The 70898-nt window shown below is 51.5% G+C and overlaps 1 protein-coding gene across 1 annotated transcript; it reads left to right on the top strand.

Annotated features, from left to right (window-relative positions):
* Positions 1-2613: 2613 nt before the first annotated feature.
* Positions 2614-58156, top strand: ELFN2 (extracellular leucine rich repeat and fibronectin type III domain containing 2). Its single transcript, XM_032779172.2, has 3 exons — positions 2614-2710; positions 40990-41038; positions 53916-58156. Exon 3 carries the CDS (start codon positions 54454-54456, stop codon positions 56857-56859), a length of 2406 nt encoding a protein of 801 aa, XP_032635063.1. The 5' UTR covers positions 2614-2710; positions 40990-41038; positions 53916-54453; the 3' UTR covers positions 56860-58156.
* The last annotated feature ends 12742 nt before the right edge of the window (positions 58157-70898 follow it).

A 70898-nucleotide genomic window follows, 5' to 3' on the forward strand; every position in this document is an offset into this window, starting at 1 on the left:
CCTTCCTCCCCAAACATCCTGAGGGGACTCTATGTACTTCAATCCCCTTTCTCCAGAGTGTCATACAGATGACTTAATGGGGCCCAGACCCTACCCCCTTGTCTGCTTACTGATCTTGGTGGAGGGCATGTTTACAAAACTGAGTGCTGAGGGCTGTCTGGAGGGCTAGGCTACTAATGGTGACAGCGGATACAGGAGAGAAGGCCTTGCTTATTGGGTGATGAACTGGGAGAGGGACTGTCTCTACAACTGACTTGGGCAGAAAGTGTGGAAAACATTCTTAACTTGTGTAGTCTATTCAGCCATGGGATAATCCCCTAGGGACATTTACAAATGGAGTGGACAAAGCCATGAAGAACATATTGCATGGAAGAATTCTGCATTGGACCAGGGGTGGACCCGATGGGGCTTAATATATCTTGTCCATTCATAGTCCCTTGGATTCTCAAGTCTTTGTGTGTGCACAGTGGGTAGTTTTCCTACAGTTGCTATGGATGGGCAAGATAAAGTAGTTTTCCTGAAGCTGGAGAGAGAGAGAGAGAGAGAGAGACAATCATTCCTTGAAGCTATTGCCAATACAATATGTGTGTGGAGCGCAGTTAGTTGGTTTCCCTAGTGCTGGTGCACTTGTCTGTTTTGTGTATGGGAGAAAGAACAGCTTTTCTGCAGCTGTTGCATATGTGTGGGTGAGGGCTGGGGCTACTTTTCCTGCAGCTTTGAATCTGAGAGTAAAGGAAGGGGCTATTTTCTCTACACTTGTTTCCTGTGTTTGTGTATGTCTGAGAGATGGAGCGGCTGGGTCAAATTTCAGTAGTGTTGCAACCACGCAGTAGTGGCTCTGATTTAGTATTGGACCACTTCTTAAAAGTGGTTGGGCCCTGGCACCCCTGGTTTTACCCCCTGTGGAACTCTGAGCAAATGTAAAAACCTTGCCCCTCTGCCTTCTGTAATTAGTGCCACTGGGAGGGATGTGAGTAGTTATTTTCAGACGTGCTGTGCCGAGTCTTCATTTATTCACTCTAATTTAAGGCTTCACATGCCAGTCGTACAGTTTAACGTTTTTAGAAGGTCTCTTTCTATAAGTCTATAAGATATAACTAAACTATTGTTGTATGTAAAGTAAATAAAGTTTTTAAAATGTTTAAGAAGCTTCATTTAAAATTAAATTAAAATGCAGAGCCCCCCGGACTGATGGCCAGGACCCAGGCAGTGTGAGTGCCACTGAAAATCAGCTTGTGTGCCACCTTCGGCACCCGTGCCATAGGTTGCCTACCCCTGAGTTATACTGTCTTATTGTTCTGTTTGGACAGGCCTAGCACAATGGGCTCCCAGTCCATGACTGGGGTTCCTAGGTAATATTAAACATAACATTGCTGTTTCATATGCTTGTGCGGATATGTTTGATCAACCGGGCAGTTTCTCTACAGTTGCTGCATTTTTGTGTGCGATGTCAATTGTTTCCCATCAGCTTCTGTGTGTGTGAGAGAGAGACAAGTAGGCTGCCAGAAGCTGTTGTATGTGTGTTTATATTTGTGCCTAGCTGCTGGTTTCACTCCAGCTGTTGTGTGCATGTGTGTGATGGGAGAAGGAGATGTGAGCAGTTTCTCTGCAGCTGCATTTAAGGGACTTGGACCATTTCCCTTCCATTGTTGTATGTGTGTGTTTGGGTGAAGGACATGAGGAGTTTTTTTGCAGCTGTTGTGTCGGTCTCTGTGTGTTTGTGTCTCAGAGAGTGGACAGTTTTTCTACACTGTGGTGTTTGTGAATGCGAGAAACAGAACTGTCTTCCTTTCTTCTGTTGCATATATCTAGGTGTGGAAGGGCAGGGGGTTGGAGGCAGGCATTATTTCTCTACACCACTTGTGTGTGTCTGTTTCTGTGAGGGATATGATTTCCCTGCAGCTGCTGGGGTTGTATGTATGGGGAATGATAGTGTCTCAGCAGCTATGTATGTGCATCTGTGTGATTGTGTGAGGGGAGGGAGTAGTCTCCCAGCAGCTGTTGCACGTGTGCAAGGGGAGGGGATAGTTTCCTAGCAGCTGTTGCATGTGTGTGATTGTCTAAGGGGAGGGGTGTAACTCCCCAGCAGCTGTTGCATGTTGTGATGCTATGTATATGTGGGTAGCTCCCTAGCAGCTGTTGCATGTGTGCGATCGTGTGAGGGGAGGGGTAAAGCTCCCCAGCGGCTGTTGCATGTGTGTGTTTTAATATCTCTAAGGGAGGCCCACCCCCTTACCTGTGTGCACCGGAGCCGTGGCTGGGAAGGTGGTGGAGCCTGGGCGCTAGCTCCATGGGAGACAGAGCTTCACTTGTCACAGCTTCCCCAGCTGGGAGCAGCAGCATCGCCTCTCGCCCCAGAGCCCGGGCCGAATTAATCACTGGCGGTTTAAATGCCACTACAGCCCCTTCTGCCTGGTGCTCCCGGTGATGCAGCTGCAGCGGCGGCGAACCCCACGCCTGTCTCTGCCCGCCCCGGCTTCAGCCTCAGCCTCCGCGCGGCCGGGGAGCCGTGAGCCCGGCCGCTGGGCCTCGGGGCAATGAAGCAGCTCGGGGAGAGGGGAACCCACCGTGCAAAGGGGTGAGGCCGGGGGAGGGGGCCCCCGCGCGCACACACACACAGAGACGCGCGCGCGCGGCGGGAGCGCCAGCCCTCGCACTATCGATCATCGGAGCCAAGAAGGGGCTGAGAGTCTCCCCGCGGGATCGGCAGGTATGTGTCTCGCTCGGCGGCGGCTGTGCATGCACCGTGGGGCTGGTGCATGCACCGTGGGGCTGGCTCCCGCCCCGGCTCTTCCTGTCGCCCCTTGTCTCCCAGCCAGGTTAGGGAGAGACGGCTCAAACCCCACTCTGCATCTCTCCCTCCCCCCTCCAATCTCCCCGGTCTCTCTCCAGGGCTGTAGCTGCTTTGGGGCCAGGTGGAAGCAGGGCAGATGCTCCGAGGGGCTGGCCGGCCGGATGAAGCACATGTGAAGAGGGGAGGGAGCGTTGCCTTGCACGCCAGTGGTCTGTGTGCCGGGGGGTCGTGAATAGCTGCAGAGCCGGCGGCGTGCAGCTGGGGTCGGCTGGATTGCTCCGTTGCAACCCCTGCAGGAGCAGGAGGGGTAGGTTTATTTTTTTGCTGGCAACTATAGTGGCAAGAGGGAGATTGTGCGTCGTCCCCCCTTCCTCCAGCCTCTGTGGCTTTGCAAACTTTGGCGAGGGTTCTTTGCAGAGGCAGGAGTGCGTGGGTAGCGGGGGTATGTTTTGGGTGGATGGGGAAAGTCAGCCTCTTGCTTTCCCTGCCTCCCCCGTGCTCTGCTGGCAGGCTCCTCGGGAACGTGTGGTGTGTGCCTGCAGCTGGCCAGCGCCACAGGGGCAAGTCCAGAGAGCTGGGTGCCTGCGTGTGTGCTGGAAGCAGGTTTATTGCACCAGAGAAAGTGTGCCCACATTTGTATGCGTCAGCAGCCCCCTGCTTTGGAGCACGGCGTGCGGGGAGGAGAATCTGAACAAGGGGGACCAGACGTATCCCATTGTCATCCCAGGACAGACAGTGGAGCTGGCTGGAGAGCAGCAGAGATCTGCTGGTGCTGCAGCAGCCGACATGCTCGGGAGGTGCTGTCTGTGCGTCTGCTCCTGTGTGCCCGTGTGGCCGCCGTGCACATCTGTGTCAGCATGCATGCAGGCGTGCGCGCCCCGGGATGTGCATGCGTACCCCTGTGTGTGCACGTGTGTGTGTGAGAATGCACATGGGTGCCTGCTGCAGGTCGGAGAGCGTGCACATGCATGCACGTGCCGGTGGGACTTGGAAGCGCTGAATGGTTCAGTATTCACCCCTTCCCCCGCGAGGCCGGGGTGCTGAGCGGGGCTCTGGGGCTGTCGGTCTGGGAGGTGGGTGGCCGGGCCCCTACCCGGGGGGCTCGCCTGCGCCGCGCTGTGTCACGCCCGGGGCGGGGGTGGGATCGCTGGGGGCCTGGGCGTGCTGCTGCCACCGTGGCGCTCTGTGCTGAGCAGCCCCCGCCCATGTGAGTCCGGTGCAGCCTCCCAGGAGTGCTAATGCAAGAGCCCGGGAAAGCTTCATTTGCATGAACCATGCATTATTAATCTATTTAAATACCGCCGCCCCCAACATCCCTCCACCGCCCCCTCCCTGTTTGCACAGCAGGAAGGCACAGGCAGGAGACGATGAGGGCCGCGATGCGGGAGGGGTGAGCCCAGCATCAAACAGATTGCCCGCTGTGTGCCCCCTCCACATGCAAGGCAGCAGCTCTACAAGGGGCCCTGCTGAACAGCTAAGGAACCATAGACAGGGCTGTGTCTATGGCCCTCGCCCCATGGTGACAGGAGTGGGTGCATGAGAAGACCTCTCCAGACACTGTGAGTGTGGGATCCACCTGCCAAAGAGCAAGGCTGGTTGTTGGTTGGTTATTGGATTCCAGCTTGTGTCATGCAGCGTGGATTGCAGGATGGGATTAAAACAAGAAGGCTGTTAATTTCACATACATAAACTGATCAAATGAGGATAGAAATGAGAGGGGCGAAAAGTGGTTTAAATTCCTCTCTCCCGCTTGCCGTTTGCTACATTAATGGATGCAGCCCGGAGCATGCCATGGAAGATCTTAGAGGCCATGCCAAAGCCTGTTCAAGCAGGCGAGATCTTAGCAGTCTCATCAAAACTAGTTTAGACTCAAAAGACCTTAATGACCATATCAGAGCCATTTCAGCCATGAAAAATCATAGCAGCTGCATGGAGGCCTGTTTAGATCCTTGAAAGCTCCAGTAGATCCTAGCAGCTGGGTCAGAGCCAGGTTAACTCAGGAGAGCACATCACGCCATCATCTGACAAAAGACATACCACAGCAGTGCCTCGTTTTAGACAAGAACCTGGCCCATTGTAGACCATGTGGCAGTGTGGGGTTGGGGTGCTACAGCAATCGCATATGGAAAGGTGATGGTGCCATTTGTCCAGGGAACAGTCCCCATTGCATTCCGTGTGAGTGGTTCTGTTTCCTTTTTCAAAAGAACAAAAGCACTGGCCAGGATGACAGGATGTCCTCAGTGCTGGCAGAAAACCAGGGGAGTGCTATCCCTCAGACATATCCTTCAATTTCTACAGCTGAGGTAAAATCTCCTAGGCCAGCCCTAGCCAGGGTCTCCGCTGTTTTGAAATTCTCCATATGGTCATGGTTTTCTTGGGTTTGGCCTGCATTCTTACAGCCAATCAGGGAATCTCAGTTTCACATGAGGCTTTGCAACTAAGTGACATAGCCTCAACTGGTGATGATGTTGAGTCAGGTCAGAAAGACAGGAATTCTAGCTCCACATTGAATGATGAGGTGTCAAGGAACAAAATATTCTGGGCAGCACATTTCTAGAAAGAAGGTGTTTATAGAATGGCTTGTGTTGGGCTGAAAGGCAAGAGTTCAAAGGTGGGGGACTAGGTTGAAGGTCAGTGACCCTCCTCCTTCCAGAGGTGATCTGGTGGGAGAGCTTTCCTACTGTCATGAAACAGGATTAATGCTGTTATGTGCTGACAGAGAAGAGCCAGGTGTGCTACTTTGGCAGCATTGGTGTCACAGGAATGACATCAATGGTAGGATAGCGAGTTGGGAGCTTCAGGAGATGGATGGTCTTATGGTTATGGACATTGCACTAGGTTTCAGAAGACCTGAGTTAATTCTCACCTCTATCACATACTCCTTGGGTGATGGTAGGCATGTCATTTACTGTAGAACCTCAGAGTTATGAACACCTCGGGAATGAAGGTTGTTTGTAACTCCGAATTGTTCATAACACAGAACAAAATGTCATGGTTGTTCTGTCAAAAGTTTACAACTGAACATTGATTTAATACAGCTTGGAAACTTTACTATGCAGAAGAAAAATGCTGCTTTTAGCCATCTTAAAATGAAACAAGCACAGAAATAGTTTCCCTACCTTGTCAAATATTTTTTTAAAACTTTTCCTTTATTTTTTTTGGGTACTTTATATTTAACACACTATTGTACTTTTGTTTCTATTGGTGTGTGTTTGTTTTTTTTGGTCTCTGAGCCTGATTGCCTACTTCCAGTTCCAAATGAGGGGTGTGGTTGACTTCTCAGTTCATGACTCTGGTGTTTGTAACTCTGAGGTTCTACTGTAGTTTATCTGTGCCTCGGTTCCTTGTTTGTAAGATGAAAATTAGCATTCTTACCTGCCTCATGAGTCATGGAGTTTAGGAGGTGCCCACATACTAGAGTGAGGAGAACTATAAAAATACATGGGACATGGAATCCATAAAATAATTTTCTAATACTGAGGAGATTGGCTTTATATGCTCCATACATACCAGTAAACAGAAACTCAAAGACAATGAGATCTCTGCCTGGCTGATATGTGGAGGAGGGATGGCTGCTTTTGGGTCCCTTGGGCCCAAGGTATTTTAGGAGGAAACAAGTTGATCAACCATTAGGCTGAGGTTAATGACCTTAGGGTTTACACTGGGATCATCAGTACTCACACAGGTAACTAATACTCACAGGTGGCCTTGGGTTGGGAAGGTATTGTTGCTAAATAGCACTCTCTATATGGAATCGTATCCAATACCATGGTGATGAATACGGTGTGAAAACCCAGATTTATCTATTTAGCCGCACCTTGCATAATCTAATATGTTGATAAACTGAGTCCAAAGATACCTCCATCCCAGTCTCCAGCTAGTGATGGTGAATGTATCTCCTACTATTGGGCTCTGCCTCAGGCCAAGTGAGTCTTGTCCGGCCATGCTGAAATCTGAAGGATCTCAGGCATTCTGAGAACTTAGGTCAAGAAGAATCTTTGTTGAACCTATAGAAAAGCACAAGCTTCCCAGGGTTGAGAAAAACAGTTGTTTTGAGGTCAGGGTTCTGATAGGAGAGATTTTGTCCAGAGGGGAGTGGATGGGTTCATCTTAGGAAAGCACTCGGTGAGCTTTGAGTTAATGCGTCTATATAAATGCAAGTTGCCATTATCGGCATTATTGTGTCTCTGCTGGTGGGTACCAATGCAGAGGCGGAGCAGTGACCATTCACTGCACGTACGTATATTGTCTCGTTCTCTGGCACGTGTGTAGGCATTTGCTTTTGGTGGATGGCTTGTCCTGTGGGTGAGATGTGGGGGCTGGGAGTAAGAATACCTGGGTCCTATTCCTGGCTTTGCCCCTGCTGTCCATTGTGAGCTTCGGCAAGTCACATCATCGCTTCGTGCCTCAGTTTCCATAGCTGTAATATAGGCCTAACATTCACATATTTTACTTCATTAATTACTATTGGTACAAGCTAATGTTTATGAAGTGCTTTGAGATCATTGGATGGAAGATGCTCTAGGCATACAAACTCTTACCCTGATTGGGTCCGCTTGGCTAGCTGGGATATGTCAGGGCTCACCTCAGCTCTTTCTATGGCTTGTGTGCTGGGACTGTGTTAGAGTCGTTGGGGTATCTGAGGTACTCTCTCCTGGATGAACTAAGTGAGCTACTCTTTGTGCTGGGACATGTATGTGAACCACTGCCCCCTCCTAGACTTGATCAGCCTTGCCCAGGTATATATCAACTCCCTTTCCTGTCAGAGCTCCTGTTCTGCTTCTTTAACTCCCTGGGCAGAGCGTTTGTGCTTCATAAGATAAAGCTCTTGAATTCTATTCCCTGGTGCCAGCTGTATGTAATGAGCTAGCTCTTATGGTGTCTGTATATGACAACATCCAGAGACGACATGCCCTGGAGCAAGCGGCTAATAGTTCCTCTCTGCACTGCTCTAGTGAGACCTGCCTAGAAAACGGCGCTCAGTCCTGGGTGCTTTACTAGCAGAAGGATGTTGACAAATTGGAGTGAATTCAAAGAAGAGCCAGAAAAATGATTAAGGGGCTGGAGGGACTGATTTATGAGTAAAGATTAAATTTGTAGAGCTTGGCTGACCGATGACGCGATAACAGGCTGCACACAGTGAAGAGGTGGAAACACCAAGGAGGGAGAGGAGTTGTTTAAGGTGGCACAAGACGGTATAAATTGGAGTAATGGGATGAAACTGAGCAAAGGGAAAAATTTCAGCTGGCTGTCAGGAAACACTTCCTGCCGTGAGGCTCGATTGGGCTACGGAAGGGTCTCCCAAGGGGAGCGTTGGAGACGTGATCGCTCAGGGCAATTAAAGACAGGCAGGCGAAAAATACTGCGAGGAACAATCCTGCCTTGGCTGGGAGTCAGGAGGATGTGACTTAAGAGGCCTTTTCCGTCTCTAATTTCTGCATAATCTTGTGCTTCGTCTGACTGTGTTTTTCATTTTATTGCGTTCCTGTCTCACTGCTGGGGAAAACTGCAGACATGGTTGAAAAAGCCAAGGGAGCCCAGAGGAGAGGGGACCTGCCCCATTTTAGACTGAGCCTGCAAGGGGGGGTAAGGCCCCCACTCCCAGGTGTTCTAGAAACATGGTATGGGAAGTGGCCTCACAGGGAGGGGAGGGGTGGTCTGTGGTCAGATGGGAACTCTGTCATAAAAAAACTTGCTAGAATAATCTAGGTTTGAAGGACAATTTCAGGGGGACCAGCCCCCCTTCCTGTCACAGACAGTCCATCACTAGGACAGCGGGGTCAAGGAGATCAGCCCCCCAGTTACAGAGCAGGACAGTGGGGTCAGATATCGAAAGGATTAGCTGTGAGATGCTAATAGTGTAGCAGTGGGATAGAAGTCCAGGAAGGTTGAAGGGACTTCAGAGGGATTAGCTCTGTCACAGACAATCTAGCAAGGGGACAACATGTTCAGTGAGTGGGAATGAGGATTTGAGGAGGATTAGGTTTTAGTCACAGACAGACAGGCACCAGGACAGCGCCCTTGGGGATGGGAGGTAAGGTGTCGAGGGAATTAACTCCATCCCACAGACACTCTCCCTAAGAGTGTCTCCGGAGCAGGGAAGGTGTGACACGGACACCCATTTGTAGTTCAGTACGGTGTGTCAGCAACTCTTGTCAGGCCTGACATATTCATTACACCTCATACGCTGGAGTCATAGTACTTATTTAAAAGGTGACTTGTAATATATCGTGTAAAATATAACAACACACTGGTCATTAATGTCACTGTGCAATGTTTGTAACGGCTCAGTAGGTGTAATTATGGATTCTCGCTGCTATTCTGTCCTGGATACTGCAAACAGACAAAGGTGATAATACAGATTTCTTCCATATAAAAGGCAAAGGAAATATGGTGGCAGATGCCCTCTCTAGGAAAGACCTGCTGCATATGGGTCAACCAGTGGCTAACCCTCCTGCAGCTTTGTACGGAGGGAGGTATGACCCTAAGAGCATCCCAATGCCATTGGGCAAGGGGCTCACTGGTATCAAGTGATAGGTTTGAGATGGCCTGACCATTTCAGTGTACTCCAACTCACTGTGGTTATAATCTGTATCTAAAGAATGTCAGGCAGGATATCATTGGAAAACTAACAACTCACTGATCATTAATATTCTTGCATGATGGATACACGAGGTGTGTACAAAAAGTTATGAATAGGCCCTAGATTTATATTCTTAAAAGATGTTTGGCAAGCAGTGAGTAAGCACATTAAACAAAGTGATGTGTAGTTGGTTCTCTGACCAGCCGGGACTTTAGGCAAAGACAGTGAAGGACTATTTTTTACATATTAGGTAAACAAAGCTATCAGGTCAACAAGTCAGGGAGGAGACTGCATGGCATCTGTGTCCCCATAGGAGAGAGAAACTTGACCTGAATTTTGCTTTTCAGAGACTACGTTGCAAAGGTTTACTGGTCAGTAAAAACAGGGAGGCTATATCTCAAGTGATGCTGATTGTTTACAATATTACTGTATTTTAAAAGTGTATAGAGTGAGGTCTTTTCTGAAAGCTAATATCACACTGGTGATTAATATAATTGTGAAATGTGTATATTAACGCTATCTGAGGAAATATGGATCCTTAATGATATTATGCTTTAAAGTCAGTGACCCAAAGGGAAAAATAGATCTCTCGCAGACAGGAGGGATTGAATGTCACAGCTATCTACCCGTCTTCAAATAAATTAAGCAAGGTGTGGCCAAAAACAATGGAAGAGAATTTAGCAGGGGGATGGGAAGACTGCTTCACGATGACCTCATACTGTTCTTCCCTTCCTGCGAAGTCAATGAACTTTGAGAGAGATGCTTTCAAAGGTTTACTGGACTATAAAGGGAGGGGTAGAGAACCCTAGGTTATCCATCACTAGGCAGACACAAGGGAAGAGAACTCTTCTTACAAGCTGAGAAAGATGGGTCCTTCAACCAGTGGCGGGTTGAAGTTTCTGGAAACTGAATATAGGTGAGAAACATGCTTAGGCGAAGCTCTTTCACCTAGGAAGACAAGGGAAACCAGCCTCTTGTTCTTCTGTGGAAGATCCCAACAGAGGGAAAGTCAGCCATGACTGGGAAAAGTAGTGACTGGTGAGAGAAACCACCTTGAACAAAGCCTGTATCTAGCTAGATTAAGTTTTAGACTTTTAGAAGCAGGTTTTGTTTTGTTTTGCTTGTGACACTTTCTGTCATTCCTTGTGCATGAACTCAGTTAATCCTCTGCCTATTTGGTTAATATTTTTTTTTTATTTTTCTTATAAACCAACTCCGTGCTGTGTTTAAAGGGAAGGGTGTATTTACCCCAGTTAAGTTAATAAGCTGTGATGTGCTTTTGTGTCTTCAGAAGAGCAAAAGAACCGTATTATTTCTCTGAACTGTCCAGGACAGGGCTGGACATTGTAGAGCACATGGTTTTGGGATGATTGAGGACTGGTAAGGTGTTGGGGTTACCCTGCAGGTAGTAATCAAGGTGGGTAGAGACCGGGGAGTATGAGTGGCTTGTTGCTGGCAGGCTGCTGGATTAGGGCTGTAGCTAGACAGAGACACTCAGTTGTGACATGCATGCGCGTTGCTGACTGTGAACATCCCAGGCAGGGAGTTACAGGGTAAGGTGTGACACAATACCTCACTGGTCTGGACTGCATCCCGAACTCCGTGACAGAAAGTCATCTTTGATAGCAGTTAGTCCTGAGTCACAGTCCAGCTCCAAGATTGCAGGAAGGGTTGCCCCTATGGACGCCCCCCATGTGAATTGCTTGTCTTGCCGCACCTTGCTGTTCTAGCTGGACCTTTTGTGACATTTATTGTACACAATCAGTTGATCTGACTTCTTATTCTTTTGGATTCAACCCCCCTGCTCTCCCCTTGGGGTATCTGGAGCCTGAGTTTCACATCTGTCTCTGTCTTCCCCGTCATGGACTCATGTGGAAGATCTCAGGCAATTTTGCTTTCTTTGCCCCTTCTGGAATTTGATTCCATTCCTGTGTTAATCTGGCTGTAGAAACCAACTTGTTTCTGCAGTTTTAACTGCTCCTTTCTTGTTCTATCTTGAATCTGTGATTTCTGCTCTTCTCATTGCGCACTAAAAAAGCACGGCATTGTACACTGTCTTTTATTCATGCCAGACCCCAATATGCCAGAGCAGAATTAAATAATAAATAATGGCAGAGACACATAGGCCTGGGAGAGAAGGGGTGTTTCCAGCTGAGATTTGATATGATATGGCAGTGAGAAATGGTGAACAGGAGATGCAGAGAAGGCTGTCACGCCAACAGTGCTGGGATTGTGTGAAAGGACAAAGAGGAGGCTGATATGAGATGAGTGGAAGAAGGAGGGAGGGGGCTTTGTGGTCAGTGGAGAGAGTCAAGGTCCATGAGGTGGGATGGAGCAAGACCACAGAGGGCTTTACAAACAAGGAAGGTGCTTGTGAACTTCATTCTAGGATATACGGGGACACGAGGGAGTCTCAGACTGATGTTTCTGCTCCTTTGCATGGGTGAGAAGTCCAGCAGTGTGATTCTGCACGTGCAGGAGCCTCGAGAGCGGGACCTGGGGAGGCTAGAGAGAAGAGAGGTCAAAGCCAAGGCCAGAGGCTATGAGGACCTGGATGGTGATTTTAAGGTAGCAACGGACTCACAGGCAAGGCTGTGGAAGTGATGCTAGGCAAATCTGCAGACACGGGAAACAGGAACTTCAGGAGCACACTAATGATTGGAGACAGGAATCAAGGAGGGAGCTGGAGGAGCTGGAGTTGTGTTTGAGGAGGCTCTGAGAGGAGTATGTCTGTCTGTGAGGCACTGAGCGTATGGCCCTCTGTGTTTGCTATTAGCAAGTATCTCCAACAACTGGAGGTGGGACACTAGCTGGGGAAGGCACAGAATTACTTCAGAGAATTCTCTCCCAGGTGTCTGGCTGGTGGGTGTTGCTCACATGTTCAGGGTCTAACTGATCGCCGTGTTTGGGGTTAGGAAGGAATTTCCCTCCAGACTTCTGTGGGGATGGGCCTGTAGGCAGAGAGGAGTGCCCTTTGGGAGAGAGCAGATTGCTAAGGAGGGGCAGAACCTGGATGGGAGGAAACCAGGGCTCCAGAGGGGGTCTGGATGGAATGGAGTGGTCCATGGCGATGGAGGTGAAGGGGTGGGAAGAAGGAGCCAGCACAGCTCTAAGGAGGGAAAGTGGTTTCCAAGCCATCCAGATTAAGGACTGAGGATGCTGCTGCGTGAGGTGGCTAGTGAGAGAACTACTCTCCCTGGCGCTTTGCTGAGAAAGGGAGAATTAGAGATGGGTTACGGAGCGTGTCAGGGTCTAGGGAGGGCTGTGTGGAGAGTCGGGGAAGGGACCAGTTGCAAGCGGGATGCTGAGGGTGGTTGTAATGTAGAGAGCAATAGAGGGGAGAGGGGACTTAATAGTGAGAGAGGGAAGGAGCAGCCCAGGGTGAGGGAGGAGGGGAAGGAGGAAGTAGCAGAGGTGAGCAGCATGGGGAGGTCTGGGGCACAGAACAGAGCTGCTCTGTCTGTAGCACCCAGTTATATCACAAGACTTTGGAATCATCGCCTTACGGGGCCTCTGGTTTTTCATTCCCATAATCTCCCCCCTTGTCCTCCTCAGCCCTTGCTCTTCTGGCTGCTCCCTTGGCCCTCTGCCCAGTTTTTGGAGGCCCCGTCTGGAGTGCAGCGCCCATCAGGATGGCATGCAGCTGTAGTCTACCCACAACCAACTAGGAGAGTCTCCTGGGTTGTATCCCATCTCCTCTCCCAGCAGCCTCCCCCTGAGTCAGGGTCATGCTACGGGCAAACTGGGGGCTGCTCTGTGCATCATCTTCAGTCTCAGAGACCTCCTGGCTGGGCTGGCTGGGGGGTAGGGGTTTCCCCTTTCCCAGATCCTCTTTGTAGCTGTCACGATAAAAGGCAACTTTCCAGGTAGACTCAAGCAAGGAGGAGGGTGATGGGGACAGTCACCTGCAGCATGTGCTTGCTGTGTAGGTGAGGGGCACCAGGGAAGAAGATGGAGTTTGGGGTGAAAAACTGGGTCCCTGGAATTTTCCACGGCCCTACCATTGGTACCATTATGTCTGCTGGAGATACCTACGAGTGGGAGAGGCTGGGCAGGAGATAATCCCTGCAGTACACTCGGTGTATCTCTGTCCCTCCTTCCCTGCTTCTGTCTCTTTTTCTCCTACGCCTCACTCGCTCTCCACTCTCCCTTTCCCTCTGTCTCCTGTGCTCTCTCCCCTCCCTCTGTCTTCTCCACCCCAACTCTCTCACCTAATGCCAGCGGGGCCATGTGTCTCTGTTTGTTTTCCTTAATCCATATTATGGACTATTGACAGATCCCACTGCAATGTTTGAAATCAAAACCTTTATCTTGTTTTCCTGACCTGTGCAACTCATCTTAGGGCAGGAGTGTCTTTTCCATCTCCACCTCAGAGGAACTTAAAAATGGCTCAACAGGATTAGAGAAGAAAGATTGCAAGAAATGGCTTTGGCTGGCTGGCCTGAGGGGTGAGTGCTCTGCACTGTCTTGTGGGAGAGCTAGGTCCATGCTGTGGCTTCGTCAGCCCCGGGACCATCCCCGCGGGGCCTGGGAATGCTGCAGGGAGCAGACCTGGTGCTAAAATATCACTGCCGTGTGTGAGAGGGACTATAACTAGCTTCCACCACGGCAAGGCACATAATGCAGACTGTTGCTTCAAGGCCTGATCCAAAGCCCATTGGGAACGTTTCTGTTCAAGTGAGCGTTGGATCAGGCCCCAAGTCTCCGTCTCTGCAGTTATAGGTGCTAGTGGTCAGGGAAAGAGGAATGGGGGCGACTTCAGCCCATTGGGACATGCCCTCCTCCAGAGCATGGTGATGTTAGTTGTGTGATGTCCTAGGGATCCAACGGTGTGCACCCGTGAGTATGCCAGGCTGCCACTCTCATGTGCCTTGGCACCTCCACAAAGTCTCCCCGTCTGTTTCTGGGAGCAGCGGCACTTGGCAGAAGCTGAGGGAGGGGCAAGGCCGTGCTGTGGGGGTGCCAGCGACACGCTCCCAGCGCCACTCTCGGTGCAGACATCCCCTCCCTTCACTGGCTCCTTAGTTCTTTTCTCTGCACATTTTATGAGTGATTTTTCCTGCCCATAAAAATAAAAGACTAAAATCACTGTCTAGAGGCAGTATAGCGCAGGCAGGTGCTGGGTGAACTTCCCACCCCTAGCTCTGCTGAGACGCTCCAGTCGAGACCCGCTTCACTGCCTGCTGCGCCAGTCTTCAACTCCAGCTCTGCCAATGCACCTTACCCTGGCTTTCAGCACCCACCACTAGTCCAGCTCCCACCCACAGCTCTGGCTATGCAGGCCTGTCCTGACCTGCAGCTTCCCCTCTGCTGTTCCACTGCAGCAGATCTCTTGGCTGGAGCCAGGCAGTCCTGGCTGGAAGTAACAGAGCGGCTCAGTTCTGGCTTGTGGGTTTGAGGCGTGCACAAACAGCAGACGAGGCTCAGACCCACTGAACTCATTTAACTTGTGATCTTAAGCCATGGGTAGAGACCCAGCCTCAAGCAACCACTCACTGCCCTGCCAAGTCTGCCCCCGTTACACTGTTCGTCTGTACACTAACGTAGCACCCCAGTCCATTCTGTATCTGGTCAAGAAATGCACGTGTGAATTGCATCCCTCTAGATGAGTGGTTCTCAGACTATTGTTTTGGTGACCCCCTTTCACATAGCAAGTCTCTGAGCATGACCCTCCTGATAAATTAAAAACACTTGTGTTTATGTTTAACACCATTATAAATGCTGGAGGCAAAGTGGAGTTTGGAGTGGAGGCTGACAGCTCATAACCCCCTATGGAATAATCTCATGACCCCCTGTTTGAGAACCCCTTTTCTAGATCTCCCCAGAGATCCCTTGTCTGCCTCCTTTCAGCTCCTTTCTCTGTCAACCCCATATGCCTCTGAGCAGTCTCCACTGGTGCCACCCTGGCCTTTTGAGACCTTTGCTTGCTGGCCCTCCTCTCTTACTGAGGGTGAGTTGGAAGGCTGGAGGGATTAGTGTGGGCTGAGCACTCTCATTCCCTGAGCGATCTGGGTGCCCTAAAGCACCTGTCATACTGGAGGTAGAATCTGGTCAGGATCAGCTGCGGTTCTGCTTCCAAGGCCAGTGGTCTGGGACTCACCCCTGGGGATGAGGGGCTGGGGCTGGATGTTGGCAGAGAGGAATGACACTCCCTGGTGCATTGATTTGCCCGTGGGTCCCGTCACTCATTCTGGCCCAGAGCACCCCTACCATCAGCATGGGTTATCATTGGGGGAATCTGACATCACTTCAATCCCAAAGGAGATTTACATGTGCAGGGGGGGGAAGGGCAGACTGTTTATTTTTAATGTTGTGCATTATCTCCATTAGTAATGCCACCTCTGCCTCACATGCTAATTAAGACTCAATAGTATTAATTTAATCAAGAATTCAGGCAGAGACCATACAAGATTGGCTGGATTAAGTTAACTTTATGGGCTATTAATGTATCTTCTGGAGGGAAAGTCTTCGTAATCAGAATCTAACCAGAATGGCAATCAGAGACTTGGTCTCTCTTTCTGCCTAAGGGGGCCCTAGAAATGGAGCAGCAAGTTATGCTACAGGGCAGGACGATTGAACTGCATTGGTGGGGCTGCGTGTGTGTGTGTGTGTGTGTGTGTGTGTTGGGCTGGGAGGGGAGGACAGACTGCAGGTGAGGTTTGAAGCACCTTGGCAGAGTTGTGTGTGGAGCTTAAGATTGTCATGGGGGAAGGGGTGCCACAGATCAGGAGTGAGGTACATCAGCAGACCCCAAAACTGGAATAGCAGGTGGTGCTGGGGGCCAGGCTCAGAGGGATGCTGGCCTAGCCGTGTGTTTAAATATTAACAGGGAGGTTTTCCTGGTTGGAGCGTCACCAGTGAAATGTTCACTAAATTTCCACTGGTGTCAGACTGGGAGAGGGGCTCATTTTAGCCTCTTCTGCCATGTGGGGACAAGACTGGGAAGAGCTTCCTGAGCCCCATGGGATGGCCTCTGGATGCAGCCTCCCAGGAGCAGCAGAAGAACCCAGCCAGGATTTTTCCATAAGGCTTTGTTGTGCGACGTGGGAGACACTGGTGCGAGGCAGGGTTCCAAGGTTGAACTCTCCCACGTGCAAAAGATTAATTGATCTTCAATTTATGGGGCTGTGTGAAGATTCAGGATTTTCTCCATGAGGTTTGGGATTTTTTCCATAAGATTTGGGATTGGATCCGGATGAATGGGGGAAGATTCTGGGCTTGAAGTTCAATCTGAAGGACGTGGGGCGAAGGTTTGGGGTCAGGGCTTGAACTATAGGCTTGGGTGAGAGTTTGGGTCTTGCCTCCAGGTGGGTGGGTGTTCGGGACTTTGTTCAGGGCATTTGAGGAAAGGTTCCCAATTGGAGGCTTGGTTCAGGTGCTAGAATTTTGTTTCAGTGGCTCAGTTCAGAGGGTTTGGGTGAAGATCCAGGGTTCAGAGCAAAGACAAAGACTGAGGTGTTGGACAAACATTTGGGGCTCAGGATTTTGGTTCAGAGCACTGAGGTGGTTTGAGTCAGGTAAGGGGCTCAGGTCACAGCATTTGGAAGAAGGCTCCTGGGCTGCTTGATTCTGAAGTTTGGCCAAGTGATTGTGGGGAAAGGTTCAGGGTTTGATATTTGGGTATAGGCTCAGTATCCCTACCGTTCCTTCCCTCCTTCAGATCAGAGGAGTTAGGCAAAGGCTTGGGCTTTAGTACACAGGGGTTAGGTAAAGATTCAGGGTTGTGGTTAAGTTCAGGAGAGTTGGCTGAAGACTCATGGCCATGATTGGGTTCAGGGATTTGGGTGAAAGTTCAGAGTCATGGCTGAGTTCATGAGGGTTGGGTGAAGGTTTATGGCCATGGTTGGATTCAGGGATTTAGGTGAAAGTTCAAGGTCATGGTTGGGTTTTGGGAGGTTGAATGTTGATGCAGTAAAGTGGCTGAAGGTTCAACTCATGTTGGGATGAAGATTCTGGTCAGATCTTCTTTCTTCTGGTCTGATTTGTGGCTCCTGCTTCATCAATGGGAGTCGTGCGTTCTGGGGGTGGATAGTGCTGGGTAGCCCATGGAGGTCTCTTTCTTGCATCCTCCAGGTGACCAGTATTGTTCTCTAACATGTGCTCCTGTCTCCGAGCCTGCCTACGCCCATCCCAGCCTCCTCAGTGTAAGTATAAAGAGCAGGGGATTAGCTTCTATGTTTCTGTTGACTCTGTCGGCAGGGTCTGTGTTGTGCTCCCAGGCCGGGGGAGAGTAGGGTTCCAGGCATGTACTGGGGATTGTGGGGATGGGAACTCCGTGGTCTGCCTAGCTCTGGGGAATGATTTTTAGGGCTGAGCATGCTGCGCTCGCTGAACGAGTGAGTGAGGGTGAGGAGGGAGAAGCAGAAACTGGGAGGAGAGCCAGACTGTCTGCTTCACCTTAGAAAGGAACACCCTATGAATGACCACACGTGCCCCCATGCAGTAAAGACACACATGACCTACATTGTACACAGATATCCTAACAGTGGCAGCCATGCAGATGCTATGCACACAGAACACATGCACAAAACACACACAACACAAACAAGTTATTCACAGATCCCACAGTTGCCAGGCACACAAGTGCTATACACACAGAATGCATTTGCACACACCACACAAACACAAAAGTTACACGCAAATCACCTCACTCATACAGGTGTTATGCAAACTGAACATACTCACATGCGCACAGAACACCTCCCCAACATACACACAAATTACACCCACATCACCATGGTCACACTGGCGCTATGCATACAGAACATATTCATGTGCACACAGAACACACCTCCACACAAATTACACACACATCACGACACTCGCACAGGTGCTATGCATACAGAACGTATTCACATGTCATGGACATGCAGAGGCTACACTCATGCAGAAAACATTCACAGATGCACACGCCACGCACCAGTTATCCACAGTGATCCTACACAGATACTCATGCATAACGTTGGTACATATGCGTGTGTGTGCGTGTGCATGTCAGACACTACACAGAAATGCATACACACAAGACAGCATACCTCACTTACAGCCCCACAAACATACCATTCAGACACACATGAGCCTTCTCTCTCTCTCTCTCTCTCTCTCATTCTTTGTTTAACAAGCTAAGGTGATTTTGCCATGTCATGCAGCCCAACAGCAGATGGCAAGAAGGGCAGGGTTAGGGTGACAGCTCCCAGCTCCACTGGTGACTCTTGTCAGTGCTTAGCTCAGCTGAAGATCCACCTTGATGCCTGTAAGAGAGAGGCCTTCCTCCTGCTACTGCAAGAAACATGGACTACAGAGCCCTTTTAAAGTGCCCTTCCCTTAGTGCTTTCACTGGAATAGCTGTCAGCTCTTTGTGGCTATAATGGGGGTCAGCAACAGCCACCAGTGTGAGTAGCATGTGTCTGCTTTGTTCTGGTATCATGGTGTGCCATCCTCTGTCCAGGGTGCTGTCTCTCCTCTCCCCTTGCAGCCAGCATTATTTATCACCTATAATGCAAAAGAAGTGTTAGTGGAGAACATGAGGAGGGGAAGGCACGCAGGTGCAATCGGGGAGGAAAGGATACCCACCGCAAGACAGATCCTCAGTACTATGGGTCCCCTGCAGGTCAGAGGGCAGGGAGAGGGTTCCTCCAGAAAGCTGGCATCACACGGGGAGAGGGAGTTAGTTTTGGTACTTCGGGAGGGGGGGGGGGGGAAATGTGAGGGTCCCCCAGTCCTCTCTCTGTTCCCTTTTGTGGTGCTGCGTGAGCAGGATCAGAACCTGTGTGTGTGTAGGAGGGGGAGGGAGGAGTGTTTGCGCTAAGGAACGTGTATTTGTGTGTGTGTGTGTGTTTAGGAGTGTGAGGAGGTATGGGAGTGTGGTGCAGGGGTGTTTGTGTTGTCTAGGCTGTTTTGTGAGGGAGAGTGTTTGTGTGTCTCAGTAACTGTCTTGATGATTGTGTGTGTGTTGGTTGCATCTGTTTGTACTTACCAGAGGAGACACACAGACACAGACAGACAGACAGACAAGACCGTATCTTGATGTCCTTCCTCCATTTTTCCTGAGCCCTCGCTCAGGGAAATCACTCTCTGATGTCACTGGGAAGTCCTCCTTGGTAGGGAGTTGTTGAAACTAGGGCTAGCTTGTGTCCAGCTCTGCAAAGGCCTGTGCTTTCCTAGTCCAGGGACTCCTCCTCCGGTCTACGGAGCTGGAGTTGGGGGAGAGCAGGATCTGCCCTTCCCTTGCACCAGCAGACAGGGTCAGGTGTATGCCACACTTCACCTTTCCAACGGGTGGCACAGCGCGTGCTGTAGGGTGAGCTCCCGGGGCCATTCCTGTGCCTGGGCCAGCATGAGCCCCCCCCGAACTGCTGGGGTGTGGGAAGCTGCACCTCTAGCCTCCCCCTCATTGACTGCCAGGAGTTGTTCCATTACCTTCAATGAGAGCTTTGCGTGTGGAAAGGCTTCAGGATTTGTCTGCTCTGCCCGTGCCTCCTCCCACAAAATCCCAGGTGCACACACGGCAGGATTCCAGATTGGGGCAGGCAGGCGTGATAACACTGACTTCATCTCCTGCTTACACCAGGACTGTGCTGGGCTCCTGGACTATCTGCGCACACCTACACATGCTGTGCATTGCGTTTTTGCTCACGCAGACACATACTCACCAGGACACACACATCTCCCATACTGGCACAAACTCATTCACACCCATACCATCCATACAGACACAAACTGAAGTAGCATATGTGCACATGCACAGCCGGCCGCATACTCAAACACTGTACATGCTCCTTCACCCTCCCCCCATGAACCAATCCACGCACAGCCACAGCCACACCCAGCCTGACACCCCCGTACTTCATCCGTGCGCATTCACATACGTGCACGCAGACAGGTACTCTCCTCTCTAACAAGGCACTGACACGCTCACTTGACCTTACACGGGGCCCTGCTCACCCACAGTCATGAACTGTGAACCTCACACAGTTTCATTACCATGCCTGTTAGCAGGCCTTACAGAACTCTATTCTCGATATCCCTGGTATCCGGCCTGCCTGCATCTCTCTGCCACCCATTCCCTCCCACCCATTCCCTTGTCTCCCTGTCCCTATTTGGACCTAGAAGAAACTGTCACTTTCCCCTCCAGCCCCCCACCTTCCATTAGGGTTCACGCATTACTTCACTGTGTTTAGACTTTGCAGTCACATCCTTGATGCCGCTATTAGCCTATTTCACAGCACTCTGGGCTGGTGGGACCTCGCACTCTTCTATGCATGCAAATTATATCCATCCGATACCAATGGAAAGAGGAAGGAGGGAGGAGTGTGAATGTATGTAGGATGCTTTTCCTCTCGATGCTCAGTCACTGAACTACAGTGTGTATGGGAGGGCAGAGAGATGGACAGTGCTGGGAGACTGGAGAAATGGACAGAGCCAGAATAAAAGGATAAAAGAGAGGGGCAGAGTCAAAGCTGACTAGGTGCAATTGTGTGTGTGAGTGAGTGTGTGCAGGTGTATAGAGCAATACACTGATTTCCAAATGAAGTTCCTGTTTACCAGCTATTTGGAGAACGTCACTTTTTTGCATGCAGTGGGATATGTTGATGTTGTGTGTGTAGTCTTTGTTTGTCTCCTGGTGTATGTTTGTGTGGTGGTGTGTTTGTGTGTAGTATGTTTGTTGAAAAATATTTGTCCACGTGTGTTAATGTGTATTTATGCTTGTGTGGTGTATATTTGTGCCTGTGTGGTGGTGTACGTTTGTGTGGTGGTGTTTGGTGTATATTTCTGGTGTAAGTTTGTGTGTTATGTGTGGTTTGTATTTATAGTATGTTTGTGTGATAAGCATGTCTGAATGATGGTGCTTGTACATGTATCCATATCTCTGTGTGTGGGTGTTTGGTATGTATTTGTGTTTGTTTAATGGGGTGTTTTTGTGTGGTGTATGCGTTCAAGTGGTTGGTGTGTGTTGTGTAATGGTGAATGTTTATGTTGTGGTGTGTTTGTGTTTGGCATGTGTTTGTGTGATTGTGTATGTTGTGTATTGATTGCATGAGCATTTGTGTGATGAGTATCTAAAAGACAGCATATGTTTGGCTGTGTATGTTTTGTGGTGGTGTGGGCATGTTGTGTGTGATTGAGAGAAATGGCGAGCCTCTCATTCGGTGGGTGGAGGTTTGGGTTTGTATGTGTGTGTATGAACAGGTTGGTGTGTGAGGCTGTGGAGTGGGGTGGCATATGTCTAGAGGTGGAGTATATGTATGAGAAAATTGGTGTATGGGGTATGTGTAGGGTGGTGTGTGTACAAGTAGGTTGGTGTGTGTAAATATGGGTGTCAGAGTAAATTGGTGTGAGACTGTGGGGTGTATGTGTATGGGTCTGGTGTGTGTGTATTGGTAAGTTGGTGACACTGCAGAGGGTTGTATGTGTATGGGGTTGAGGTGTGTGTATGTATCAGCAAGTTGGTGTGAGGCTGCATGTATGGAGTGTGTGTAGGATGGTGTGTCTGTGTGTGTGTGTGCACAGTAAATTGGTGTGTGGGATTACGAGCGTGCCTGTGTGTATGGGGGTATAGTTATACTTTGTCCCTCTGAGGATCAGTCAGACAGCAGGCCCTCCCTGTTCTCACCCTACCGGGTGCTGGCTCACTCCTATCTCTGGTGGGACTGCTCAGGCCTTAGGATAGAGGCAACGTTCCTTTCCATGCTTCAAGGCTCTTTGCCTCAGACCGTCTGTCTGCCCCTCTGTCTATGTCCGCTTGTCTCTTCGCATGAGTGCTGACATGCCCCTGCAAAGTTACACCCTGCACTGCCTGTGGACTCAGCAGCTGTGCACCTCACTCCTCTCCCTCTGTCTTATGCGCGCGCGCACGCACACACTCTCTCTCTCTCTGGATATTCATCTGTGGTATATTTGGTTGCCATTGGAAACCTAAGAAAGAAGTGTACATCCCCTCCAAGTCTTAGGCTGTTTTTCCCCCTCCCCATTCCTTGAAGAAGGCGAAGACTTTTGCAATGAAATTGTGGCAGCTTTGGTCCATCAAAGAGCTGGAGCGATGAACCACCGCCTGCTCTTTTGTGTGATTGAAAGAGTCCGTTATATAGCTCTGAGGGGAGGGGCGGGTGCGGATGTACCTGCCCCTATTTCCATGCACCCTGGCATTCAAAGCACAGCATCCCGACATAAGAAAACCTAATTGTGTCTCTCTCTCTCTGTGTCACTCGGTCCCCAGAGGTGAGGGTGGGAAGGCTGAGTTTCTGCAACATTGTTGATTGAGTCTATGCTTAAACTGATACCCATGTTTAGGGGCTGATGCCATCCCCGATCGCAGCGCTGCATACATGGCACGGCATGGGAGGGGCCTTTTGCATATGTGTAGGAGGAAGCTGTGCAGGTTTACTGCATGTAATCTGGAGCTTTCTGTCTCTCTCCTCCTCCCCATATATGCCTCTCTCTCTCTCTTCCTCTGTCTCCCCCTAGCTCCCCTCTCCCTTCATTTCTCGGTGGAAGGGACAGAGATTTTTACATTGCTCAGCAAAGAGGTAGGGTGCAGTCTATGGTGCAGCCACCTTCTGTCCCTGTGCACTCTTGCGTAATGTTAGGGGTGCACTTGGTGACTGGAGAAGCATCTCACAGCAGTGTACTGAGGGGTGTTGTACTGCAGGAGGCGCTGTCCCAGCATGGCATTGGGCGCTGGGAGAGAGCGGGCTTTGGAGATCACTGTCCATCTAAACTCCAGTGTTCTGTTGCTCTCTGTACGCCAGCATGGCATTCGGGCTCACTTACGGGTGGAGGCGCTGTCGTCCATCATGTCTGGGCACTCCATCTCTTAGAACACCACATTGGTCCTGGGAGGCCTCCTGGAGCTGGGGGTAGAGCCCTGGAGTTCTGACTCTGAGGCCCGCCTGCTTTAACCCATTAGACCTCACTCCCCTCTCAGTGCTAGGGATGGGACCTAGGAGTCCTGGGCTCTCAGCCCCCTACCCCACTCTAACTCAGCTTGGGCACATTCCGTCTCTGAGCAGCCCAGCATAGCTTTTGCAGGTGGTGTAGTGCGGACAGTGCTGTCTGTTACTACCTAGACCACGCTCCTTCTCCCTGCACCCCAGCACAGGGATGAGGGATCTTGTGCTGTGCTTAATGTCTGGACCTGCTTCAGTGCCTCAGCAGAGAATGGGGAGTGGCACTGTCTTGCTGCAGGGGCTGACCTTCATCACCAGATCCTGACCTATTCCCCATGGAACTACGGCGTGCTACACTCCTGGGAGTCATGCCCTCATTAGCTGGATGGGCTCCCATCTCCCAGGGCAGATTCCAGGGGCTGCTGTGTTGCTGGGAGATCCGTCCTTCGTATCCCATCCCACAGCCCATCCTGCTTGGAGTTGTGGGACCCAAAGATACTAGTGGCACTGTTTCCAGTGTGGCAATGGGCTGTGCTATGCTGAGGGAACGGTTGTCCCTAGCGTGGCACTGTGGTAGGAAGGGGGTTTTGAGTTGTTGTCTTTCATGGCTTCCAACTCCCAACAGGCTCTTGCAGAATGAGGGGGAACTGTGTGTCTAGACCCACAGCCCTTAGAATAGGAGCAGGGAGTGGTGTGATGCTGAAAGTGCTGTTCCTACTCTGGTGGTAGGAAGTGCTCTCCCGTAGCGCTAGGGGGTGCCCTGTGGCTGTAGAGACTGTCCCTGTGGTGCTAGGGGGTGCCCTGTGGCTGAAAGGACTGTCCCCGTGGCGCTAGAGGGTGCCCTGCAGCTGATGGGTCTGTCCTTGCGGCTGTAGGGACTGTGTTCGTGGCGCTGGGGGGCACCCTGCAGCTGTAGGGACTGTCTTTGTGGCAATGGGGGGCGCTCTGCTTCTGTAGGGACTGTCCTCATGGTGCTAGGGGGCTCCCTGCGGCTGTTGGGACTGTTCCCGTGGTGCTAGGGGGCTCCCTGCAGCTGACGGGTCTGTCCCCGTGGCGCTAGGGGGCTCCCTGCGGCTGTTGAGACTGTCCCTGTGGTGCTAGGGGGCTCCCTACAGCTGTTGGGACTGTCCCCATGGTGCTGGGGGCCCCTTGCGGCTGTTGGGTCTGTACCCGTGACGCATGGAAGTGCCCTGCGGCTGAATGAAGGGACTGTCCCCATGGTGCTATGGTCCCAGCTGGATTAGAGCAATGTGCTGCTGGAGGTGATATTGCGAGCATGGCTCTTGGGGGCGTCATGCTGCAGGAGGGCAGTCCCTATGTGACACCAGGGGCTGCTATGCTGTTGGAGGTAATATCCCCAGCATGGCACTAGTGGGCACTGTGCTGCATGAGAGGCTGTCCATATCTTAAACCCATTTCATCTCTCAGCTGCTGATGGATGAGCCTTTCGTTATGGGTCACTATATTTCCTCTGTGTATGTGTGTGTGGGTTTATGTGCTACATGAGTCCAGTCCCTTTCTACACTCCCCTTATCATAGACAGCCTCTCAGCACCCCCGCCCCCCATCCAAACCCAGCCCCACCCTAGCTACACAGTGCTTAGCCTTCAGTGTGTATTCAAAGGGTATGTTCTCCTTCCATAGATCATGAGCACCTTCCACTCTGACTTTTCTCTTCAGTAGATCCCATCCCCATCAGCATTCACCTTGCCCGCTTCAAGCCCCCTTGGTTCATGTGGAATGGGAGGCGCTTTCATTAATGCGTGGGATGTCTGTGAATTTTCTCACAGGCTGACAATATTTCCAGGCAATCTTTCCCCCAGATCCTTCTGGTTCACACTTTTCTAGAGGGCGATGACTCTATTGCTGATAAGTTGTTGTTCTCTGTCTGGGGCGTGAGCCGGCCTTTGGGATGTGATGTAGGAGTGAGCAGAGAGCTCTCTGCTATGGATATTATTTCTTTTGGTCACAAAAAGCCAGCTCCGTGTGAGGTGGAAAATCAGAAGCCATTCAGTGCCAGTCAAATGACACAGCCTCCTGGGGCACTGCTTTGGCAGTGATTCAGCAAGAAGAGCGTCTCATCCTGAGTCATGCAGACCTGCCTGTAGCACCACCCACCCCAGGGCTATGTGAGCCATCAGAACGGCTGCGTCCTGCTGGGCTGTGGACACCACCTTCGGTAGCTCTGCATCCTCTAGTACTCAGCTGGGGTTTTGGGGTCAGCGCTGAGCAGGGGGCAGTTTCCCCTGCCTTTCTACAAGCTTGGCTTAGCTGTGTTGGAAACGGAGCAAAACGTGCAATGAAGGGTTAAATGCCGAGCAGCTGTATTTAAGCTAGCAGGTTATGTCTGGTGCATGGGAGGCAAGTGGGAAGTTGGGAGGTAGAAGGGCTGGAACACACAGGCCCTGGGAATTGTGGGATAGCATTGGTGGACCGTCCAGACTTGAGCCTGGCATCACATGCTTTAGCTGTGTCCCAAAAGTGGGCAGGCTGAGACATTCACTGCAGCAGATCATGGGCTTGCGCGGTGCCCCCAGCTGAGTCAGCAAGCCTGTGTTCTGAGGGTACATGTCCCAAGGCTTTATGTGTGGAAGGTAGGAGCATCTTGGCTTAAACATGTGTTAGAGCCCATGTCAGACCTTCACCTTAGAGAGAAGAGCATCTCCTGCTGAATTACAGAAATACCTCCCCTTGGGCTTTCCCCGAAGGGCCGGTTGGTGAGAGAGAGTTGTGCTGCCCAATGAGAGACCCCAAATCCTGCTGACAGTTGGGGGTCAGGGATGTCTCTTTCCACTTCAGCAGAAGGGAAAGCAATGCAAGTGTTGACTGTAGGGGGGCGCCATCAATCTCCCTTTATACCCCAAGGCCAGAAGGTTGGAGATAGCGTTTCCAGTGTGCGCCCACCACTCGGGTGAGATAGGAAGTAGGGGCCTGGAATCAGTTCCCTCAGTGAAGTCAGGAGACAGCATGAAGTACTGGAAGGAATGAGGGTCTGGGAGCCAGACACACCTCAGTTCTGTTCTCTGCTCTGGGAAGTCCCTTACCTGGTGGGAGGGGGAAAAAAACCAAACCTCTCTGTGCCTCAGTTTCCCCATCTGTGACATAGGGATGGCAATGACTGGCTTACATGTGACGCTTTGGTAATGTCTGCAAAGTATGAATGCTGTGGGAGAGGGGACGATGAACAGGAGAGGTGGCTGCTTCCCCCTCCAGGAAACTGAACTGGGTGGCACCATCCTGGGTAAGGGGATGCAGCCAGGGTGTGGAGGAGAATCCCTAATGGAAAGACTGCTGTGTGCCAGGGCTGAAGCAGTAAAACTCTCAAGCCACTGTTTGTTTGCAGAGAGAAAGGGAGTTTGTGGCCTTGCACTTTGGAAACAGAATGAGAATTCACTGGCGAAGGACAGATGCCTTAACTGGGTCTCATGGAGCGGGCGTGTGGTGTGTGCACCTGGGGAGCACGGTGAAGGGAACGACTGGAGCTGTGCCAACCCTGTCCCACATGTGCTGCTGGGGATGCAGAGCATGGGATCGCGATACACCCGGGGACAGAGTCACGCGTAACAGAGAGAGAAGGTACCCACCCAGGGAGAAGGACACGGTGGGAAAGAAAGATACAGGAGTGGAAGGGAGAGGAATGTGGGGAAAGGGGGAGAGAAAGGAGAAAGGCCTAGTGACGGGGGAAAAAGAGAGACAGAAAAATACACAGCAGAGAGAGGGGTAGTGAAACAGAGAAGGAAGTGGAGAGCTACGCGGCAGAGGGAAGGGGAGTGAAAGGAAGAGGCAGATACCTAGTGAAGAGGCAGCAGTATAACAAAGGGAGGGAAGGACTGAGAGTAAGAGAGAAAGACCAAGAGAAAAGAAAGAGAGAGAAAGAGAGAACCATGTTGCCTCAGGGAGGTGAAGCCATGGACCGCCTTGGTGAGAGGTCCAGTGTGGGGATCAGTTATCCATTTCTCCCCGCATTGCGCAAAGATTACGGTTGGGAGGCAGACACTGAGGAGATGGCAGCCCAGTAGTTTTACCCAACAGTCTTTGTACTGGAGACACCTGCTTATGTGATCAGGAAAGTGCCCTATCATCCAAGAATGCAACTAGTAGTGAGCAGGATGAGACTCTGAATCTGCAACATTGGCCTCTCCCAGGCATCCCCAGCTCGGAGAGTTAATGGGAATCTCCTGAGACTCTAGGCAGCTGGTTCTAATTCTGCTTCTTCTGTTCAGCTCCTTGTCCTGTGCTCTTAGTATGGAGGTCGGAGGCATTGGTGGCAGACCCCTCCCTAATGTCCTCTGCTGTGCCTGCTGATTGTCTCAAAGGAAATTTCAGCAAATAATTCACAAGTAGAGTAAACTAGTCAGTGAAACTCAGAGGAGAAAGACACCCCCCCCCCATATTTGATATTGCAGTGAAGTGGTTAGTATATGTGTTCAAGCTGCCCTTTACTGGATGGAATCAGAACCGTCCAATTGTGTGTCAGAGACCATGACAGCTAGTGGAGATTCTGCTTTAGCGCATGTGGCAAGGGCCTGGGATTTTGGAGCAAGACCAAGCCGGTGCCGTGAAATCCTGCCTTACCGTGATGTGTAGCATAGTGACAACTGTGAAGTGAGTGGCTCCGGCTTGATGGCCACAGATTTGCCTCAGTATGTGTGAACATCTGCTTCTGTGCTTCCAGACAGCTCCCAGATAATAGATAGGGCCACAGTCCCAGGCTGGCTGGCCCTTTGAGGCAAGCTGGGCTCAGCTGTCAGCCTCACTGATAAGCTGTGGGCTAATTACTGACCCTAGCAGGGGGTAATGGGGTTTAATGAGACCGACTGACCCTCGCTATGGCGATGAAGCAAGGAGTGCAGGAAGAAAGAACCAGGGGAGTTCCCCTGAGGAAGTCAAGCTGAGACACCCACAGGGAGCAGGATAGGCTCCTGGCAGGATGAGAGGATGCCCTGAATTAAGCCCTGGAGACACCCACAGAAGCGGGGTAGGTGTCTGTGGGGAAGCCATGAGATAGGGCCTACAAAGAACAGGGAGATTCTCAGATGTAATCTGCTGGAGTCCCCAGCCACGGGAAGCAGTGGGGGAATCTTGGGAAGAAGTGGTTCAAGGGAACCTGTGCCAGTGCCAGGAAGCAGAGGATTTCAGCTGAGCCCGAGAGGGGCAGAACTGTAAATGCGGACATTATGAACTTTAAGTTGGACCTCTCCAGTTACCCTGAAGGAGAGTGAACTGCTCTGTGACTTGGCCTGAGGGCTGAGCCACAGAAGGAGTTGGGAGAAGACCCCGGCTGGGACTTGCCATCGTGAGGCCAAGGGGCTCAGAGAAAAGTCCCCTGCAATGCCACATTCAGGGACAAGGGGGCATCGTGAGGTGCAGACTCATGCGTACAGCCACATTAACACACATCATCAGGGTCTACAGCAGATGGTTGATCATGCAAGCACATGGTCACAAATACCCACAGCTGTGTGTGTGGTTGGCTTCCTGCAGGAGCAGGTGGTAATCAGACATGCAAACCCAGGTGTTCTGGTGACTTGCATCCTGGGGATTATCTTACACATGTGTGCTTTAGCATGTGTGTGTTAGCCTGATCTGCTCCCCAGGACCCTTTGAAGTTAGTCCGAGCAATGAGAAGGCAGTGAGCAGTGCTGGCATTGAGAAAGGGATACTTGGATAATGGGGCTTCTTATTTGAGTTCCCAGCATTTCCCATCCTATTTTATGTCTCTTGGCTGATTCAGAGCTGAAAGGCAGTCAATGGAGCTAACAGCTCTGCATTGTTCATCTCCCTCTCTGATTTACTCCCTTGCATCCTCTCTGGGTTTCATCTCCTCCCAGGTTCACACAGCCCTCAGCATTCAGGTCAGTTTCTTTTCACTGAGCCCTGAGCTGTAGATAGTCAAACCTTTGCTCCTCAGCCCTGAAACCTCCAGCGAGGTGGCCAGGGTCAGGCTGGAGCTCACTAGGAGGCAACAGACCCAAGCAGGTAAAGAGAACGAGGTGAGTTTGGGATGGAGGTTTTGTGGGGAAATCCATACTGGTCACCCTCAAATGCTTTGTGCATTTAAAGTGAGTCAGTGTCCCAGTCCCAAGGATGTCACTGAAAAGCTAAATGATTCCTCATATCACTCTTCACAGCTGGGAATATTAGGGAGATTTCTACCGCAGACCTGTTCTTGCCCGGTAACAAAGCTGAGGAACTTTCAGATACGGAGGTGTGAGGAGAAGATGTGCTGGAACAAACTGATCATTTAAAAATCAGTGTCGCCAGGCCCAGATGGTGCATCCAAGAGTTCAGAAGGAGCTTAGATATGAAGCTGCTGAACTGCTAACAAAAACATGCAGTCTCTCATTAATGACAGCCATGGTAGCAGAGGGTAGGCGATATTGTACCTATATTTAAAGAAGGCTTTAGTGGTGATCCAGGGAATTATAGACCAGTGAGCTTTACAGCTGTACCTGGCCAATTGGTCGAAGCAACAATAAAAAGCTCTGTTGATGATATCTGGAAGATGTTGATCTGATAGGGTCTAACCAGAACAATTTCTGCAAAGCAGAACTGGGTCTCCCTAACCTCTTAGAATTCTTTAAGTGTGTCAATAAAGTAGAGGATAAAGGAGAACAGGTTGACAATTTATTTAGATTTTCAAAAGGCCTTTGACACACAAGCCTACTAAAGAAGCATGGGATGAGAGGCCAAATATTGGCCTGGTCATTAACTGGCTGGGGGACTAAATCAAGGAATAGGATTAAATGATCAGTTTTCATCATGGCAGAAGGTTAAGAGTGGGGGAACCTCATGGTTCCATCCTACATCCTGCATTGTTTTAATATGTTAATATATCTGGGAAGAGGTAGCGAGATAGAAAACATTTGCAGGTGGCACAAAGTTATTTAGGTTAGTCTGGACCAGAGAGGGCTGTAAGGAACTTCAGAGAGACCTAACCAAGCTAGGTGAATGGGCAACGCAGTGGCAAATGAAATTCAGTGTTGATAAATGCAAAGTAATCCACAACAGAGCAGAAGATCTAAACTACTCATTCACCTCAAAAGGTTCTAAATTAACTGTGTCAACCCACAAAAGGGACCGTGGCTTCATTGTAGACAGTTAAAGGAAAACCTCCACTCAATATGCAGATGTGTTCAAAAAATCAAACAGGAAGTTAGGCAGCATACGGAATGGAATAGTGAATAATACAGAAAACATTATGCTTTATATAAGTCAGTGGTGCAGCCTCCTCTGGAATACATATGCAATGCTGGTCACCCCGTCTCACAAAGGACCGTGTAGAATTAGAGGGAGTTCAGAGGATGATCCAGGGTCTGGAAGCTCTTTCATAGGAAGAAAGGTTAAGATTGTTCCCCTATAGAAGGGAGATCAATAAAGGGGGATATGATTAAACTCTATAAAGCAGTGGCTGGTCTAGAGATGGTAGCTTGGGAGCTTCTGTTCTCCCTGTCCCATCCCACAAGAGCAAGGGGCCATGCAGTGAAACTGAAGGGTGGCAAATTCAAAACAGATAAAGGAAATACTTTTTCACACATTGCACCTTTAGACTGTTGCTCTTCTTGGGGCATGCAGGGCTGTGAGCCACCTTTTTGCCAGAGCTTCCAGCTTGAGAGTGTCTTGCCTGTGCCAGCTGGGTGTTAGCTCCTAACATAGTCAGTCTGGCAGCCACTCAGGTGCTCTCCTCTGGGCTATATGGGCCCTGCCTTTGACCTGCAGGTTGACTATAAATGCTCCCCAGCCTCTAGCCTTCAAAGTGTCCTCCTGTGGTGTCCAGCCCCTTATCACTGGATACCCCCAGAAATCCCAGGCTCTCCATTCCCAAGGGAAGAGTGTACCCCAGTTTAACAGTTTTACCTTAACTCACTGCTCCCATAGGTGACTGGGTAGCAAACTGGCAGATGAAATTCAGTGTGATAAATGCAAAGTAATGCACACTGGAAAACATTAATTCCAACTACACACATAAAGTGATGACGTCTAAATTGGCTATTGCCACTCAAGGAAGAGCTCTTGAAGTCATTGTGGATAGTTCTCTGAAAACATCCACTCAGTGTGCAGTGGCAGTCAAAATAGCTAACAGAATATTGGGCATCATTAAGAAAGGGATAGATAATAAGACAGAAAATATCATACTGACTCTATATAAATCCATGGTACACCCAGATCTTGAATACTGTGTGCAGATGTGGTCTCCCCATTTCAAAAAAGGTACATTGGAATTGAGAAAGGTTCAGAAAAGGGCAGCAAAACTGATCAGCGCCCTCTAGCCAAAGGGAAATAGTTCCTGGGAGCCTCTTGTACTCCTCTCTCTTTACCCCTCGTTTGGATTCCATACACTGAAGTACCTTGCTCTGTAGGAGCTCCCTGATTCTTTGATGACTCACTCAGAGTTGCTTCCATTGGAAGTGTAAAGGGATCAGACCTAAACGTCAATATCTCACCTTTGCAAGAGGTTGAAGGGGCCGATACCACTGGAGGTAACTTTGGAATGCTTAGAAATGTCCATTATAGCACCCTGAATCTCTGGGCTGAGACACGACTGCATCACCTCTATATTATAGCACCCAGGAACCTCTGAGATTGAGACCAGGCGGTTTCACCTCTGCTGTATTCCAGCACCCAACATGTTCAGGGGCCAAGGGATAAAGTTGGCCACCTTGGTATATTTCAGTGCCTAGAAACCTCCATCAGCAAGTCCCGGCTCCTGCTCCTCTTCTCTTTATCGCAGTGTCCAGGAGCCTCCTGCACTGAGACATAAGTGGATGATCTCTGCTCTACTACAGTACTGGGAATCTGCAGCATTGTGACAGGACTGCATCATCTTTGCCTTGTTGGGAACTTCAAGCACTATGATGCAGTTGCATCCCCTCTTCTGTATAAAAGCAGCAAGAAACCCCTGGCACTAAGAGATATCTGCATCACTTGCACTATTTTACATGTCTGGGAACCTCCAATACCAAGCTACTGTGACAGCATGTCTGCTCTTGTATATTAGTGCATCTGGGAACCTCTAGCACTGAGCCATAGCTGCAGGAATACAGCACAGCACCTGGGAACAGCTTCTACCTGGACACCACAGTGGCTGGAGCTTACAGTCAGAAGAGGAATATCTCGATCGTCCCATTGTGATCCTGGCATTTAGAATGTACAAATTAATTTCTGAAATGCCCCAGAGAAGAAGAGTTTGTCATTTTACAAACCTGACTTGTAGATTCCGGGGAAAATCCTAAAAGCTTTTGGTAATAGAGGTTTTAGTGAGTTTAATGCCGATAGAATTAAAAGTCTCTAGGCACTCGCAGCGAATGGATTTACATCAGGGAGATTAGGAAAGGGAAAATGTTATTGGTGTCCAGGAAACTCAGGGGAGCAGCTGTCAGCTGGTTTAGATGGAAGGTTCCGCAGCAGACAGGCATGCTGTCGTTCACAGGGTTTGCACTCAGTTTCATGCATACACACTCACATACGCACACACGTGCACACTCTTCCACATGTGTGCCCGATCCCCAGCTGGGCACTGGTTTACATTGTTCTACGTGTACATTTGCAGGCATATTGATATCCATACGTGCCTATGCACACTCGCAGGATAATACATTTTCTGCTGTGTGCGAGCACACAAGCTCACAGGTGATGCTTGTCATGCGGATAAACTCTGATGGATCTGAATTGACACACCTCTGTGTGTGTACTCACATACTAGTCTCTGCACTGACATGCCTATATGGACATGGGCTCACTCAGGCCCACACAGGCACCCACCAAAATAAGCAATCATACTCGTGCACAAGTGCTCACACACCCTCCATGCCTTGCACCAACTGGGGCAGACACATGCTCACACATGTGCTAATACACTCTCCCACACACATACATGAATATTCCCCCTGATGCACTAGCTCTGAGAGCAAGAGTGTAGGTAGGTGCCCTTACAATCTCCAATGCACGTGAAGGCACTCCTGGGGGCCCGTGGCCTCCAAAATACGCACATACATGCTGCACAGCTGTATGCACTACACAAGTGCACACACAGTCCCCTCCCACAGGGACCTGCATTCTCACCTCGTCCTGGAAAATGCGCCTGCCAAATGGGCAGGCAGATGCAAACAGTAGCACCTGCCCATTTCCCAGCCGTGTTTTTAGGGGGATCTTGGAGATTTGGGCCTTGCATTCCTTTCCGGAGCTGGGTGTTGGGAGAGCCATGACAGCATTGTCAGTCAGGAGAACAAGGGTAACATAGCTTATGGAAGGAGGCAGGGAAGGGGGGTGACTGAGAGGCTCAAGGTTCCATCGAAGAGTTTTTGGCCTTGGTTGCAGAAGCAGGGAGAATGTGGCGCTGGTTTCTCTCCCTCCCCTTCCATTGTCGTTTCTCTCCTGACTCCTCGCTGTCTGATGACATGCTGTGTGTGCAGAGATGCAGGTTAATGCTGGGTGGCTTTTCCTTAAGTGAGGGGTTCTCAAGTGGAGGAGTAGCTTCAGTCCCACTTCAAAGATCTTTATCTCCTCTCCAGTCTGGGAGAGCTGGCTGGGAGATCAAGGAGGATTTGCTGATGCAGAGAGCTCCCCTCACTAGGCAGAGGCAGGGAAAGAGAGAGATTCCTAACCAGGCAGAGTCCAGGGAGCAGAGAATGGGGTGCTGCTAACTGGTAGGCCCACCCAGGTCAGTGGGGTGTCTGTGTTTCCTGTTGGGGTGGTGGCAGGAGCTCTATCTCACTGGTGCTATCCCTTGGGTCAGTGCGGTGTGTACTGCGAGGAATAGGTTAGGATGCTTTGCACCCCTGCGGGGATGCGTGGAGGTGCCCTGTCCCCGGGTAGTCCCCTCCTAGCTCAGCACGATGTTCCCTCTGAGAGCACCTGGGGTCTCCATGAGGCAGTGCTGGGAGAGCCCATCTCCTGTAACACTACCACTCATGGCAAAGAGGGAACTTCACCTGTCCCAATACACTGAACAGACATGCAACACAACACCCCCGTGGGGCAGGGGAGGTGACATAGAGAGGCAAAGGGACTTGCCCAAGTCACACAGCGAGACGGTAACACCAATGGGAATAGAACCCAGAGATCCTGACTCCTAGACCCCCTGCCTCTCAGTGACTCTGGGGCTGTTGCTACAGGGATACCGTTTGCTGGAGCAGTAGGTAGTGTCCTCTGAGGGAAGCATTGGGATGCCAAGCATCTCGTGGGAGGCAGGGCTGCCTTGTCCATGATACAGTCCTGCCCCATCGTAGGTGGATGCTTTGGGGTGCTCTCTCTGGAAGGAGAGAGAGAAAGAGGTAGAGGGGGAGAGAAAGCAAAGGACATGGAGAGACTGGCTAATCCTGGGGTCTCCCCAAAGGGCGGGCGCTCCTTGTAGGGCTGCTGGAGCCAGGGCATGGATGAAGCATTGTGCGAGAAGGAGAGAATGGGGTTGCTAATGGTGCAGTGCTGAGTGATAGGGAGGTGGGGCAAGTAGGCATTTTTCTAGCACGCTGAGGCTTCCTCACCAGCTCAGACTCATTAGCTGGGAGATTTGGCTGTAAGAAAACACCATGCTTTTTAAATAAAGCTGAGATTTGAATTTGCAAATGTTACAAAGGAAATTGGGGGTGGCCGCAGCAGCGAGTGGCCATGTCTGGGAAGGGGCTAGCCTGGTGGCATGGGCCATATCCTCTGCTGGTGTAAATTACATTGGCTCTAATGCAGTGATGCCCTCTGACACCCTGAGGGGGTCAAGCCTGGCATCCCTAGAAGGTGGCTGCAGGAGGTAGCTGAGCTGGCTTACCCACATTCAAGGTCCTGGCCCATCAGAACACAGTGTGACCTCCACTGGAGTCAACGAGAGCTGCTTGTGGGAAGCCTCTAGGCTAGCCCAGGCCAGTTGGGGTTTCTGTCCCACCCTGTGGCCCGTTCGGTAGCAGCACCTTGCATGTTGCTGTTCAGCACGAGTCCAGCTGCACCTCTCAGTCTCTGTCTCTGTCTCTCTGCGTCAGTTCTCATCCCTTTCGGTTTCTCTCTTGCTCATCTCCCCTTCTCTTTCTCTCCTTCTCCGCCTCTTCTTTCCCTTGCTCTCTGTCTGGGCCTGATCCAAAGCCTGTGGAGGACAGTGGAAAGTTACGCTTTTTTCCTCTCATCTCTCATTGTCTCTCCCCCTCATTCTTTCTCCTTCTCCATGAATCTCCTTCTGTCCCTAGCGTTCTCTGTCTGTTCTTCTCCTGTCTCTAGCTCTGTGCCTGTTTAATGGCACTGTGATACTTACCATCAGAGCTGTTTCATGAAGGTTTCCTAGGCTAGGAATGATGGTCTAGTGGCTGGGGCCCTGGACCAGTCATCAGGAGTCCTGGGTACAATTTGCAATTCAGCCACAAACTCCCTGTGTGGTCTTGGATGAGTCACTCAATCCACCCCATATCTCACTTCTCTGTCTGTAAAACTGGAGTCCTAATGCTTCTCCTCCTCCCGGGATGCTGTGTAGTGCTCAGATGCTCTGGTGACGAGAGCCAGATGGGTGCCTAGATAGACAGACTGATGTGCCCACGAGCTGGGCTTGCTCTGATTTGTGTGGTTGTGGAACTCATTAGTCATCAGTATTTGGGTGAGTGCCAGATGTCTGTGAAAATGCCTGCGAGTCTCTGAAGTTGCACAGATGATTGTGCGGCAAGCGCTCGATCCGTTACTTGCTATCATCCTGTTGAAAATGTGTCAGCCATCCAATCGGTGAGCAGAAATAACGCGATGTGATATAGGCAACCAACTAATCACACAGCCCTGCCAGTGAAGAGTCAGAACGCGGAGTTTGCAGACGACTCAGAGGCTAAGAGCACTTTGCCCAAACACTCTGGAGAATGAGGAAAGCAGAGTCAGGTGGTTATTTACTCTCCAAAATACAGGGCTGGTTTCGAAACCAAGCTTAGTGGGACCAGCTCTAGTTGACATGAGTAGAGCATTGTCTCTGCCTCTTCTCTTTGTCTCTCTGGTTATCTCCTCTTGTCTCTGTTTTCCTCTCTTGTGGTCTGTCTCATCTTCCATCTTTCTCTCTGTCCTCACTCCTTCATGCTCTCTCTCCTCCTTTTCATTCTCTGTCTCCTTCCCTCTCTCTCCTCTGTCTTCCCATCTCTCCAAGAGCAGTGGGGACCTATCTTCTGTAACTTATCCCCTGGCATCATATGCCTGGTACCAAACCCTACTGGGCTGTAGGGTGACCAGACAGCAAGTGTGAAAAATCGGGATGGGGGTAGGGGGTAGTAGGAGCCTATATAAGAAAAAGACCCCAAAATCGGGACTGTCCCTATAAAATCGGGACATCTGGTCACCCTACGCGGCTGGCTGGGGGCTGCACACATCAGATGCCTGCAACTTGCTTGCTACCATGTTAGAGTTGCCATGGGAGATGGGGGAACAGGGAGAGAGGAACAGCCTTCCCAGCAGCCGCAGCCATAGCAGCCAAAACTCCTCCCTTGAGCAGAGAACACCCACTCTTGTCTCCTTCCCCCTGCCCCCCTTTAGAGAGCACACCGCAGAATGCTGCCTTGGAAGCCCCCTAATTAGTGTCCCACCTGTCCTGAACAGAGCCCTTCATTACCACTGATGTGATTGCGGACGGCACAGATTAGCGTGTGTTTCAGGGTGGGATCAGTGCCAGAAATCCACTCCAGTCCCCTCCCCTCTCCTAAACCCATCCTCCCCACTCCCCCCACCCCAGGGATCCTGCCAAGAGGGGGCGTTGCCCCAGAATCCCATTTTCTCGGTTTACTGGGGGGCACAGGGAGGGATGGAGGGAAAGAGAGCGCATAAAAGTAGATTCAAACCAACAGCAAACAAGGCCTCCCCGCTCCTGACCGGATGCTGTTTGGAGGGATTGGAAACGCCCTTCCCCCTCCCTCCTCTCCCTACATATGTGTGCGCAGGTTGGGGGTCATTACCAGCCCCATGGTGTCTCAGGAAGCCTGTGCCTGAGCTCAGAGGGTGCTAATTAGCGAGAGGACTGATGAGATTAGAAATTAAGTGTTTGTTTTTCTCCTTTCCTGTTTTTTTTTTTTTTTTTTAATTGAGCAGATGGAGAGTTTGGAGTCACAGAGTGGGAGGCAGCCAGGAGCCTAATTGGGAGTCAAAAGCCCTGTGGGTGTGGGGTGGACAGGAGGCAGCGCCCCCTGACACACACACATACACAATGCTATGCCAGCCGCAACAAACCCTGGCTCTACCATGCAAAGGCCTCTTGCCCTCCACTGGCATGAGTGGGGCATTCCCTCTCTACTTTCCGGCCCTCCCCATGCAGTGCTCCCCTAAGGCCTGACCCCCCTCACCCCCAGACCCTTGCTCTGCTGGCCTGAGGGGAATTCAGTCTCCAGCTTCGCTCAGGCCTTGCCTCCTTCTCTGTCACATGGGAATCCCAATCCTGCCTCTGGCAGAGTCCCCCTCTGGGGGGGTGGGGGCTGATTTCCCCATCACATGAAGGCCCCTTAATATCACTCTGGCAGCCTGGAAGTGAGTAGAGCCAGTCTCCCCTCTGGCTGGAGCAGATTTGGCATCGGGGTCTGGGCTAGCCCTGCCTCCAGCTCCCAGCGTAGGGGTCTGTTGAGGGCAGGGAGGAGGCATGCCCAACTGGCACTGTACCACGGCTGTCCTCTGCTCCCAGGGCTCAGAGGGGGCCATGGGAAAGGAAGTGTAAGTGGGAGCAGCCCAAAGGCTGCATGGGAATGCAGGATGGGGATTCAATTCACTGCTCCGCTTGCTCCCCCAGAGCTGGCTGGGAAGGGTGCTCGGAGGATTACTGCTTTTGCCTATCCCGCGGGAGACCAAACTCTTTCACCCAGCGTGACCTAGGCTGAGAGAACTGTGGCGCCAGGGGACCAAGAAACAAAGCAGCACTTAATGTTGGTCTACAGTGTCCTCCTTTGGCGGTGTGTAGCTGGGCTCCCGAGAGTCGCCCGTTCCATTCCCAGTGGTCAGAAGGCTATGTCTGTGACAGGCCAGCCTGGAGAAGTGAAGGGAAATTGCTGTGATTATGCGGCCCTCAGTGGTCCAGCAGGGCTGGGATGGAGTCAGGGGATGCAGCTGAGGGCTGTAATAGGGGAGGCAGCTGCTGGCCGGGACAGTTGGCTTTGACTCTCAGATGTGGAACACCTTAGGGGACAGCCTGTCACTAGTCCAAGCCAGAGCCCTAGTTTCAGCTGCTGAAAGGTGTAAATGGGAGCGTGGTGATGCCAGCTGCCTAGCTGAGGGGGAGGGGCTGAGCAGGCATGTGCCACGAACTGCTTGGCATCTCCTGGGAGAGTGAATAGGCTGCAGGCAAACCACAGCCGCCTTTTTGCACAGGTTAGGGATGGGAAATCCCTCTGCTGGCTAAGCTAGCGGGGATGGCCCTCTGGTATTCCTTGTGCTTCAGAGCCCTGAGTTTGAAGCCTGAGACACTCTGTGTCTAAGTGCGTGAAACGAGCTACGGTAGTCCAGGAGGGCAGGGGATGCAAGTTAATGGCGAGAATAAAAAGTCAAGGGTGTATTTGTGTGTTCATGTGTATATGCCTGCGAGTTTGTGCCTGTTGTGTGTCTGTTTGTGTCTCTGTCTGCACGCTGGCGGGTGTGTGGTTGCTTTTCTCAGTGTAGAGGCTGTGTGTCTGTGTTTGTGTTGTTGGTGTGTGGGGGGCCTGTGTGTGTGTCTGTGTAGGAGTCCATCCCCGCTCCCTTTGTCACCTCGGTGCTCTTCACCACTTTGCCGTGCTCCCCTCCAAACAAATAAGCCGGTGGGAACCCAGCCCCCACCCCATTACCACCACATTGCAGCTGGATTCCTGGTTCGGATTCGTTGTTCATGTTGCCAAGACAACAGAAAGCCAGGGAGTAAATGAAAGTATCCTCCCCAGTGCTTAACACCCCCATGCCACAATGTAATAATGTCAGAACAGAAATCTGGTTCACACCTCACCCTCCTGCTCCAGTTCAACAGAGACTCTTCTGGATACCAGTAAAGTGCCTGCCAGAGCCTTCAGTTGATTGAAGGCAGAGAATTAGGTTGTGGGGGTGGGGGGGGGGGAGCATCTTCACCGTTGAAGTGATTAACGGTTTCACCGCTGTTCCCTGCCTTTGCTGCACGAGAAGGAGCCGTGCCCATAAGGATCAATGTTGAACATCAGTGGAATCGTGGTCCTAGCTGAGTTGGTTTCTAAGAAGGTTTGGCTGGCCAGCACCATTGGGAACCAACCTGTGTCAAAACCAGTCTTAACAAAAGTCATCATAGAGTCGGTAAGGATGGGGTCTTAGAGACATGCAGGGAAAGTCAGGATGTAATTAGGCCAGGACTAAGATTCCCCTCCAGCTGAGCACAGAAAATCACATGCTGGGATACCTGCTGAGCTCAAAGAGGATCTGTCAGATACACTCTGTGCTGCAGTCAGGCAAAAAAGGGTCTCTCCAACTTTGCTAGCTGCCTGGGAATAATATATGCCTGCCTGCAATGGGAATACCAGGATTCACCTAGGCGGGGAAGAACCTGAACTGGGCTACTGTGGTCCCTGGAATGGACTCTGGGGGTAGCCCGTGGGAGGAGGGGAAGAACCTGAACTGAATTTATTGAATGCTTCCTTCAGATCTGGAGCCCCTTAACACCCAGGGGATGATCCTTCCTCTATCACCAGCATGAGAATATGCTGTAGTCCAAACACTGGTTACTTTTCCCAGCTGTGGCCGTCAGTCGTTTCATTAGGAGTCTCAGTGAGTCTTTGGCTGGATTTCCCCCGGGAATCCGATTTCAAGGCTCCCTAGTGACTGCTAATGTGTAAATACAGTGTGCCTCAGCATGGCAATGTGATAGCAGGAGTGGTTTGGAGCTGTTAACTCTTCATCTGTCAGAGACCATCCCCAGTGAAACCCCCCTCCATCTCTGCGTGACAATTGGTGCCAACTGGAAAGATGATTGGCACAAGTCTCCTGCTTCTGAGTACACTTAGTTTACAATGTGGTTTAGTGGACCCTGGGTCACCTCACTCCCAAGTGAATGGGGAGGCAACAGAAGTGGCCTAAGGAAAAAGGCATAGCGATCATTTGATGATTTAGTTTAGCAGTGTACAACAGCAGCTGTGTAAAAAAAAAAAAAAAAACCAAAAAAACAAGAACCTATTTCACAGGCATTAATTAATACAAGCAAAGGGGGAAAAACACAACTTTTTAAAGGTTTCACAGAGACTATAAACTGGCAGCATGGGGTAATACATGCAAATTAATGGCATAAATTTTGGGTTACTTTACTTCACAAATGTTAACAAGCTCATAAAAAATATTCTTTCCCAGTTTTCTGTCAATGCGTATTTAATTCTTTCCCTTTTTTTGTTGTTGAAAAGATTGTTTTCAGTATATCACTCCTAAATTAATTTGGATTCTTTTCTTTTCTTTCTAATTTCTAATGTGCCCATCATCATAATATCTAGGCATGGATGTTGTAGTATCTAATCTCTCTCTCTCTCTCTAGCAGTCAGTGCACCTTCAGCCTGGGAATTCTATACAAAACACTGCCAATTTCTAAACATACATTTTCCCCTACTACAGGTAGACTAGTGAGGCAAGGAGCAAATTAATGGGACAGCTGAACAACCTGACTTGTTTACCAACGACTCAAATTGGTATTTGATGTAACAGAGCATAGAGACAGAGATAAATATATGGGTAGATAGCTGGACTATCCCATGGATTCGCTTCCAAACAGCCGTCTCCATCCCTCATGCTGTAACCCCTCTTTCCATTTCTCTGTTTCCACAGAACTGGAGATAATGAGGGGATTCCAGCTCCTTGCTGAGACCGGGATACTGTGAGTACTTGCTCCATCTCTTAGGTGTCTCTGCCTCCTGAGTGCTTCCTGCTTTGCTTACTGTTAAAACCAAACACTTTAGTGAGCCCTGCAAAAGCCGCTCTTGCTGTCCTGCCTCTATCCAAGCCAGCAGGATCACCCCAGCCTTATTGTCAATATGAATTATAAATTTCAGACCTCAGGCCCATGCTGGTGGCTCGGCGGAGGGAAGTAGACTCTCATTTTGACCTGGAAAACCGAGCTGAGTTGATTGTGGAAATGGCGGGGAAATGGAGCAGGGAGATGTATTTAATGGCAATTCATAGTTTTGGCCACAGTCTTGCTCTTTCACACCATGGAGTCCTTGTCGCCAGTGCTCTGTTTCAGCACCATGGACAGCAGTGCCCTGACCTAACTTCCCTCTTTAAGGGAGCATCAGGTGTTTTTGGAACACCAGAAGGGAAAGGGGAAGAAGGGTGAAATGACAGGCTGGGGTGTCCAGTCAGCAGTAAATGGGAGACTATATTTTTAGAAGCAAAGGGAAGAGGAGAAGAGAGAGAAATAAGATGTTGGTGGGTGGATCACTCAAAGGCAAGAGAGAGCACCCAGGCAGGAAGAATCTGTTGTGTTTGGGAGATGTGGGTAGGATCAGTACGGATGCTTAGACAGAATAATATGGGCCCTGGAATGGGACTATGCATGTGCTTAAAGTTGGGCATGTGCTTCAGTGGTTTGCTGATTCAAGGCCCGAAAGTATAAGCAGAGGAAGCGGGAATGAGAACTGGATGATGAGCAAGGGGCATAGTAGGGAATGGATATGGGCCTTTTATGAGGGCTTTGTGGAGAGGAAAGATGGACTGTGACTGAGGGGATTTAGGTTAAATTCCCTGCTCCACCACAAACATCCTGTGGAACTTTAGGTGAGTCACTTACTTTCTTTGGGCTTCAGCTCCCCATCTGTAACATGGGCATAACAATCCTTTATGAATGTAAACAAATAACCCAAGTATGGAGGGACAAAATTAGAAAAACCAAGGCACAAAACGAGACAAAACTAGCTAGAGACTTAAGGGTAACAAGAAAACATTCTACAAATACGTGGGAAACAAGAGGAAGACCAAAGACAAGGTAGGCCTGTTACTCAGTGACGGGGGAAAACAATAACAAAATGTGGAAATAGCAGAAGTTAGTAGTGAGTGGACATCTACAATAGTCAATGCAAGTGAAAATGAGGTAAGATCAGAGGGTTAAATAGGGAAAGTACAAGTTAAAAATTACTTAGACAATTAGATGCCTTGTAATCACCAGGGCCTGGTGAAATGCGTCCTAGAATACTCAAGGAGCTGACTAAGGAGATATCTGAGCCATTAGTGATTATCTTTAAAGAGTCATGGAAGATGGGAGACATTCCAGAAGACTGGAAAAGGGCAAATATAGTGCCCACTTATAAAAAGAGGAATAAGGACAACTTGGGGAATTACAGACCAGTCAGCTTAACAATGGAGCAAATAATGAAGCAATCAATTTGCAGGCACCTAGAAGATAATAAGGTGCTTAAGTTACAGTCAACATAGATTTTTCAAGGGCATATCATGTCAAACCAACCTAATAGCTTTCTTTGATAGGGTTACAAGCCTTGTGGATAGGGAGGAAGTGGTAGATGTGGTATATCTTAACTTTAGTAAGGCTTTCGATACTGTCTCGCATGACCGTCTCATAAACAAACTAGGGAAATTTAACCTACTATAAGGTGGAAGCATAACTGGTTGAAAAACTGTTCCCAGAGAGTAGTTATCAGTGGTTCACAGTCAAGCTAGAAGGGCATATCAAGTGGGGTCCCACAGGGGTTGGTCCTGGGTCCGGTTCTGTTCAATAACTTCATCAGTTATTTAGATAATGGCATAGAGATCACACTTACAAAATGTGCAGATGATACCAAGCTGGGAGGGGTTGCATGTGTGTTGGAGGATAGGATTGATCTTCAAAATGATCTGGACAAACTGGAGAAATGGTCTGAAATAGGATGAAATTCAGTAAGGACAGATGCAAAGTACTGCACTTAGGAAGGAACAATCAGTTGCACACATACAAAGTGAGAAAATGACTGCATAGGAAGGAGCACTGTGGAAAGGGATCTGGGGGTCATCGTGCATCCCAAGCTAAATATAATTCAACAGTGTGACACAGTTACAAAGAAAAGCAAATATCATTCTGGGGTGTATTAGCAAGAGTATTGTAAGCAAGACACAAGAAGTAATTCTTCTGCTCTACTCCACGCTGGTTAGGCCTCAACTGGAGTATTATGCCCAGTTCTGGGTGCCACATTTCAGGAAAGATGTGGACAAACTGGAGAAAGTTTGGAGAAGAGCAACAAAAATGATTAAAGGTCTAGAAAACATGGTCTATGAGGGAAGATTGAAAACACTGAGTTTGTTTAATCTGGAGAAGAGAAGACTGAGGGAGGACGTAACAGTTTTCAAGTACATGAAATGTTGTTACAGGGAGAAGGGAGAAAAATTGTTCTCCTTTATCTCTGAGGATAGGACAAGAAGCAATGGCCTTAAATTGCAGCAAGAGAGTTCAGATGGAGGGGTGAGTGAGTTTGGGCTATATGGAGCCGCAGTTATATGAGTGAATGCGTTGGGGCTGTATTGAGTTCAGATGGAGCGGTGAGTGAGTTTGGGCTGTATGGAGCAGCAGTTATATGAGTGAGTGTGTTGGGGCTGTACTGAACAAGGCAGGGAAGTGTAACCCCGAGCAGTAGCTCATTTTTGAAGAGGAAAGAGCCGTCGTTCCGTTCAGTGATAAATGTTGAGTCAGTCCTACATGTGGTTTTAGTGAATGGTGTAGCTAGGTGGAGGATTTTGAATGGGTTCAAGGCAATTATAGAGTGAGTTGATGTAGTTCATAGAGAAACAGCTGTAGGTGGATAATGGCTGAAGCAGGTGTTAAGCGGGAGAGCCATTCGCTTGGTGAGAGGAGCCCTAGGATTTTTTGGTGGAAGTACCCACTCTAAGAGGGATAGGGTGACTCAGTGCACTGTTGATTCAGTGGGTGGGTGGCACAGCTGGGGTGGGGTAGATACAGACTGATCACTGAAGCAGTGTGATGTACCTAGGGTACAGTAGAACTAAGTTGCCAAAGCTATTGTGTCTGTATATATGGTGCAAATACAATTCCATTAGCTTCCTTTCCTGGGCTTTCCTATGTGCCGATCGCTCTAATAGATGAGTGGGCTGCCTGTATCTGGCTGCCACTTGTGCTTCTGTTTCTGCCATGTTTACATTCCTGTTTGCAACCCCAGTCTCCTCTGGAAGGACGATAGTAGAAGAAAAAAGAAGATTGAAAGAAGCTGGCAGAGGGAGAAAGCACCCAGAAAACCCACCTAAACCCAAAGAAATAACTCCGATGAGCAGGGAGAGTGAGAGAGGGAAAGAGAGAGAGAAATAGAAATATTCTGGAGACTAAAAGAAATTACCATACGCCGGGATCCTGTTATTCAACCTAATTTTCAAAGGACTGCAGCTGTCGCACTGAGATAATCTGTTAATTATAACAGTCATCGTGTTTTTGCAATGGAAGAAAAAACCCAGGCTCTAAAGCAAGTGGAGGTGGGGAGGGAGAGAGGCAAGGCTGTGTCAAAATGCATGTCAGGTGTTAGCTCTCTGGTGGATGTGGGAGAGTCCTCCCAAACAGTGCCTAGCTGCTGCTGCTGCCCAGGTGTTGAGGATGCAGAGAGGAGGTCTGCATCCCTTTGCTTGGAAGAGGGTGAGTTCAAAGCAAAGGTGGAGCCATAAGTGTAACCCACTGGCCAAGTGAGCACATGACCCCTTCTGTGGCAGAGCCACAGAGTGTAGGTGCTTGGCACTGTTCCTGATGAATCAGAGGTCTGTGCTTTGGAGCCAGAGATCATGGATTCACTCTGATTTTGGGGGCAGAGCAAAATGTATGTATCTAGCAGCCATAATGAGCAGGACATGTGCAGAGTTGTACCAAGTTTGGGAGTAATGCCTCTTTCCGTGGGGGGCTGTGCCTGAGTTCAAGATGGATGGGCTATGCAGTTTGCATGGTGCTCTAGAAGAGAGTAGGTCTTCTGGAGGTTGGCCTCTCACAGGGAACAGCAAAGAAGGAACATGAGAGAGGAGTGAGAGTATCTAGGTCAGGGATTTGCTAGACCTCGGAGCATGAAGTGGGCTATTGAGGGGGAAACAGTGGAGGAACCTGGGCAAGATTCACATATTTGTATCCCACAGACAAGAGCTGTGCTGCAGAAGGAATTGTTTTCAGGGGATGTCGGATTGCAGATAGGCCTTCTCCAACATGGAGCCACCCTACCACAGCCAGGGCTCCCTGGTCATTCCCTGCTGCAACTCCCCCTCCCCACACCTGCAGCCAGCGCTCCTCATACATTCCCTAAAGTGGCCCCCCCATCTCAGCGAGCACTCCTGCCCTGTTCCACCCACAGCCAGCGCTCCCACCCCCTTCCCTCCAGCAACTCCCCCACAGCCAGCGCTCCCATCCCATTCTGCACAGTGACCCCACCAAAGCCAGCGCTCCTGCCCCATTCCCTCCAGTGACTCCCCCACAGCCAGCGCTCCTGCCCCGTTCCCTACAGCGACCCGCCCACACAGCTAGCGCTCCCATCCTGTTCCCTACAGCGACCCGCCCACAGCCAGCACTCCTGCCCCGTTCCGTACAGCGACCCGCCCATACAGCCAGCGCTCCCACCCCATTCCCTACAGCGACTCGCCCACAGCCAGCACTCCTGCCCCATTCCCTGCAGCGACCCGCCCACACAGCCAGTGCTCCCACCCCATTCCCTACAGCGACTCGCCCACAGCCAGCACTCCTGCCCCGTTCCGTACAGCAACCCGCCCACACAGCCAGCGCTCCCACCCCATTCCCTACAGCGACTCGCCCACAGCCAGCACACCTGCCCCGTTCCCTACAGCGACCTGTCCGCACAGCCATCGTTCTCATCCCGTTCCACACAGCGACCCCGTCAAAGCCAGCGCTCCTGCCCCATTTCCTCGAGTGAATTCTGCACATCCAGCACTCCCGCCTTGTTCCCTCCAGCAACTCCCCACACCATCAGCACTCCCACTCCATTCCCTACAGCGATCCGCCCACAGCCAGCACTCCCGCTCCATTTCCTCCAGCGACCTCCCCCACAGCCAGCGCTCCCGTCTCGTTCCTCACAGCAACCCCCCTGACAATCAGCGCTCCCACCTCGTTCCCTCCAGCAATCCTCCACAGCGCTCTCATCCCATTTCTCACAGCAACCCCCACAGCCAGTCCCCCCGCCCATTTCCCTACAGCGACTCTCCCCACTCCCAGCGCTCCCGCCTCCTTCCAGCAATGCCTGCACAGCCAGTGCTCCCGTCCTGTTCCCCACAGTGGCTCCCCTGCACAGCCAGTCCTCCCGACCCATTCCCTACAGTGACCCCCGCCCCCAGAGCCAGCGCTCCTGCCCTGTTCCCCACAGTGACTCCCCCACAGCCAGCGCTCCCGCCTCATTCCTTCCAGCAACCCCCTCACAACCAGTGCTCCTGCACTGTTCCCTACAGTGACTCTTTTTGAAGCCAGCACTCTCTGCTTTCTTTTCCACATTTCCTCCTCCTGTGCAGTCCAGGGAAAGCAGTGGAGGAGAGACATTGAAGCCCTCCCTCCCCTTGTCAGGCTGAGCGATGCAGAGAGCTCTATCGCTAATAACTGTTTACAGAACCTGTGATCTCTTGTTTCCCTGTCCCTCGCCTTCTTTTGCTCACCTTCCCCCTCCCTGCTGGAAGCTGCTGTGGGTTCTCCAGGTGGACTTGGGTTAATGCAAATTCCCCATAACTTTTAATAGTGCTATGATTATAAAAAGTGACTGGGTCACTTGGGAAAACAAAGGGTGCTCTCTCTGGCCTGCCAGGGAAGTGGCTCCCGCATGGAAGACAATTTCTCCAGCACTCAGGACTCCTAAATGAGATTTCCTCGTTGAAAGCCCACTCATCTGTGTGGTGCTCTTGCCCTCCTGAGCTGCTCTAACTATCTCTCTGGAGCTTTCCCTTTCCTCTTGTCCTACAGTTGAGGGATGTAATCGCTGCAAAGGGCTTATTTACATCGTTGCTTTCCTTGCTGTGTGGTTTTACCTCTTCCTTGAAGATGTTAGGTTCAATGGATATGTGTTCTTTTGCCTCAGGCTAGGTGTGTGGAGAAGAGAGTGGCTCTGGGTTGTCAGCTAAGCTTAGCCCCTTCCATATTAGCACTGGGGAGGACTTGTGCTGAAAGCTTCCTTGGAGCAGTGCCAAGCTCTGCCCTTCAGCCATGCCAACTCCCTCACAGAAGTGCCCGTCAGCGCCAGCCGGGGTGCAGGCACCGTGAGCTTCCTCACAGCGGTGCTGCGTCAGTGCCAGCTGGGGTGCAGGCACTGTAAGCTTCCTCACAGCAGTGCCCCATCAATGCCAGCCAGAGTGCCAGCTCCATGAGCTTCCTTACAGCGGTGCCCTGTCAGTGCCAGCCAGAGTGCAGGCTCCGTAAGCTTCCTTACAGCGATGCCCTGTCAGTGCCAGCCAGGGTGCAGGCTCTGTGAACTTCCTTACAGCAGTGTTCCTTCAGTATCAACCAGAGCTTCAGGGGAGTTAGTTTTCCCACGGTGGTGCCATGCAGGACTCCCATAGTGTGAACTTCCTCACAGTGGTGCCTGCTGGGATTCAGGTGATGAGACTTCCTTTGTCACAGTGCTCTGCCAATACCAGCTAGGAGTCCAACACCATGAGGCTGCCTCTCAGCTGTACCCTGTTAGAACCAGCCCATACTCCTGCACTGCGAGATTCCTGACCCAGTGTGTCCCTTCCAGGACCAGTGACTTGAGCATCTGTGCTGCAGTAGCCTATCTTTGTGCTCCCAGACCTTTGCAATGGAAGCTTCTGCATAGCAGTGCCCTTTTGGCTGGGATGCAGGTAGTGGGAACTTACCCATTCAGCTCTAGCAGGGGCTCTAGCCCTGTGAGCTGCCTTCTGCCCAGCAGTGCACAGCCAATATTCCAACTTCCATGCAGCTGGACCCTGTCGGTGCCAGCTGGGCCCTCTGCAACGTGTGCCTCTTGGGGAAGCCCTTCATCACTGAGTTCTGGCACTCAGACAGTGGGAGCCTCCTCAGCTTAGTCCCCAGCCAGTACCAGTGGGGACTCTAGCACTGTGAGCTTCCTCATAGCAGTGCCCTGTCAGTGCCAGCCAGGGCTAGAAGCATGTGAGTTGGGGCTATGACAGTGGGAGCCTTTCTGCAACCTGCAGTGCCCCTGGGGCGGGAGACAGCTATCATTTGAACCAGCCGTATATGGAACCAGCTGTATCTGTGCCAGCACAGAAGGGCAGGGGGTGGTCTGAAGCCACCAGAAAGCAGAGCCCTGGCGGGGGTTAGTCGGCACATGTCACTGACTCAGGGTGGTTGGAACTCAAATAACAAGCCATGGGGCAAAAGCTGAATAAATCTCCCCTTCTCTGAGCAATATTGTGGGGCATAAGTGCCAGGTTCATACAGGGGAGAGTCTGCACAGGGATTAGGGGAGAGCAAAAGAGAGGGGAGGGAAATAAGTGGGGGAGCTGAAAAAAGAGCAGGCCCCATGCGCAGGAGAGATAGGCAGGCAGGTATGTGGAGGTGAGCAACCATTTGGACAGGGCGAGGAGAGGCAGGGAGGGAGGCGGCTCGGCCTGTCTCTGGATTTCCAGTCCCGGAGGGAGCCAGGAGTGTTCAGTGGGTTTTTAAAGCATAAATTTCTAATGTGGAGGCTCTTAGCGCTGTTTATGTGATGGTAGAATAAACGCCGGCTTCCTAATGCCCTGGGCCTCGCTGGGAGGGGATGCGAACGGCATGTTAGTAACACAGGCCCCAACTCCCAGGATTTCCCTTAGTGACTTGTGCTTTCATTGACACACGGAGCCCGGGCTTTGACCCCTGAACCTTCCAGCACACTGAACCCACCCCATTCCCTGGTTCCTCCTGATACCACCTTGACTGGCAGCTCAATCCCCCAGCACTGCCCCATCTCACTGCCCCGATCCCCCCAACTCACTGACCTCCAAACCCCCGAATACTGCTGACTCCCTGACCCCCCATCCCTCAGCACCACCCTGACTCACAGCCCCCCGGTCCCCCCATCTCAGTGACCTCTAAAACCCCCAATACTGCTGACTCCATGACCACCCAATCCCCCAGCATCACCCTGACTCACTGCCCCCCGATCCCCCCATCTCACTGAACTCTAAAACCTGATATTCCTGACTCACTGACCCCCCAAACCCTTGGCACTGCCCTGACTCACTGCCTCTGATGCCCTCAATTCACTGACCTCTAAAAACCCCAATACCCCTGAGACACTGACTCTCCCTCCTCCCCCCCGGGTCCCTTCATATTGCCCTGGCTCACTGAGCCCCACGCACACATCTGTTCCCCTCAGACTCACTGACCCCTCCAATCCCCCAAGGCTCACTGACACTCACCCCAATTCCTCCATACCACCCTGGCTCAGTAACCCCCCAGTCCTCTGATCCCCTTTCACGGATCCACGGGATCAGTGCTACGCCCCCAGCTTTTGAACAGTCTGGTAGAGGAACCCCTTAGATGTGCCATACCCCCCAAGGGTCTCACTCTTCCTTCAGGGCAGCCCACGCAGTGTCAGAGCTCACAGGGTCTTCAGCACCCCTGCTTCACCCTGTGAGCTCTGCTCAGTGAGTCCGACTGACAGACTCCTGGTGGAGACTTGTGCACTTGTCAGAGACTCATGCACCACAGCCAGCATTTGCAGTGACGTTCACGCAGCGTTGTCAAAACAGTGGGGTTTATTAGTCAGCTGGAATGCAGCATAGGAAGTGCTTAGGTTAGCACAGTGCACTGAAGGTAAAACAAAGTCCTCTCTGGTCAGCCCCGAGCAATTCACCAGCCAAGCTGTAATGAGCTCCGTTTTCAAGCTCTGGGTCTCTCTCTGACTTCCTTAGTCAGTTCCCAGGTGAGAGAGCCCCCAGCTTCCTCCATAACTTACATCTCCCGCCTTTCCAGCCTTTGTTCTCAAGCTGCTCAGCTTCCCTGCTGAGAGGCGGGGAAATCTTCCTCTGGGTGGTTGGTTGCTAGGTGTCAGCAGCCCAGTGTTTGGGCTTTCCAGTGTCTTCTCGGGTTTTCCGGTGATATGGGTCAGCCTAGGTCAGTCCTTTTTCAGAATCATTATGTCTGCTCAGCCAGCTCAGCAACACATACACACCCATGTCTGTTAGCTGCCCTGAGAGCAAACGTAATCCTTTCCCTCCACTCCCCACGGGGTAACAATGCGAAGTATAGGGGAAACTGAGGCACACAGGCTTCATAAAAATATTACCAAAAATTCCCACTTTGTCACAAAGGAAATTGTCTGGGGGCCGCAACCCCCTGCTCTGGGAGGTGTGTCATCTTTTCCTGAGGTTCCCTCCACACCAGCCCCATAGGCCTGCCCTTCTTACCTGCATTTCCCTAGCACACCCCTTCCCACCACCCTAGTCTGCAGCTGCTTCCTCCAACCCCCCCCTGCCCACCCACCATGCATATCAATTTCTCCCTATTTGGGGCTTTGGAGAAACAAGAGGGAGGATCGTTGCCAAGTGTGGTGTCAGCACCTTCCTGGCCAATACTGAGGACACTGCTGTTTCCTGGGATTGTTGGACTGATCTGCTGGCTGATTTATAGCAGGGCTTGGCTGCAGGACAGCATGGTCCGCCTCTCCTCCTCTGAGTGGTGGATGCCTTGGCTGTGATGACAGAGGAAGAAGAGGCATCGTGGGATGCTCACCTGGAGGACAATGCAGGGGGTCACTCCAGGGGGAGATAGGAGTTTGGCGAAACTTGCTGCAGGAATATGAGGATCGGCCAGTTTATTGGCTAGGAACTCTGCGTATGGGTGAGCCAGGAGCCAAGGCACAGAGATGGGAGAGCTGGGGTTGGGGAAACCTCTCCTACCCTGTGCCCTTTACCCTTGGAAATGCGAAGCTGCTGTCCCTTTGCATGGGAGGGGGACTGCATAGGGATTCAGCATGCGTATAGGCCAAGCACAGGGGGAGCAACAGCTACAGCCACAGGGGACTAGTGTGCCATGGTGCCCACCAGCCCTTACAGGCAAACCTCCTCCTCATCCCCTGTCCCCTGCACCAGCCAGATCTGACTTGCACGGGAAGGGGCTCCTCTGCACAAGTCACATTGGTGAGCCAGGCCTCCCTCTGCGAGAGAGGAACCTTGGACCTGTCCTGACAGCTGCCTCCCCTTTAGCTGTGAAGGTGCCATCCTGCATCAGTGCTTGGGTAGCTCCGCACCCCAGAGCTGGCCCGGTGACTCGAGCCTGGGAGCTTGTAGCAGTTCCTGCTTTGCCGGCAGTTCCAGCCAACATAATGAAATGGGCTGAAGGCAGTAGCAGCATGTCAGCGCTAAACAGAGTCTGAGGACTGTGTCCATGGTGAAGAGGGGTGAAGGTTGGCATTGGGGGACAACTAGCTGAGAGGAGGTTGCCAAGCCAAACAGTAGCAACGGTGGAGGAACTTGTGTGTGAGAGGTTCTTCCCCTCCCCGCAAGGGGCTGCTCCCACAATCCACTTGAGGGTGTGTTGGGAGTATTGCTCTCAGGGCTCTCTCTGGAAACAATGTTTGTTTATCTGCTTATCTTGTTCCCTTGTGTTTGTGGAGCTGGCTGGCTGGCGAAAGGGCACCTGCGAGCAGGGAACCCAGAGGGAGAGGAAGGGCCAAAGAGAACAGCCTAGGGGTGTGGGACAGCAAAAACCGCTCAGCCGGACCTAGGTAGGGAGATACCCTAGAAAAGGGCAAGAGCAAGCCAGCTCCAGTGGGAGCGGGGGAAGAGAACTAGGAAGCAACAGGAGCAAATCAACAGTGACCTGGCTGGGGTCAGCTGAGCCTCCTTCCCTCGACCCACCGGGGGATGCTGAATCAGGGTATTATTTATCGTTACATTAAGACTTGAAGATAGGAGGAGCCAGACCTTGGAAACCAGCACCACTTGCTACAACACAGTCCCTGGCCACAGCAAACCTGTGCTTCAGCCAGGGGCCGTTACGTGATGGTCACAGGTGGTACAAGTGTGGAGGCCTCAGCCAGTCAGCGGTGGGGAACGGGTCTTTTCCTCCATCTTGTTGGTTGGATCTCACTCGTCCTTTGCCCTTCCCCCACTCCATCCTCCCCCTGCCCTCCCCTTTGGCTCTTGGCTTTCCTTTCTGGGTTATTCAATATGCAAGTGTCTCTCTCTCTGACACCATCTCTGATCCCTTAATCCAGCTGCCCTGGTAATTCTGCAGCCCTAGAACAGCTCAGATCTCTCCACAGACGTAAACCTCCTTCTTCAAGGGTTTGCTTTTCTTCCCTGCTCACCCCCACCCCACCCGGCCTTTTCTTCATTCTATTTATGCCCTTCGGGTCTCTGCGTTGGAAATTGGTTGGGGTTTAGCAGCAAAGGGTTTAGCAATATCTTTAGTGACTATCTCTGGGGGAAAAAAAAGAAGAATGAAGAGAGAATCCTTAATCTTAAATAATTAAGATGCATTTTTTTCTCTTAATTCTTACAGCTCCCCCCACCTGTGCCCCAGTTGGAGAATGGGAATGTCTCCTTAGCCCTCAGTAGAGGGCACTCAGCTAAGGCTGGGGATGCACTGACAGCATAGTGGGAGAGGGGGTCAGTGTGAGAATGGGGATGTGTCAGCAGGGGGTGCTCCTGCATGGAATGGAGAAGTGTAGATCTGGCCAGAGAAGGGAGACAGCAGATAGCTCCTTGGCACCAGCAGGGGATCTCTCACACAAGTGGGGTGTGTTGGCAGACCCTGGGAAGAGGGGACTCCAAGATGGAGCAGAGAGGATGTTGGCTTGGTGTCAGTAGGGGGTGCTATTCTCCAGGTCAGGATGAGTCTCTGAGTCTGAGGAGGGGGGTGACGATGGGATAGCAATGTTTCCCTGTTACCAGCAGGGGGTGCTCTCCCACGCTGGGGTAAAGCAGCTAATGATTCTTTCCCCTCATCCTGATGAAGCTGGTTGGATTCTTTAACCAGCCTGGGCAGGAAATAGTTTGGTCTCCCTTCCCGGCAGTAGGCACCATGAGAGCACAAATAGATAAAATTAATACAGCACGTGCTGCCCACCTCACATGGATGCAGCTCTGTATACCTGTCCCATGCCAAGTACTGGAGCCAGCTGTTGCTGGAGGGCTCTGCCTGACAGCCCCCATCTGCCCTGTGCCAACACACCCCTCTGTTCTGGCATAGGTCTCCGGTGCTCACAATCCCCTCCCCCCGGTTCCAGACACCCCTCTCTGAGCCCTGCTCACGAAGGCTGTGTTGTCCCCAACTCTTGCCTGCACTGAGATAAGGGAAGTATTTTCGGAACGAGAGTGGTTATACAAACAATTAATTATTTATCATTTTGCATCAAGGAAAAAACACCCCATTTATTTGAGATTCTTATTTATTTATTGTCGGCGTGCACACATTTGTGTATGGTGTGATTTCCGTTCTCTACGCCCGCAGCTGAAACTCCTTGGGGCTGGGTTGGCTTGGCTGTGTTTTCTTTATGCTCTGGAGTTTTAAGCAGATCATAACACAGCCGTGTCCCTCCCTCTGTTCCATCCCACCTTCCCCCCCTACCCCCCACAACCAGGCTGTGATTCCATTACATAACGAAACCCAAGTACCCTTCTGGCTATCACTGATACAAGATTATGTTGCAAGGGATCCCTTTGCCAAGGCTTATCAGTATAGCAGGCAATACCGCCTCCCCCCACCCACAATGCTCTCTTTCTACTCCTCCCTGTCCCCAACAAACTAACAACCCTAGCTGTCTATGTCCGTATTTCAAAGCCCCCAATTGATGCCTCCTCTTGTCTCTCGTGTGTTTCCTTTCCAGATTCCAGTGACAGATGGATCTCTTGCTCGCTCCCTCTCTAGCTCTCTATATTTTTGTTTTCAAGATGTTTGAACTGAAGTTCTGAAGCATCTCGGAGGGGACCCAGGCGAGGGGGAGGAGGAGCATCCTCCGGAGCCCCGCGACAGAAGAGGCAGCTCCTCCGAGTCACCTCCGTGGTGGTGGGGGAAGGCGGGGAGGGTGTGTGTGTGGGGGTGTCGTTCCTGAGCCTCCAAGAAGATCTGTTGTTTAATTTTTGTTTTGTTTTAAAGAGAAGCACAGATTTCCACTCTCCCCCGCCCCTTTCCTGGATTGGGAGCGGCAGGAAGGAGTGGATTTTGCCCCCTGCTGTTCTACACCCCAGGGTTGGCGCGGAGGGAGAGAAAAATGTCAGTGATGGCACCGGATAGAACTGAGGTGACTGTGCCCTCCTGCCGCTAACCAGCAAGGGAGCGTCGCCTCTTGTCCCCTCCCTTTGCTTTTTGGAGGCTTCTTTTCTTTTTTGCCTGCGGGGGGAGGGGAGGGGGCGCCGCATCCGAACATGCTGCTCCTGGGCTTGTGGGCGGCCGCCCTGCTCTGTGTGTTGTTCCCCGGCACGGTGCGCGGCGACTGCTGGCTGATCGAGGGGGACAAGGGTTACGTGTGGCTGGCCATTTGCAGCCAGAACCAGCCTCCCTACGAGACCATCCCCCAGCACATCAACAGCACAGTGCACGACCTGCGCCTGAATGAGAACAAACTCAAGGTGGTGCTGTACTCCTCCCTCAACCGCTTCAGCAACCTCACCGACCTGAACCTGACCAAGAACGAGATCTCCTACATTGAGGACGGGGCCTTCATGGGCCAGGCCAACTTGCAGGTCCTGCAGCTGGGCTACAACAAGCTCACCAACCTGACAGAGGGCATGCTGCGCGGCATGGCCAGGCTGCAGTTCCTCTTCGTGCAGCACAACCTGATTGAGGTGGTCACACCCACCGCCTTCTCCGAGTGCCCCAGCCTGATCAGCATTGACCTGTCCTCCAACCGGCTTAGCAGGCTGGAGGGGAATACCTTCACCAGCCTGAGCAACCTGATGGTGTGTGAGCTAGCTGGCAACCCCTTCAACTGTGACTGCAGCCTCTACAGCTTCCTTACCTGGCTGGTAGTCTTCAACAACGTCACCAAGAACTACGACCGGCTGCAGTGTGAGACCCCCCGGGAGTTCGCCGGCTACCCTCTCCTGATGCCTCGACCCCACCACAACCGCAACGCCATCACCATCTTCCAGTCCATGTGCCGGGGAGGCACCATCCCATCCCTCTCAAGGATCAACCCCACCCCCTACACACCTGACTCCCAGAGAGACCTGGATGAGAACTCGGGGTTCAACCCCGGGGACTTCCTCTCCGTCGAGCCCCCAGCCTCCTCCACCACCGACTCCTCATTCAACCCCAGCATCAAGCTGCACCAAGTGACCATCACCTCAGCGACCTTGGTGGTGACAATCCCCTCACCCTTCAGCAAGATGTACGTGCTGGTCCAGTACAACAACAGCTACGTCTCTGATGTCACAACTCTGAAGAACAAGAAGGAATATGTCACTCTTAGCAAGCTGAAGGCCCACACGGACTATACCTTCTGTGTGGCTTCCATCCGCAACTCCAAGCGCTACAACCACACCTGCCTGTCCTTTGCCACCAGGAGCAAGGGGAGGGAGGACCCAGTGCCCAATACCTCCACCACCACTCACTACATTATGACCATCCTAGGCTGCCTCTTTGGGATGGTCATCGTCCTGGGGGTGGTGTACTACTGTCTGAGGAAGCGAAGGATGCAGGAAGAGAAGCAGAAGTCCCTCAGTGTTAAGAAGACCATCCTGGAGATGCGCTACGGCTCGGATATAGACACCAGCTCCATCGTCCACTCTTCGCAGAAGCTGGGCGATCCGCCCGTCATCCCTGTCTCACGGATGTCCTCCATCCCTTCCATGATCGGGGAGAAGCTGCCCCCGTCCAAGTCAATGGAGGCTGGGATGGAGACCCCCAAAGTTACTACCAAGGGCAACTACATTGAGGTGCGGACGGGTGGCGGGGATGCCCTGGAGAGAGCCCAGCGGGACGACGATCTGCGTGAGCTTGACAACGGCCAAGGCTCAGCAGCTGAGATCTCCACCATCGCCAAGGAGGTAGACAAGGTCAACCAGATCATCAACAACTGCATTGATGCCCTCAAGTTGGATACAGCCTCTTTCCTGGGAGGAGGGAGCGGCGTCGACTCGGACATGGCGTTTGAGTGCCAGTCCATCCCCGCCGGCTCCTTGGGTGGTCTGGAGCGGCCTGGCTTACTGTCACCACCTTACAAGGAGAGCTCCCACCACCCCCTGCAGCGCCAGCTGAGTGCGGATGCGGCTGTGGCCAGGAAGACCTGCAGCGTCTCATCCAGCGGCTCCATCAAGAGTGCCAAGGTCTTCAGCCTTGATGTGCCAGACCACCCGCCAATGAGCAAGTCGGATTCCAAGTACATCGAGAAAGGCAGCCCACTCAACAGCCCCCTGGATCGTCTTCCCCTGGTGTCCCCGGGCGCCATCCACCACCTGGAGGTCAAACCTTCCTACCATTGCAGCGAGCACCGACATTCCTTCCCGGCCCTATACTACGAGGAGAGCGCCGACACCTTGAGCCAGCGGGTGTCATTCCTTAAGCCGCTCTCCCGCTCCAAGCGGGACTCCACATACTCCCAGCTCTCCCCCAGACACTACTTCTCGGGCTACTCCTCCAGCCCTGAATACTCATCTGAGAGCACCCACAAGATCTGGGAGCGCTTCCGGCCTTACAAGAAGCACCACCGGGAGGAGGTTTACATGGCGGCTGGCCACGCCCTGCGGAAGAAAGTCCAGTTTGCCAAGGACGAGGATCTGCACGACATCTTGGATTACTGGAAAGGCGTCTCCGCGCAGCAGAAGTTGTGACTCTCTCTTTAAAAGGAAAGAAAAAAACCCAACAGCCACCAACAAAAGAACCACTTGACTGTGAACAAAAACTGAACAGGACCCTCCCTCATGACAAAAACGAACCAAGAACCATTTCTTACAAAGTTTACAAAAAAAAAAAAAGCAAGCAAGCAAGCAAGCAAACAAAAAACAAACTCTCGCAGTGAATTGTCTCTCTTGTGTTATGGGGACCAGTGTTCCTCCTGCAGCTGGTTGGGAGGAGCCGCTTGCTTAGACACTGTGGTAATGACGCTGATGGGCTAACGGGAGGGAAGGACGAAGAGGGGGTTAGGCATGAGCGGGGGGCAGAGAAGGATGCTAACCAGGACTAGACTAAACCACTAACCTTCGCTTTTATGTTCCTGTTGTTATTTTGTTCCAGATTGTAGGGGGGTTTAAGGATGGGGGTGGGGCTCCTGCTTACTCCCTTGGGGGGCGGCCCCCACCAAGAGAAAATGGGGGATGTCACCAAACAAAGAACCCCTCCCTGTCATTTTAAGGGTTTTGGGTCTTCAAGGCTTCCTCCCACCTCCGCAAGACTTGTGGGGTTTCTGCAGACTCTAGCATGTAACTGGAGGCTCTCTCTCCTTTTCCTCCACCTTGGACTCCATTAGGGTTCCCTGAGCTTGGGGGGTTGGGTCCCCTGGCTCATGCCACATCAGCTTCCCTCGTTCACTGAGGAAGGGCACACAGCACAGGGCTCTCCCTGCCTCCAGTGCATTTCAGAAGAGAGGTCACTGGCTTTCTAAGGTCCTGGGGAGCCCCCACCCCCAGTCCCAGCCAAACAGTCCAGTTGTCTTCCAGGAAATGCTGGGGAGCGTGTTCTCTGGCATGGCAAAGTGGGGTTTGCTAATGGCAGGATGATGAGGGAGCAGGGAAGAAGACGGGAATTCCCAACTGCCCTGAGATCTGAAGGGTTCCCCTTCTCACCCCGCCCTCGCCCCACCCCAGAGCTGGGGAGGGGCACGCATCTTCCACCTCCTTCATTTGTGCTGCAGGTTCTGCACCCCCACCCTGTGCTTTGGGGGTGGGGGATCAGATCCTTGAGGAGGGCCTAGGGTAGTGGTCTCCAAACTTTTTTGATCGCGCACCCCTATCAGTAAAAACTTTTTGAGCACGCACCCCCTGCTGCACTGCAGGGCTGGCTCTACCATTTTTGCCACCTCGACCAAAAAACCCCAAAAAACCGCTCGGCCTCCCACCCAAACTGCCGAAGTAGGAAAAAAAAAGGGGCTCAGACTCCCACCCAAACTGTCGAAGCGGCGCTCTCCAGCGGCGCTCCCTGAAGGATCCTCTTGTGCACCCCACTTTGGAGACCACTGGCCTAGGCAAGAAATAACAATCACAGGATGCTCCTATGACTCCTCCCACCCAGCTAGACCAGAGCAGGGCCCCCTCTCCCTGGGGGCAGGGGGGGTAGAATGAGTGTATGGGACCAGGGGCAGCTCTCTATTGCTCACTACACTGGATGTGTAAAAAGGCTGGATCTGGAGAGGACAGTGTGTGGGACCTGGATTCAACACAGGTGGGGCACACGTGCCTCCTACGGATAGGCGAGAGCTTGGAGAAGAGGGGTAAAATATGGGAGGGAGGGAGAGAGTGGGGAATGGCCAGGAGAAAGAGGGTACAGCCCAGGAGATTGGTTCCAGGGCAAGGGGAGGGTGGGGGTTCAGCCCTGGGGGATGATTTCCTGGGCCCTCCCTTTGTGGGCTCTGCCGTGGAGGTGGTATTGGGATGGGAGAGTTATCAGTTCCTGGACTGAGCTCTTTCACTGCCCTCTGCAAAACTCCAACAGACCTCCTCCTCCTGTGTATTGGGCTGGTCCTCTGTGCCACTCGCCAGGGTGCCCACCCATCAGAGGGAAATCTTCAATGTGCCTGCAAATCCCACATGCCCAGCCCGCTCCCCTCCCAGCACTGCTCCCTGGTGCTTGGGCCCTAGCTCCCTGCCAACTGGGGAAAGGCGGGGGAGGGGGGGCTACAGCTCACTGCCCTCCCTTCCCCCTCTGAACAAACCAACAAAGCACAATCTTTGGCACCCACTAAATCCCCGGCCGTGTCATTTGCGGGGTAGCCTGCTTGTGGGGAGGGGGTTGTTTCAAGTGCAACTGGCTGCCCCTCTCCCCAGCCTTTGACCATCTTTCCCCTTTTTCAGATGGGAGCAAGGCAGAGGCCAAGGTCTCCCCTTCCTCCCGTCCAACACTGTCTGAGCTTGTCTCTCCAAGGGGAGGCCGCATTGCGACTGGCTCCAGCCTCTGTCCCCAGGCCACGCACAGAGCCTGGGAGGGGGGTGTTCCCTCTGAGGAGCTGCTCAGAGCCCAGGGGATGGTCAGAGGCGCTGGCTGGGGTGTAGCCAGGTGGAGAGAACAGGGAGAGCAAAAAAAAAAAGCTGCCACCTGCTGTGGCGCTTTTACTGATGGGGTGGTGCTCCGGGTCTTCGGCAGTACTTCGGCGTCGGGACCTTCACTCACTCTGCAGGTTTTCGGCGGCATTTCGGCGATGAAGCTTCAGTGCTGCCGAAGACACCCGGAGCAAGTGAAGGGCCTGCCACTGAAGTACCGCTGAAGACCCAGAGTGCCGCCCCATCAGTAAAAGCGCCACAGCGGGTGGCACCTTTTTTTTTCCTGCTCTCGGGTGAGTAAAATTAAAAAGGCACCACTTGTGTTCAGTGGGGGAGTGGCCGCTACCCTGCTCTCCCCCTAGCTACGCTACTGGCTGTGTTGCAGGGTGAGGGCCAGGGGAGACAAGAGTACAGGGCACTGGTATCTCTCCACAGCAGCCACTGGGCACAGGTACCAGTATCTGTCAGACAGCTTGGATCCTATTAATAGGAGCTAGTTAGTATAAACATTCTCATATGCGGTGGTGGTGTAGCCCTATCGGTCCCGGGATAGGAGAGAGACAAGGTGGGTGAGGTAATAGCTTTAATTGGACCAACTTCTGTTGGTGAGAGAGACCAGCTGTCCAGCCATCGACCTCACCCACCTAGTTTGTCAAACAGATTCTCGGCTATTAGTGGACAATAGCACCTTCCAGTGGTGGGTGTGGTAAATCCCAAGGGATTATTTCATGTGGAGATTGCAAAGTGTATTCCCTATGGAGCTCCTAGGGAAGGGATCTTGGGGCATAGTCCTTATGACAATTCCAATGTTAAATACCCTAATGCAACCCCAGACCTCTCTGCTTGTCAGCGTGCATCATGGGCTATTTTGCCAAGTGTTGACCCCGGTCGTAACTCAGCCCCTCTGCCCCCTGAGCTTGAGTAGTGAGGGGAAGGGTGCATGGGGATTGGAGGTTCAGAACAACTCTAGGGGAGGGGAGGGGAAGGGAAGGGGTTAGATGATGCTGACTCCCATCATTTCAGGAAAAGGTGAGAACCTGCTGGGGGGTTGGCGGGGGACCAAGTCCTGTGAATTCCCTGTCCTGTTATCTTTCTCTCCCCTCTGCTTTCCCTCAACAGTAGTGCCAGTGCCTGGGAAGTCCCATAAGCTATTCCACGTGGCCACATGGTGTGGGGTGAGCTGGGGGGCTATACTTTGCCAGGATCTCAGCTCCCGTTCCATCCCCAAGGGGAAGAAAGGAGCTGGAGAATAAGGGGGGTGGGTGAAGGAGTGGGGGGCTGCGGCTGGTCTGGAAGGAGACACTCCTCCTGTTGCCTGGGGTGGGTTCGAAGGGGTGTGCAACCCAAGCTCCTTCTGCCCCACAGTGACCCCCAGCCTTGGGGTGGGGGAGGGAAGGTTTGCACAAGAGGACTGTTCTGAGGGGATGGGAGGGGGAACAGCCCACCCCTCCTCCCCGCCGCTGGCTGGCGAATGGGAAGGACAGCCAGCAAAGTACACACACACTATGGCTGAAATGAGCAGATCTAACCTTATCTTTGCATGATGATTTGACTGTATTTTTCTGAGCAAACACCTGTTGTGTATGTGCCAGTTCGTTGAGATTTAATCCCTTCCCTCTCCCTGGTCCCTCCCCTCCATACCCTCACCCCGTTGTGATTGGATGAGAGAATTAAGATCTTTGGAGGGAGCGGATGCGAAAGAAAACCCAAGCCGGGTGTCCTGCTGAACGATGCCCCAGCCCTTCACTCTGCTCCTGTCCAGCCCCCTCACCCCATCCCCTGCATGTTTCCTAGCTCCTGGTTAGAGTAGCGGCTACATCATGGTCAGGTGTGATGGGGCTGGCCCTGCAGCCCTTGCTCACTCTTGTGGTTGTTAGCCCCTCCTCCTCTGGCCCCCACTGTTGTCAATAGAGCCACTTGCATGAGCAAAGCCCCCCACATCTGCTCCAGCCTGAACCCACAAGCAAGGCCTGTCAGGGGAAAGACAGAGCCTTGGTTTGGGTTGGCAGGGAGTGCCCCAGCATTGAGGACCCCTCTGATGTCTTCAGGCCTGATCTCTGAAGTCAACGGAAAGACTCTTGCTGACTTGAGTGGGCTTTGGAGACAACCCTTTCCATCCCCCACCCCCACCCCCAGATAGCTGGCAGGGTGGAGCTTGGCCGGGGTGCACTGTGTGGTAGAACTGCTAATGCCTTTGGGATGGAGGGATGTGTTAAGGGGGCTGCCCTGAGTCTCCAGCCTTGCCTGCAGTTCCTGCGCCTCCCACTGTCAAGCTGTGAAACCACTCAGAGAAAAGGGTTTCCTTGGGGCAGACTCAGAGCCTGAAGCTTATGGCTAGTTTCTTGCTTTGTTTTTGTGCTGGTGGAGAGAACCCAGGATTCATTCCAGAGAGGACAGGAATCTCTGCTCAATTGGAAGGAGCAGAACTGGATTCCTGTGCCTCTGGGATGGACGGTGGGTGCAGCCCCCCAGGAAGAAGGGAAGAACTGGATTCCTGTGCCCCGGCAATGGACTCAGAACCATAAGTAGATTGCTTTTCCCCTTGCAAGAGATGCTAAGTTCAACCCCCGCTTGTTCTGTAGTGCTCACTCATTGCTGCCCTGCGTCCTATGTCATACAATTCCTCCCGAGGCAGGTGTGAAATATTCATGAACAACAAATGAAAATTAATGTCAAGAAATGCTGGCTGAGGCGGTGTCCATGTGTTTGCAATGCTAATCAGTGCCCCTGCCCGCCAGAGTCTCTCTGAGGCAGCTCACAAGGAGAAGGGGCACGGGAGCAGGAATGGGCAGCAGAAAGCAAGAGGAAGGATGGATGGATGGGAGGGGTCAGGGACGAGACAGGAGGGAAAGAGAGATGAGAAGGGGAGGTGGGGGAGGGAGAGGGGACAATAGAAAGGAGAGAAAAGGGTGGGGATGCTGGAGAGGAGGAAGTGGGTGGGGGCAGAGAAGAAGGGTGAGGTTGACAGAGAGGAGGAGGAGTTGCGATGATGGAGGGGAAGGGGTGACAGTATACGAAGGGAGGATAAACGAGGGATGGCAAAGATGTAGAGATGGGGCTAGAGGAGGGGTGTCAGGTGAGGAGAGGAAGTGATAGAGCTGGGATGGACTGGTAGAGGAGAGAACAAAGGGAAGAGAGGATGGAGGAGATGGAAGTGATTGAATGGAGGAGCAGCTAGGATATCTGAGAGGCAGTAGTGGAGGATCGGATGACAGAGTAGTATCTAGGAGACTGGGTTGATGGGGTGGCTCTGGCCCCTCTCTGTGATACCGTGCCACTTCCTAGTAGGGCTGGGCACAGGCAGCAGCGTGGCAGGGAGCTGGCACTTAGAGCAATGGGCCAAGTGGGGACATTCACAGCACCGCACTGGAAGGCTAACCCAAGTGAACTGTGACTAGAAGCATATCTTGGAATGCTCCCCCTCTGTGGATGCCTCTGTTGGTGAAGATCCTCCCATCTGGAACCTGCCCATTGCAACTCCCACTGCCTCAGCCTGGGATGTAGGGAGTTCCCCTGCGTAGCTCAGCATGGGGAATGCATAGCAAATTCTGCTTCCCAACGGGAGGCACCTTGGGGTGGCCAACCAGTGCCTGGCACACATCAAGCTGCCCAGATTTGTAGGGCATCCCTTCCTGGCCAATGGCATCCCAAGGAACATGGGAACACGTATTTGATAACAGGCTCCTCACTCTAGCACAGGAAGGTGTAACACGATCTGATGGCTGGAAGTGGAGGCTCAACAAATTCAGGCTGGAAATAAGGCGGACATTTTTTACAGCGAGAGTATTTGACCATTAGGAAAACTTACCAAGGGTCGTGGTGGAGTCTCCATCACTGGCAATTTTTCAATCAGGATTGGCTGTTTTTCTAAAAAATCTGTTCTAGGAATTAGTCTGGTGAAGTTCTCTGATCAGTGTTATAAGGAGGGCAGGCTAGATGATCACCATGGTCACGTCTGGCCTTGCGATCTGTGTCTCTCTGAACAAGGCAAGCTATTGGTGGTGGTGGGTGGGTTGTTCTTAACTCATCTCCCCATGGGGATCTGCTGTGTTGGAGAATCTTGTCCCTTCCCTTCCCTCCCCCGGAGGTTTCTGATGTTTTACCCCAGGAGGGAAGAGTAGAGGCTGTGACACACTGAAATCTCTTGTGGCACTGGCCTGTCTCTGTACCTCACCCCCATCAGACCTCCTGCCCCCACTCTGCCAGGGGCTGTCTCTGTGCTCCTTCCAACCCTCTCTGGGTGGGATGCCTCCATCTCCTCTCCTTTCCCTGAAAGGGATGGATTTCCCCTTGTCCTCTGCTGCCTCCTTCCTCCCATCAGGCCACACCATCATAGGGACGCTTGGCCTTTGTCTCCACTTCCCCACCCCATATGAGGCCTTGCTCTTAGGTGACCCCTGCTCTAGAAATCTCATTTCCTCTGCCCCTGGGTACACTGGGGAGAAGGCTGATTGTGAGGGGTGGGGTCAAGCCAGCTTTCCCACCCACATGGCTTCGTCACAAGAACAACACCAGAGGGCCAGAGAAGGGCAGAGATCCAGCGGTTTCCTCTCCAGTGCCCACCCCATACACCCCTTGAATGTAATTCAGATCCGGAGGCAGCTGCCCGGATCGGTTCCTCGCCAGTCACTCCTGTCCCTCCTCCTGTAACAACCCTGTGACCCTTGGTTGTGTACGAACACATTTTATTTTTATCTTCTTTTTATTTGTATCCCCTCCCCCCTTGTTTTAAACTGAATGGCACGAAATCGTTTTTCCTCAACTCGGAGATTCCTGTATGGAGAAAATCAATTTCTATATTTGCAATAAATTTCTTATTAAAAAAAAAAGCAAACAAAAAAAACAAACAAAACAAAATGAGCAAGTCTGTGTGTGAGTCTGCTTGTCTCTTGCAGCCCGGGGTGGGATGGAGTTGGGGAGGGGCACTTCCTGGGGTGGGGGAGTGACCATAGAATGCACTGCTGAGAAAGTCGAGGTGGGGGTGGGGAGTGATGGAAATGAGCTTGGGGAGGGAAAGAGCAAGATGAATGGCTGAATTTGAAGTGGTGCTTAGCACCCAGCAGATTTCACTGAGAACAAAGGCATGCCCGTGTCGCCTGCATCTCTGCTCTTGCTGCGCATCTGCTCCATTTATTCACTGCCTCTCTCCAAGTCTACGCCATTTCCGTCCTACGTCCCACCTCCTCCCATGTCTTGTTGGCACCATTCTTCACCCTCCATCCTGGTCCTTTCTGTTCCCTCCATCGCACACCCAGTTCACTCCCCACTTCGTTGCCCTGCCCCCTGTAACTTTGCACCCCTGGGTTCCAGGTCCCCTCCTGCTGTTTCCATGTCCAATTTCTCCAAGGTCTGTGTGTTCTCCAGGGCTTCTCATACTATTTTTGTGCGTGTAGATTCGATTGCACGCATCTAATTGCAGCTTTTGAGCAGCCTCTACTTCCTATCTGTATCAGCAAAAGCAAATGAGCCAGCCTTCAGATGTACAGTTTTTACAATCTGGGCTGGGGAGGGAAGGTGGCCCGAACACACTTTCTGCTCCACCCCGATCTCAGGACTGCTGGGGACTGACACTGCTCCAGCCTAATGCAGAGCAGCCTTGGAGATGCTCTAAGTTATGCCTTCTTCAGCCAACCATTACACTGACAGTGTTATGTGCGATTCTCCACCCCCTTCCTTTCCAGATGTGTTCCTTTCCTGTCCTGACATCACTTTCCAGGGAGTGGGGTATTATGGCTGGAGCAGCTGTGCCTCACCCAGGGATTCCTCTGTGTTAGGAGGAGTCCCTGGGTGCCCTTCTAGGGTACCTGGCTGGCTGTTGTTCTGAGAATTCAACTCACTACATCTAGAGTACATGTAGAGATACAAAGGACAGGGCTGGGGAGACCGACTGAGCATGGGAGGACAAGGAGGACTCGAGGAGGTGAGTATGATCTCGTAAGAAAGAGGAGTAGGCCTGGATGTAATCAAGGCCCTGTGTACACCACGGAAAGATGTTGCAAGCTCCCTGGATTCTGCATCACAAGGGAGCCTGAGGGATCTATGGCTGTTAAATACACATCTGGGAGGGTTTAATGAATTAAATATAACCATTAACAATCCAGTCAGGACAGTAGCCTCTGGCATTTATTTTGAGATTAAATTTTGTTCATGTTGGCCCCACGTTCTCTGTGTCTGTTATAGCAGAGGTTTGGGTCAGCATGTCACAGGGTGACTGGCCCTTAGTTTAAGGTGAGATGGGTCTGAGCCAGCCTGTGTTGCCAACAATTCTCTGCAAGTGGGGAAAATGAAGGTGGTCAGGTGACTCAGTCAGGCCTCTGAGGTGGATAAAGAAGACACCTGGAGAAAGCACTGGCTGAAGCTGAGGGCCATAGTAATGGTGTTGTAAAGAGCAAGAAGGCTCCTTCAGAAGACTTTGAACTAGCAGGGGAAGGCTGTTTTGCCTGTTGCCTTGCCCTGTGATCTGGCTGCGAAGCCATGGCAGCAGGTAGGCAGAATGCAGTGCATTGCAGTATTGCTATTTCTCTTGTTTTTTTTTCTTTTTCTCCTTCCCACCAGTGACAGGATCTGGGCAGGGACTGACCAGTCTGGGATGGTATGAGAAGCTCCAGCCCCGTAGGGAATTTGAGCCCTTTGATTAGCTGCTGGCCTCCTGGGACTGGGCAATGGATCAGAACTGCTACAGGCAGAGCTCTCTCTCTCTCCCTATCCCCTCAGCACCCTGGTCCTCTCCTGGCAGGAGGGGAGGCAAAGCAGAAAGAGTAAGAGTTCTGCAGCACAGGGGGGGCTTGGTTCCTACCCCTCCCCTCCCCTCCTGTGACCAGTGGGGACACAACAGTGTCCTCCTTTTCCTCTCTCTCCCTGCATAGCTCCCAGCCTAGGAAGGGGTGGAGGAATGAACAGTTCTTGCATCTTCCCCTTGCTTGGTAGGGGGAGAGGGAACCCTGCAGCAGACCCCCCAGGCCTGGGAAAGGAGGGTGAAGAATCCCAGGAGGAGCAGAGGTGAGGTGGGGGGCTGAACTGGAGGAGGCAGGAGCTGAAGGGGGCACAACTGGGGGTGGAGGAGAGTGACGGAGGTGCTGAAATAGGTGGATGGGGGCAGAATTAATTGCTGGGCAGATATGGGGCGAGAGCTCCTGCAGCAGGGGCTGAAATCCTGTTACCTGGTAACACTGGGAGTGAGCAGTGCTGTCAAACACAATGGGCAAGGGGAGTTTAGAAATCAGAGACAGCCCAGAAACAAACCCCACAATTTAATCTAACCTCCCCCCCGCAACTTGTAATTTTTTTGGGAGGTCCAAGTCCTGATTTTTGCTCTCTTGAGCCTGGTGTTACCGCTGCACCCCAGCAGATGCTGCAGAGGAGGGGCTGTTGGCTTTGAGTTCCCTCTGTTTTCACAGACTGTTGCCAGTCCACATGGAGCTAGAGGAGAGTAACTGGAGGGCAACCGGAAACTGTGTAAGGGCTTAATAAACTGGACCCCAGAAGAGGAGTCTTGTTTTTGAATGCCTTGGACTGTGGTGTTTTTAAGGAGCTCTGAAGAGAGGAAATTCAGGCAGAGGTGCTTCAGGGCCATCCCAGGCCATGAGGGAGTGCACTGGAGACAGTGACGCTTACAAGGGAAACTGAATAAACTGCATAGTAAAAGCTATCAGGTGGTTTTGGTAACTGAGTGAGGGGCAGTCATGGCTTGTGGTACCCAGGAAGGAGCTGGAGTCACTTTGGGATTGTGGGGTGAGCACATTACCCAAGTGCTTCTGCTAAATGTTCAGCAGTGAAAGTTACCAGTGCTAAATTGCCATTGTTCGGTTTCAGGGTGGATGCATAATCCGGTTGACTTGGGTTGTCTCAGCTATTGTTTCAGGCTGTCTGCAGACTCAGGAAGTCAGCGTTGCATTGGGCTGAACTTAGTTCCTGTTTTTTAAGGTTATTTTCACAGCCATGAGAGCTAGAAACTTACCATACACCAGAATTTGTGTCTCTTTTTTTGGTAAGGGGTAGAATCAATAGCAAGTTGCATGGCTGCAGATTGCACTCTACATTACAGCCAAGGGCCTGGGCAATGTGCTGGTATGTGGGCAGTGTTGCCCCCTACTGGAGGGCATGTGTCAGGCCTGGCAGTGTGCCCATGTCTGTCTGGTGTCTAAAGCCCCAGGAGATAGGTCGTACTCATTGTAAGGCTGCAGAATCTGTGGTGTGTGTTTCAGTTGAATGGCAATAAGACATGGAGCCAGTTATCTGCTCCACCTCCATGCTAGGAAAGCAGCAGCGACCAGGGCCAGCCCTGTGTATTGGCCAGGCTGGAAAATGTTTTTGGCACCCTCCCAAATGGCTGAGTAAAAACTAAAACACACCCTCCCCGCCACGACCACACATACAATTTGGTGCCCCTGGAAGTTGGCCCCTGCTGTGATTACATGACACTGAGGCTGGCCCTGCCAGGTACCCTCAGCTGGTTGTTTAGAGGCCTACAGGAAATGAGTCAATATTTCAGCTCTTGGGAAATCGCAGCCACCCCACCAACAGCACTGACTGAGACCCTGGCCAGCAGGTATGGAAGCCAAAGATTAAACTGCTCAGGAAGACAGAACTGCCCACTGAAGGGGTTGAGACACATCAGAGCAGAGGGACGCTTGCCATGTTGTGCTAGCTCTGGGGATAGAGAGAGGGCTGCTGGGCAGCCTTTGTAAAATATAAGGGACTAGAGGGGGAGGGGATATTTCTGGTCTGGGGCTCCAGTGTAGGAAGAGGTCTTGGTATAGTCTTGGTTCCCTGCCCCCTAGAGGGGATTGGAGGTGTACACAAAAAGCAAATGCACACAATAGGACTGAGGAGTGATCCTGCCAAATAACCACCTGTATTCATCTAACTTCTATTTCCATGCTGCAAATATTGCTGGGGGGCGGGGGAGAGAAATCCCTAAATATCTAAAGGGAATGGAGACTGGCTGATGAGAAGAAGGATGGTCTGGTGGTTAGAGGCCAAGCTTGAGCTGGGGCAAATCTGGGTTCAATTCCCTGCTCTGCAGTAAACCTCCTGTATGATCCCGGGCAAGTCACTTAGGCCCATGACTTTGAAGGTATCATGCCTTAGTTCCCTATCTGCCCAACAGGGAAGTGCTGTTATTCCCCATCTCCCAGGGAGCTGTGAAGAGAGATACTCTGACTACGAGATGCTTAGATACTCCAGTAATGAGGTACCTAGAAGAGGCATCAAGGTGCCAGAGATGGATGGCCTGGTTTTGTGGTCGAGGTACTGGCCTGGGATGCAGGAGACCTGTGCTCAGTGCCTGGCTCTGTGACAGATCAGCTTGTCTAACTTTGGCCAAGTCACATGACCTGTCTGTGCCTTAGTTCCTTGTGTGTAAAACAGATACTGACACTGCTGTTGCCCTGTCCTTTGTCATATCCTCTCTCACTGTGTGTTTGTACAGCTCCTAGCACAAAGGGGCCATGGTACTGGTTGTGGCCATAATGCAAATACTGAAGGTGGGGAAGGACGCGGGAAACAGATGATGGTGTGTGGGATTGTGAGTTTAGTCCATGAAGACAGTGACTCCCCCTTGCTAACAGATCCTTCTTGAATCATCTGTGGAAGCATTAGTGTGGCATCTGGCCTACAGGCAGCGGCAGGCTGGGAGCATGACTGAGCCTGGTCAGTGTTGCCTGGGGAAATGAATGAAAAGCATCCTTGCTTTTTAAATAACGAAGCTAAAGAAAACCCTAAAAAACACAACAACAAAATAATGCATTCCAGGATGTATCTCTAAATAGATAGCCCAGAAGGGCTGCATTAAGAATTCATTGCAGCTCCTGCACCCAATTTTCCAGCCCAGTGCCTTGTCCTGCTCGTCTCACTCCGGCTTCCGAAGCGAGAGGAGACAGAGATGCTGCCCTGAGCGCAGGGGAGGGATGTCTGGATAACGTGGCTGAGTGAGAGCTGGGGATGTCTCTCTCAAGGAGACCAGGAATTGTGGGGAAGAGTAGGGCTGGTTCTAGGGTTTCACTACTGCCCTTGGCAAACAGGCAAAGATCCTCCCCACCAGCCTGGAGTCACCCACACAAACAGTTACTGAGCATTTTCCTGTGCCTTCTATTTTTCTGCCCTAGGCTTCTGGCTGTTTGGATCTGTCTGGGGAGGAAAGAGAGAGAAAGAGGGCAAGGGACTCTTATAATCATGGTATGTAATGATGCTGCCCTTGTTGGGACACTTCTGAGAGTCTCAATTCAGGACAAATTGCTTACAGCAGGGCAGATAGAGCTGAAGGCTGGGGTTCCTTTGCACACCAAGGCAAACCAAACCAGCCAAACAGAGAGGACTTCAGTTTTACCCCACTGGCTAACCATAAGTCACACAAGCAATTCCCTTAGACATTCCAGTTTCCCAGTATCACTGCCAGTACCGCTTGTTATGGGGATGAATGGTTATGAAAACCAATACCCCAGTAAAAGAAAAAAGGTTCTCCGATCCCAAAGGACCAAGCCCCAGACCCAGGTCAATATGCAAGTGAGATTTTACTCACAAATCATGCTGTTGCCAATCCTTTAGAATCTAAAGGTTTATTCATAAAAGGAAAAATCTAGATGAGAGCTAGATCTGGTTAAATGGAATTAATTACATACAGTAATGGCAAAGTTCTTGGTTCAGGCTTGTAGCAGGTTCAAATAAGCTGCAGGTTCAAATAAAGTCTCTGGAGTACATCCACAGCTGGGATGGGTCGTTCAGTCCTTTGTTCAGAACTTCAGTTTGTAGTAAAATCCCTCCAGAGGTATGAAGCAGGATTGAAGACAACATGGGATGAGGCATCAGTCTCTTGCTATGTGGTCTTTGCTTTCTTTGTCCCAAGGAATGCTATCCAGCACATGACAAAAACCTTAGAATTCTCTCCATAGGCAGGTCCTTGCATACCTTGTGGAGTCACAAGGTATGTCTGCCTTCTCTTAATGGGTCAGTTGTATAACTGATGGTCCTTAATGGGCCATCCAGCAGGCTAGGCAGAGCTGACACCAACTTGTCTGGGGTATCACCCAGGAGCATGGCATAAGTTTGAAATACAGACAGAGTGTAGAGCCAATATTCATAACTTCAGCTTCAAAAATGATACACATAGATAGCATAATCATAACCAGGAAATCATATCCTTCCCATAGACATCTCACACGACAACCTTTGTGCAATATTTGCTGCAAATACTTAGCGGTGGTTGCAACAGTGACCTATAAGATTACAGATTCTGTCAAGAACGTCACAGGGTTCGAGTCTCAACCTGCATGGTGCCCAGTGGGGAACCAGATCCACAGCTGGTGTAAGGGGGCTGGGTGCTCAATGGAGTTATGCCTAGGAGGTAAGGATCACTGCAGTATTTATTATAGACCTGAGAACCCAAGACATCGATTCAGCAGGGCAGTAAAGGATTGGGGGTGGACTCAGAGGATGGATGCAGGAGACAAGAAGGCTATAGAGGCTACATCAGTGTCCTGTGTTGTACTTCCCAGCAGGTGGCGGGCGGGAAGCTGGTGAGGCGCTTGGAGAGTTCATAGTTTTGCACATCTCTAGCACCTTCCACTAAAGGAGCTCAAAGTGCTCTACAAGCACTGGGCTGAATTCAGATCCAGCATTAGCAAGTCCAGCTCCATTAAAGTCTCTGAGCTGCTCCTACTTACACCAGTCTGAACAAGGCC

Source organism: Chelonoidis abingdonii, chromosome 1, assembly GCF_003597395.2.
Source record: "Chelonoidis abingdonii isolate Lonesome George chromosome 1, CheloAbing_2.0, whole genome shotgun sequence".
NCBI classification, from domain to species: domain Eukaryota; kingdom Metazoa; phylum Chordata; order Testudines; family Testudinidae; genus Chelonoidis; species Chelonoidis abingdonii.

Excerpts from the sequence above, each read along its gene's own strand:
- ELFN2 (XM_032779172.2), top strand. The coding sequence starts at position 54,454 with ATGCTGCTCCTGGGCTTGTGGGCGGCCGCCCTGCTCTGTGTGTTGTTC.